This window comes from Spea bombifrons, chromosome 11 (assembly GCF_027358695.1).
Source record: "Spea bombifrons isolate aSpeBom1 chromosome 11, aSpeBom1.2.pri, whole genome shotgun sequence".
NCBI classification, from domain to species: Eukaryota; Metazoa; Chordata; class Amphibia; order Anura; family Pelobatidae; genus Spea; species Spea bombifrons.
This window is the reverse complement of record NC_071097.1, coordinates 20,154,288-20,224,367: the sequence shown is the minus strand read 5'-3', so window position 1 is coordinate 20,224,367 and position 70,080 is coordinate 20,154,288. Positions and strand designations below refer to the sequence as shown.

General features: G+C 40.4%; 6 protein-coding genes across 11 annotated transcripts; 3 read left to right on the top strand and 3 right to left on the bottom strand.

Annotated features, from left to right (window-relative positions):
• Positions 1-38: 38 nt before the first annotated feature.
• Positions 39-6,497, bottom strand: CHST15 (carbohydrate sulfotransferase 15). The gene is made up of 7 exons (XM_053450131.1): positions 6,137-6,497; positions 5,491-5,830; positions 4,787-4,918; positions 4,296-4,452; positions 3,529-3,685; positions 1,019-1,166; positions 39-619 (listed from the first exon to the last, which is right to left on the bottom strand). Exons 1-7 carry the CDS (start codon positions 6,494-6,496, stop codon positions 432-434), a joined length of 1,482 nt encoding a protein of 493 aa, XP_053306106.1. The 5' UTR covers position 6,497; the 3' UTR covers positions 39-431.
• A 17,362-nt stretch (positions 6,498-23,859) lies between these two features.
• Positions 23,860-33,440, bottom strand: OAT (ornithine aminotransferase). 3 transcript variants are annotated; one of them, XM_053450438.1, is made up of 10 exons: positions 33,359-33,440; positions 28,812-29,036; positions 28,289-28,513; positions 27,575-27,670; positions 27,155-27,282; positions 26,616-26,738; positions 26,408-26,536; positions 26,206-26,319; positions 24,966-25,110; positions 23,860-24,323 (listed from the first exon to the last, which is right to left on the bottom strand). In XM_053450438.1, exons 2-10 carry the CDS (start codon positions 29,008-29,010, stop codon positions 24,163-24,165), a joined length of 1,320 nt encoding a protein of 439 aa, XP_053306413.1. In that variant the 5' UTR covers positions 29,011-29,036; positions 33,359-33,440; the 3' UTR covers positions 23,860-24,162. The 3 variants fall into 3 exon arrangements, with proteins under 3 accessions (XP_053306413.1, XP_053306414.1, XP_053306415.1); XM_053450439.1 differs by having other exon boundaries at positions 28,812-29,032; positions 33,372-33,405; XM_053450440.1 differs by having other exon boundaries at positions 33,372-33,387.
• Positions 33,441-36,225: 2,785 nt separating this feature from the next.
• NKX1-2 (NK1 homeobox 2) lies at positions 36,226-39,912 on the bottom strand. The gene is made up of 3 exons (XM_053449934.1): positions 39,750-39,912; positions 36,469-36,798; positions 36,226-36,332 (listed from the first exon to the last, which is right to left on the bottom strand). Exons 1-3 carry the CDS (start codon positions 39,910-39,912, stop codon positions 36,226-36,228), a joined length of 600 nt encoding a protein of 199 aa, XP_053305909.1.
• A 3,816-nt stretch (positions 39,913-43,728) lies between these two features.
• Positions 43,729-52,619, top strand: LHPP (phospholysine phosphohistidine inorganic pyrophosphate phosphatase). Its single transcript, XM_053450446.1, has 7 exons — positions 43,729-43,880; positions 49,346-49,533; positions 49,797-49,950; positions 51,053-51,116; positions 51,198-51,290; positions 51,584-51,675; positions 52,445-52,619. Exons 1-7 carry the CDS (start codon positions 43,762-43,764, stop codon positions 52,545-52,547), a joined length of 813 nt encoding a protein of 270 aa, XP_053306421.1. The 5' UTR covers positions 43,729-43,761; the 3' UTR covers positions 52,548-52,619.
• A 1,367-nt stretch (positions 52,620-53,986) lies between these two features.
• EEF1AKMT2 (EEF1A lysine methyltransferase 2) lies at positions 53,987-57,651 on the top strand. Of its 3 annotated transcripts, none has more exons than XM_053450448.1 (6): positions 53,987-54,020; positions 55,501-55,566; positions 55,695-55,809; positions 55,889-55,999; positions 56,550-56,766; positions 57,394-57,651. In XM_053450448.1, exons 1-6 carry the CDS (start codon positions 53,995-53,997, stop codon positions 57,498-57,500), a joined length of 642 nt encoding a protein of 213 aa, XP_053306423.1. In that variant the 5' UTR covers positions 53,987-53,994; the 3' UTR covers positions 57,501-57,651. The 3 variants fall into 3 exon arrangements, with proteins under 3 accessions (XP_053306423.1, XP_053306422.1, XP_053306424.1); XM_053450447.1 differs by lacking the exon at positions 53,987-54,020 and adding an exon at positions 54,025-54,118; XM_053450449.1 differs by lacking the exon at positions 53,987-54,020 and adding an exon at positions 54,166-54,207 and having other exon boundaries at positions 55,503-55,566.
• A 1,821-nt stretch (positions 57,652-59,472) lies between these two features.
• On the top strand, positions 59,473-66,832 carry ABRAXAS2 (abraxas 2, BRISC complex subunit). 2 transcript variants are annotated; one of them, XM_053450444.1, is made up of 9 exons: positions 59,473-59,560; positions 61,390-61,480; positions 61,610-61,646; positions 62,187-62,253; positions 62,994-63,184; positions 64,047-64,166; positions 64,455-64,536; positions 64,614-64,728; positions 66,054-66,832. In XM_053450444.1, exons 1-9 carry the CDS (start codon positions 59,489-59,491, stop codon positions 66,431-66,433), a joined length of 1,155 nt encoding a protein of 384 aa, XP_053306419.1. In that variant the 5' UTR covers positions 59,473-59,488; the 3' UTR covers positions 66,434-66,832. The 2 variants fall into 2 exon arrangements, with proteins under 2 accessions (XP_053306419.1, XP_053306418.1); XM_053450443.1 differs by having other exon boundaries at positions 64,452-64,536.
• The last annotated feature ends 3,248 nt before the right edge of the window (positions 66,833-70,080 follow it).

The following is a 70,080-nucleotide window of genomic DNA, read 5'->3' as shown; positions in this document are numbered from 1 at the left end:
ACATAAATCTTTCACTTCAACAAAATTTCCACAGACACTTTCAAATTAAGATATTTAATTTTCTTTTCTGATGTAAAAAAATATGTGTTATGATAAATATTGTAATCATTTATTTTGGCATTAATTTTGTTTAAATAATTTTGATCTTTTTCAGACATTTGTGGTCCTTTACAGTTTTGGCTTTTTAGTCGCACATCTCATAATGTAACACATCTTCTCTCAAAGCTGCAGTTCATCATTATGATCAGCAGGTGGAAGCACATTGAGCGGCAATCACAGGCCTAAAACCACAGTATGAACACTTTTTGAAGGCTGAATAATGCACTGCGCCTGCGCGATGTTCTGATGATGTAAACACAGTGCTTGGTCACTAGGTGTCAGTATATGCTGTGGATCTGTTCATGTATAGACAAATGCTATTTCAAAAAGCTCTAAGTCTCCCACTTAAAAGCATTATCCATAAGCATCTCGGCCAGCTTCTGGTTGTAAGGGTGGTAGAAATCCTTAAGAAGCTGTCTGGTTTGAGAGAACATGGGTCCCAGGCTGCAGTCTTCTGGGCGACGGCTGTTAGATGCTGGATTTTGTATCACAGAGGCTTCCTCTTTGTCACTTAACGGCCCTGTAGACAACATAACAGGTTAACGCATAATGCCTTAGGATCATCAGGCTCACCAGAATCAACACATAATCATTGCTGAATGGGCTTCCTCACTAGATGCCTGGTACTCAATAGAATTAGTCCATATTGTCTAATGAGCATCATGCGCACCTGACACATGATCCTGGTCTATTATGTCTACCAGTATAATATTGTTACAGACTTCATAAGGATAACGCTATACTGTTAAAGGTCAAAATGAACAGTGTAAATATAAATACATAAAAACATTAAGAGGATTTTATTAACAGTGAGAAGAACATCTAGTATGGGTAACGTGACATTACGAACATCCAACCTCCTGCAAGGGTTGAGTTGATTTTTATGGAGATTTAGACAATCGACCTATTCTCTACATACCCAGACCGAGGAACCTATAGACAAGCCTCATGCTTTGGGATATGTTTGCAGCGTGATCTTCCAGTCGCAGAATGAGAAACTGGTCCCTGTCGAACAGTGAAAGCCAGTCCCACAGATAGACCACGTACAGGCCAATCTGTAACCGCACCTAACCAACAAAGACCAGACATTTTTAGTTATGTGTTACATTGGGTGTGTGTAAATAAATGTTTTAATGGTAAAAGAGCAGAGGGGTCGGGAGCATTAAAGGTTAATTTTGGCCCAATCTGCCATTGTGGTCTTCAGAGACCATGGCTGAAATAACAAGCAGGCTATATGCCATTTAAAGTTTTGTGAATAATGGGCACTAAAATGGATTTCTTATTCAGCATAGTACGGTATATATGTGCCCAAGGACCCATGTTTGGAGAGCTCCATTTTTTTTCAAGCTAGGTCGAACCAGTGGTCTCTGTTTATATGATATACGGCATGTAGTTATTACATGTCTATAAAGATTAATGGAAGAAAATTGGATTAGGTTTTTGTCAATGCTAACCTACATTACTGTATATACAACAGTTAGGTCTGCGCCTTCCTCTGGGTTTCCACCAGAGGCTGCTCTGAACAGCAGTGACGGGACTCCTCGTCTTTAAAACAGACTTGGCAGAGTGGCTCGTAATTACCGATATGGATAAAAATGAACTTCTGTTTTCTTATGTTCTGTGGAAGCATAAAATTACTGTGCAATTAATTTATAGGAATTCTTCCACAGAACCTAAAAACACACAAGCTGATTTTTATCAATACAAGTAAATCAACTTCTGTGTTTTCAGGTTCTGTGGAAGCATTTCTAAAAATAAAATATTTGTAGGAATGCTTCCGCAGAACCTAAAAACATAGAAATTGATTTTTATCATCAATATCAGTAATTACACGGCACTGTTAGCAGAACTTGGGAGTCAGCAATACCAAAGAAGCATAAAGATGATTTTTTATCATTATTATTTATTTTTATTTTTAAAAATAACCAACGTTAGCAAGCCAGTATATAAAAAGTCATATATTCAATCTTCTGTCACAAAGAATATTACCACCTCCAAGGTTTTCAGTGAGCGAAACGCATCAGGTTTCTGCAAACATATCAAATTTTATACGTGAATTGCTCAAAAAATTATTAAAACAAAATGTGTTTGATTTTATATTATTTCTCGGTATATTTAAAGAGGCGCTGTACTATTTTTTTTTTTTAACATGACTGTATATATAGGTTATGTACCGTTCATGCCCAGGGAGGAAATTATTATGGAACTGCGTATTGTAAAGCCAGTAGATCGCTTTAAAAGCCCATTCATTTATTAAGTTGCTGTATTTAAACATCGAAAGGCAAACTGCATTTGGAGACAGACAATCAAGCACAGCAGGGGTTAAATTTCTGAGCACACAGCTCAGGAAACATAGGCTGTTGGAGGGATAGGAAGCAACCGCTATCAGCAGGGAGAGCAATTAACAGAAAATGCATGCGCTGTCTCATTTCAGGAAGTTTAACAGGAATCAAAACAAGGCGTCACCATTTTAAAAATAGCCACAACAAATAACATGCTAAAAATATGTAATAATGTAGTGTTTTGAGACTTTAACCCCTTAATGACAAAGCCCATACATGTACAGGCTCAAAATGCATGGTTTTCAATGGGTTTTGGGACCACCCATTGTCCTTAAGGGGTTAAAGGGGTAGCAGTAGTTATGCCCATTTCCCAAATGGCATCAGACAACAGAAATTAGTAATATAGATGACAAATATATGATAAACCCTTGATCCAGAGTGAATAATTGTCTGGAATGACTTTAATGGTGGCCACCGTTGAATGCATTGGTAAAGTATAAAACTTTACAAGTGTAAATAAATAGACAACGAAGGATAATGAGTCCCTTTGAAAGATATTTGCATTTGGATCATTATATAGAGTCTGTAGCGGAATTTGATATGTTTATTGGGCCAACATAGAAAAAGATGTAAAGTTATAGAAGAGGTCTCTTCTTTGCTTCATATGAAAATGAGACCGCTGAAGTTTTGAGAACTTGAGTAACTTTTCCTATGTTGGTCCAATAAAAGTTATTTTCTCTTGGCCTTAGTTATATACATTGTTCCTAATATGTGCTGTCACAATATAAATAATTTAGTTTGGTAATTTGGTTTGATGGAGCCTCTGTTAAGGAAGCTATAGAAGAGAAACAACAACTATCCTCAAAAGCTCTGATAAATGTAATTAGAAATGAATAGAGGTTTAGATACATTCATACATCAATGATTTGTTATTTAGAAGGTTAGCTTGTGAAAGGACCCCAGCAATCTGAAGAAAATGACACTGAAACAAATTAAAGGTCGTGCTATTCTATTAACGGGTTAATGGTGGAAATACTAATACTATTTTATTATTTCTTGCGGTTTGTAATTTCCCAAGAGTCTCATTAGAAACGATTGTTTGATACATAACTCTTTGCACAAAGGGTTCCTGTGGGACTGTACATACCGGCAGTACATTGCTGAAGGTGGTATTGTAAGCACAGGCTCTCAGAGTGGAATTGTGCAAACAGCTCTCAAATATCTGCAGCGATTCATTCACTTTGTCGTGGAAATCCTCAACTGACTTGTTTGCAATGGCAAAGTAGAGATAGTCAGAGTACAGTCTGCAAGGGAAAAACAAAGCAATCACACAGAGATTTGGTGTAAATAAATAAATAAAAAAATAAAATTTAAAAAAAGGAGATATTTCAATGATGTGATTGGCATCTGAGGTGTATGTCTGCAGAATCCCCTCTCATGCATTGGCCCCTTTTCCCGACCTCCTGCCATGCAGGAGATGTGTTCCGTCTCTTTAGACCCCACGGCACATGTGTGGAAAGTCCTCCCACTGATTTCAATGGAAGCATTTTCCTGCCACTGATTAACAGCTTTAGGCAGCCAATCAGTGGTAAGAAATGTCAGATCATGGAGAAGGGACTGCAGCTTCTGTGCCACATAAGAGCTTTATTTTTGTTTTGTTTTGTTTTAGAAGGATGCATATTAAAGTCCAAACACTGTCCCTAAATCATCTTTATGAGATCCCGTAAGTAGAATATCTCATCCACATACAAAGATGTTGCTCTCATGCTAGACATTAACAAAACTAGCCATATGTAAACTGCTTGCACCAGATTTTCAAGAATCCTTTTTTAGAAGACAGTTGGATAATCCCTGGACTTTTTTACAGATCTGTGGGACATCATTAGAAGAGAAGTTGTTAAAAAGGTATCTGACCTCTCTATGGGATCCCGCAGCATGACGATAAACTTGGTATTTGGCTGAAAGGCATGGATAAAATCTTGAATAAGTACTGGAGGCTCTGTGTTGGTGACATTATCATAAAAATATGACCAAGCATTGTTGTCCCACATAGTTGATGCACTTGCTTCTCCTGAAACAAACCAAAAGGTAATGCAACTTAGTTTGCAGCGACCATTTGAAACACAGCCTTTGAACATACTGGGTTCTCAGCATAATCAACAACACAAAGCTCGGTAACACACAAGGTTTTCTGTACGTTAGCTAGAAAAATCTCAAGAGCCTGGAAATATCAAGAACAATTTAATCTATAAATTGGTGAAATACAAAAAATGTATATTTATGATATATTTTATAACAATACTACAATGTACTCTGAAGTTATATTTTTTATATGTTAATATTTCACCTCCTTTAACACTTAAGACAAATGCAGACCTAATGCTTTCTAGATGCTAGTCTCCTACCTATGACCAGAGGGTCTATCATTCCATCTTCTTTGTAACGGCTTTGAATTTCATGCGCAGCCAAATCAAATAAGTCCAGATAGTCCTCCACGGGGAAAGGACGTCCAAATGGTTCTTTCAACCTCAAAATTCCTTGAAGATATATATAGAATAAATCAGAAAAAGTCAAAACAAACAGTTAAGGACCAGAACTAACATGTCACACACAAGTACGATGGTAAAAAGAACTAGATATGATAGCTGGAAACAAGTTAAGGAAAGTTTTACCCACTCTTAACAGTCTGAAAACAAGCACAGGAGTAAACTAAGCTGTATTTATTATGACAAAAAAAAGTGACAGGGAAAGAGATCCTAAACCGATCTGACAGTTCCATGCAGCCAAACATGTTATTTTATCACACAAATTTCAGTAGATGCTATTTTGTTTCATGTTGGCACCATAATGTAACCATGTTATAGGTTTTTCAGTAAATCAATGATTGCAACATATTGTACAGAGAGGACTATGGATATGAGATGGCAGGCAGAGCACCAACAGCAGGTTTCCTTATGAGCTGTATATATTAAGTCTTTATTTAAATATGGAAATAGCAAGCACGTGGGATCTTTCGATTGAAGCCCCTCAAAAATGCTAATGCTTTTTAAAAGTTCTCATTGTGGTATTCGAAAAGGGCTGCATTTCCATACACAATATTTTCGTTTACCAAAACGTTTTCTCGTCCACCAGTGGGGTTCTTTGATAGCAGAGAAGCGAACCTCAGGATGGAGGCGCAGGCGGTCATACAGGTCTGTTGTGCCGCACTTCGGCTGTCCAATGATGTAGAAGTAAGGGATGCAGCGCAGGCGGTAATTTTCCTCTCCCCTCTGCTGCAGCTGCACCCAGAATCCCTGACGTATTTCTTCAAAGATGGAATGAAGACGCTTGGCGTACCTGGCATATGCATTGGTCCTGTACGGGTCAGCAGTGTAGTTACCATTAAAGGGAGTGTACCAGCAAGGGCTGCGGCTTGACTGAATGAAGTGTTGTGGAATCACAGAGAACAACTGGCATTGGGAAGAAAAAAAAAAAAGAACAGTACAGAGACAAAGTAAAGACATACTCAAGCAATGTAACATTGTTATTGGTTCTTCAGAATAAGTGAAGCAATATAAATACAAAATATTTCCAAAGAAAACAGCAAAAAAAGAAAACTAAAATAAACAAAATTAGTAAATGAAGCCGTATTTAGGGTTGCAAACATTTGTCATACCTATAGATATTGTCTAGGTAATTGGCTGCATCAAAAACATAATTTTCATTAATTTCAGGCATTGCATTCATAAATTATGCTAGATATATGCTTTACTTACATGAGGTTCATATTGTGCTAGCTCTTCTCTGTTTGGGATCCGTCTGTCTGTTAGATGGATTTCTCCATGATGCACATATGGGCCCTTCAGTTGGGAGGTTGCGTATGTAATGTTGACTCTACAAGGCCTATTTGGTTGAGTGCACTCAGTCTGTTCCTCTGTGCTTGAAAGGTTGGAACCGAGGACAAAATCTTTAGATGTGGATGGGGACAATGTCTGAGACAGGTCTTGGCCACCTCCAGACAACACATAAGAAGCAACCACTAAGACAGTGATTACCAATGCTACAAGCAAACTGAAAAGCTTTCCTCTGATGAGGACTTTTTGTAATTGTACTTGGTGGCTTTTTATTAATGACATTCCAAAGATGGTCTGGAAAAAAAAGCTGATGGTAGGGAAAAAGCTATCTATATGACAGATCAAAGACGGTAAGAGTCCTTCTCTTGGTATTCGAGGTGGTCGAGGTAGCACACATCTTGATGCATCAACATAACCTACTGTAGAGACATCGTTACACGACTAGGAAAAGAAATGAGGAGACCATGTTCGGCCCAAAGGACAAGTTGAATAGACGCTCTGTCTCTTGGGATAACGTTGTTTTCATAAACAAATATTTCCAGTTTTCAGAACATGAGATTTACCAAACAAATAGTGTATCCACATTATAACCAGGCTTCAACTGACCTACAGGACAAAAGATAAGACCATATAAATGTTAAATTATCAAGAAATGTTACAACTTTACTTAATCAGTGCCTTGTGTTCCATAATTCTATAAACTTAATGTAGAATTTTGGTTTTATTGAACTTAGAAAATAGGCCAACGGAACAAAATATACCCTTAAAGCACTGGTCAGGGTATATAGAACTCTCATAGATCATACAGATTTACTTCTTAGAAATTGCTGCGATTCAAAATATGAGCTAGCCAATCAATTCCTATCTTATACTAAGTGTAAAACAGACTTCGCACTTCTTGGTTTCCATAATTAAAAAAACGGAGCATAAAACAGGTCAGCCATATGCTCCTTTTGTCTGACAAATTGATTTGTCCTCCATGTGGTCTTCACTGGATTATGATTGACCATATACAGGCCCGGACTGGCCAACAGGGCCACCCTAGTAACGGGCCTGCTACTTACCTGGCAGACGCGCGAGAGCAGCGTCTCTTCTACCGCCAGGGGGACGCAGGAATCCAACTGAGTCACGTTACTTACGTCACGTATGTCACATGACCCTGCTACGCATCTGCTTCCCCTGTGCAGTAGAACAGGTTGTCCGCGGAAGTCTGCAAGCGGAGCGTACATCATCAGTTTAGGTAAGGGGGGAGGGAGGCTGTATGAATGAGTATGTGAGATGGAGTGAGTGAATTAATGAGTATCTGTGAAGGAGTAAATGAATGTTTGGGAATGAGTATATGTAAATGAGTACCTGAATGAGGGAATTAATGAGTATCAATGTATGAATGAATATCTGAATGAGTGAATGATTATCTATGAATTAGTGAATAAATATTTGTGAAGGAGTGAATGAATATGTGTGTGATAGCATGGATGTATAAAGGGGGGGCAAAGATGCCACAGGCAGGCTGTTTTGGGGGCAGCGACCATCACATAAATCAATACCAAAGTGAACCTGTCTGTGGAAACCCTCCGGATGCGGGTGTCAGTGTGGCAAAGCCTGTCCTGGTGTTTGTGTGTCAGTGTGGCAGGGCCTGTCCTGGTGTGTGTGTTTGGGTGTCGGTGTGTGTGTGTTCGGGTGTCAGTGTGGCAGAGCCTGTCCTGGGGTGTGTGTTTGAGTGTCGGTGTGGTACAGCCTGTCCTGGCGTGTGTGTTTGGGTGTTGGTGTGGCAGAGCCTGTCCTGGGGTGTGTGTTTGAGCGTCGGTGTGGCACAGCCTGTCCTGGCATGCGTGGTTGGGTGTTGGTGTGGCAGAGCTTGTCCTGGTGTGTGTACAAACACAGAAAAGAACCCCAGCACTCCAATCAGCTTCCAATCCTTAGGTTACTTTATTCAGAGAAAACAAAACAAAAAAAAGCAACGTTTCGGCCAAACAGGGCCTTTGTTAAGCTCAAAAGGCCCTGTTTCGCCGAAAACGTTCCTTTTTTTTTGTTTTGCATTCTCTGAATAAAGTAACCTAAGGATTGGAAGCTGATTGGAGTGCTGGGATTCTTTTCTGTGTTCATATACTTCAAGAGGGTTTATGCTGTCCCTTTTTTCCTGCTAGCACCCAGCTTCCTGGGAGTTGAGCTGGGTGCTGAACCATTTTTTCTTTTTTAACTGTCCTGGTGTGTGTGTGTTTGGGGGTCGGTGTGGCAGAGCCTGTTCTGGTGTGTGTGTGTGTGTGTGTGTCAGAGCCTGTCCTGGTGTGTGTGTGTTTGGATGTCGGTGTGGCAGAGCCTGTCCTGGTGTGTGTTTGGGTGTCGGTGTGGCAGAGCCTGTCCTGGGGTGTGTGTCTGGGTGTCGGTGTGGAAAAGCCTGTCCTGGTGTGTGTGTTTGGTTATCTGTTTCCTTAATTTACAGTAGGAACTATTTCATTTTTACTTATCAAGAGATAAAACGCCCTCCTGAATTTGTAGTGACTTCAGGGGACAAAACATTCAAGGCCCTGAAATCATTTAGTGGAAAAGTTAAGGTATTGTGTTATTTACTCTATAAGATTTATTTCAAGGATTAGTCGCACTAAATTGTGGCTTCAGGCTTCCCATGTTGAATGACCAAGTATTATGTATGTGTATGTACATACATGTTTTTTCATAAAAATTGGCTGCTCAGTCTGAAATGCCCGGGCCTATTTTTTTGTCCTAGTCCGGGCCTGACCATATATATACTGCCCTGGTTCTAGCTCAGAGGCCTGTACAAATACATAACATCCATTTGCTATTTTATCATCTTATTCAGCAGATCTGCATAAATAGGACATTACAAGTAGTATATCACATATCAACTTGTACATGTAAGCACATATACAATTATTCATAGAACACAATACTTTACATGCACAAAAACATTTCTTACACATTCTGTCCCTAAACAAGTATCTTGCAGGTCAGCGTGCTGCTCCTTCCCTAGGCAGAAAGCGCGATCCTCTAGGTTAGTATGTATAGTACAGAGAGTTTCGTATCATAAAAGATGTATGATTTATTTGAATTGTGCTCAGGTTTCAAACAATCAGTTCCTTCATTCACCAAGCGATGCAGAAAAGAAAAACTACAAACAAAAGCCTAGCTCAATTTGAGCACTTACAATAACCTTAAGTAATTTCCCCTTTCCAATTCCAGGGTAGTAAACTTGCAAAATAAATGCTTCACCAACTATTAGCGCTCTCAGTTGTGCTGTTCTTCACCCAGCGTCATCAGATTTCATTCTGGCATAGCTGCCAACATTGGGAAAATCATTCCAGGGACACATTGCAGAGCAGATGCTAATTACTTACCAAAGTAAGTACCAGATCCAATACTCCAAAGCTCCACCAACTCTGCCCAACCCAGATGATTTTGCTCTGCCGTGTTATTGCAGATTTTATCACTAAATTCACTCCTGGGAATTAATCCTGCAAGCATCTATACCTGTTCAGCAGGTTAATCATGAAGAGGGCCAGGTCAAGAACGACTCTATTTTACAACAGCTCTATATTAAAATAAATAGATTTTGGCTTAACAACCAAATCCTGGGTCTACTTTCTTGCAATATAATACACACACACACACACTATACACCAATCAGCCATAAATTTATGACCACCTGCCTAATATTGTGAAGATCCCTCTTTTGCTGCCAAAACACCCCTGACCCGTTGAGGCATGGACTCCATTAGACCTCTGAAGGTGTGTGGTGGTATCTGGCACCAAGACCTTAGCAGCAGATCCTTCAAGTCCTGTAAGTTGTGAGGTGGGGCCTCCATGGATTCATCCTGGTACTATGTGTTCTCCAGGTAAGCGACTCGTACCCGGCCATCAACGTGATGTAAAAGAAAATGTAATTCATCAGACTTCTTCCATTGCTCTGTGGTCCAGTTCTTATGCCGACATGTCCATTGACGCAGTCCCATATGTGACAAACTGTGATGCACTGTATTTGACTACATGGGCTACCCTGCTGCTTCCCAGCAACAAGCACTAGCAGAAACAGACCCTGCGCTCCTTCATTTTGGGCTGGTATAGCGGGACCTCCCCAACCAAACCAGCAATTGCTGATTTCCTGGGACATGTAAGAACCAGGATAAGCGCCTAAATCCAAGGACTGTCCTGGGTAAATCAGGACAGTTGGCATGTATATTCTGGGCAACAACCCCTGCAGTCTGTGATTTTAAACAATCTGCACCAGCAGATTAGGAGCAGGCGAGAGGATCTACAGAGGATTATAGGTCCTAAATACATACACTCTGCCATATACATATATAAATATATACAGACACACGTAAAATCATTATTTCAATGAAACATTGGAAATGATCGCTGCCGTCTAATATTCATGCCTGTAGGGCACAACAACAAAAAAGGGTAGAAATGAGTAACATTCTCGATTCATGTTTAATTCTTTCAGACCCTACATCCCTGATCTCATGAATTTTTCAATCCTGGCAGCTCTATGTGAATCCTTTTAACAGATGTGCTCACAGACTCTTAGTCAACCAGAAAGAATTCAGACTGACAACCCCTGACCTCTTCTCACAACTTACCCCACGAGCGCAAAGTTTCACAAAGCGGGCTGCGCCGCCCCCCGGTTTCACATGTACAGCAATACCCTCAAAGCCACCGACTCTCCAACACCTCTGTAACAAATGGCATTATACATATCGCTGATGCTGAAGATACAGCCTTGTTTAATATATACCCTCTCATTACTGCAGACCTCCTGCTGCCACTTAATGGGAACTATTATATGTAATTAATCGCTTCCCAGTAGGATTTAAAAGCTATGGCTGATTGCAAGATACCAGGGTTTAATTAACAAAGCAGCTATTACCATCTTCTAAATAATGACTGAGATCTAACGGAGCACACGCGTACAGATGCCTTAGAAAGAGCACATACTGACTCATTAAAACACGTCTGGACTGTCACAACATTACTGCATCTTTCACACAAATACATCACCCCCGAACGACACAAGTCATATGGGTGGTACATTCATGGAACAGACTACCGGTAAACATGGTACCGGCAAACACAGACTAAAAAATAAAACACACATAGGATTTGCAGAAAAGTATGATAGCTTTAGGTTGATACAAAACTGGTTTTAATTTGCATAATATTTTTTTTCCTATACTATCTTGCTATACATTACTTGGGAATGTTCTGCTCAGGGATGTATTCAATAAAAATACCAGTACATAGTATGGAAGGTTTATATTTTATAATAAGGTCATTACTACATGACTTAACAAAATCCCAAGAGTTGTGAAATTATAGTTCCTGAAACAGTTACTGTTTGTATCCGTTCCTTAAATTATTATATTAGATACATAGAAACTGACAGCAGATAAGAACCTTTGGCCCATCTAGTCTGCCCAATTTCTGAATACTTTCCTTAGTCCCTGGCCTTATCTTATATCTAGTCTACCCTTATGCCTATCCCATGCTGGCTTAAATGTCTTCACTGTATCAATCAAACATTATACAGTTATATTTAAGAATGGAAACATAGCTTATGTTCAGCTTTACCCTGTGAGCTTCACAGATGTACTACTCTATTCAGTAAAGTGTAGAAGGGCAGCTCAGGGATCTCAGCTGAAATCTGTACTATTCCATCAAATATCCTAATATACTTTACCATACGCATAGAGTACTCTGAGTGCTCAGCGGGTTCCTTTGCCCCAACAACAGATCTTCCATATACAGAAATAAGGGATACAGCTGTGCGTGTACTTATTCTTATAATGCTGCTTTTGTACCCCCACGGGAGTCCATGGAAAATGATGTGTATCACTGACTGATATTACAGTAAACAGTATTTAATAGGCATCGTTCCATATACCCTGCCAAGTATAACATCTTATTGCAAACAAAGCTTTGGAAATTAAATGCTAAAATACCGCAGAGAAATGGCACTTAATCATGCGGAGTTTTGCCTTCTTGGTTAGTCTGTAGCCAGGTTTACAATGAAATGGGGCTGGAAAGCTTTGCTGTTTTTATTTGTTGAAGAGTACGAAAAAAACCATTTACAGATCTATTTGTGTTACATGTGCTACATTATTAAAGGCAAGATGGCAATTTCAAAAATGATCCTGAGATCACTGGAAGTAAGGAGCCCAAACCCTGATTTCAATAATTATCTCCCAATACTTTTTTCCCATAGTGGGGCAAAAAGAAAGGTCTATAACACATGGTTGGATGAGTTTTGTGTGGAAGAGTTTGACTGGCCTACATAGAGCCCTGAATTCAACCCATCGAACAACTGGAACAGAGACCTTCTCATCCAACACCAGTGTCTGACCTCACAAATGCTCTACTGGATGAATGGGCAAAGATTTCCACAGAAACTCTCCAAAATCTTGTGGAAAGCCTTCCCAGAAGAGTGGAAGCTGTTATAGCTGCAAAGGAGAACAAACTTCATATTAATGTCTATGTATTGAGAATGTGATGTCATCAATCTCCCTGTTGGTGTAACGGTCAGGTGTCACAATACATTTGTCCATATAGTGTATGTCAGCATTTTAACATATCGGCTAAAACACCCATTACAACTATACTCTGCGAAACAAAGCCTGAAGAGTCAAAGCGTGTGGGACACGATTGGCGTTTGTTGTGAACGTTACTGGCCAAGACAATCTTTAAATGGAATACTGCATGTGCATTGCAAATGGAAGCCAGAGCGCTGAGGTTAACCCATGTCTGAAATGCCGCAGACAAAAGTCTTATTTATGGAGAGAAATAGATTTTCTTACATAAAAGGAAGGAACATAGAATCTTTTGCTGGAGACAGCAGACGGGGTATAGATAAAATAAGTCATCAAACATTTAAAAATCAAACATTAATCTCTGGAAAAGAACGTAAAACCAGAAGGGTTAGTAATTTACCCTGAAACATGTCTTATGCTAAATAGTTTTGCACATTTTGCACTTTTACTGCATCTGGTCTGTAATTATACCACGCAGCGAGAATCAAAGTGAATTTATTATTATTATTATTATTATCTTTTATTAGACCTGTCCTAAATTCCATAAAATAGTCTCCAAAGCTTGTCATATACAAGCTGACACACTTATTTGTATATGAATTCACTAGAGAATCTAAATATCCATAAAGATACTAGAATCTGTTTGGTGTCTTGGATTATTATTCCTTTGTAAGAGGATTGCATGTTAAAGCCAAGTTCATGAATAATTCAAACTAGTTTCAATCAAGTTACTCAAAGTTTGAGTAAAATCAGCTACTGGAATTCTCCGATACCCCGTCCCTACACTGCAAAATCCTCTTTGGAAACCATCACCAAAGACTGTTTTGTACATTCAGATGCGTAACGGGATCATATACACTTTTATTAGTTTCCATAGTTTTATTGATCTAGAATACAAAGATCGGCGTGTTTCTGGAGTCCAGCTGTTGTGCCACACTAGCTTTTGCAGAATAATTACAGGCGATGCATAAAGATACAGACGCGAATACCAAACAAGAAATCCATAGACTTAAGAACTGTTTAGCTAATACAGCCTTTGCTCCGCGGTAAAGAAACACAGTGTGCCGAGGCAAGAACACAAAAGACATAAAAAGGGAACTGTATGTAAAATATTATAAAAACAAAAATGGAAGTCATGTTGTTTATTGTTATCACTACCGGCTTATAGACAACATGTAACACTATTGCATGTATTTCAATTTAAAGAGTTGGTTTTTTAGGTTTTTCCTTACATTGGCTTTGTCTAAAGTTAAAATAAAATAAAAATAATAGATAAATTCCCTTTAAAAATAGCGGATTGGGTAGCTGGGAAAATATGTGGACATGGGTCTGGAAATTATAGGTGGCGAATACAAAGAATCCATTGAAGGTTTGGGCAGAACGTGGTTAGAAAAACAACATAGCCCAGCTCTGAAGTGCTGAAGGAAAAAAGTTCAGTGTGGTAACAAAAATGCCTTTGATACCCTGTGAGTAACCACTCCTTGGAATGCATTTATAAAGAAAAAGTTTAAAAAATAGTAGGGGATCATCATAAGAAGAGCGTATACAGACCGCCAAGTTGCATATATAAAGGCTTTACACCAATGTGTATAATATCACTGCAAAAATTAAGCAGGGTATTCAATTTATATATAAATAAATAATAAATTGTTGAAAGTACCCCATTGCTGCATCCTCCGCATTTATAAACTATATAATAAAATACAGCATGTGCTACATACAAGGGGAGGAAAAAAAACAGCATCTGAATGAGTATTAGACCCGATCATTAATACTCAGCTGTATGGTTGTACTATTTGTCTCTAAATGAGTATTGCGAGGAAAAGAAAAAAAACCCAAACAGTGTAGCATTTAAAACATATTTATGAAAGGCACACTTGTTAAAAGTGATCAGGGTTACGACAGCTTACTCTGTATTGGCAAAATGCATAATACTTTTCTTTATTGCACCAAATTTGTTTGAGGACCAGGTTTGGCAGAGCCAACACAGAAACACGGAATTCTTTGGCTGATAAGTTGGCCCATCTAGTCTGACCATTTTTCCTGATGAATAGACTCAGACCGTAATCAGTCCTTGATCTTGTCTTCAATTCAGGATAATTTATTATACCAAGCTGTTATTTATGGAAAAGGAAAAGCGTCCTCAACACTAATCCCTTGACCATTTGTCTAGTTTAGCTAAGTGATTACGCATGTTGTTAGTGGAATAGGCTACAGAATTGTAGATATTTTATATCAGCAGAAAAAAATGAAGAATATAACAGAAATACAGAAACAGCACAACAAAAAATGCCAGTAGTAAAAAAATAATATCACTCAGGATTGTCACCAGTCCTGTCTCAATCAATTCTTTGCATAGGTTCATGTAAATATAACTGTAATCAATTATATCAAAACATTTTTTACTGGCACTTTTTGAGGTTCCTTGGTACCATAAATAGACCGGCCCTTCCGCAAATTGTACCCAGGGTAGGACAAGGGCAACTAGAAGCCTGCGGCAACTCCAGTTGTAGATGAACACATAGAAATAACAAGCTGGCGCTTACAGTTTAGTTTTTATTTTCATTCATAGGTATGGTATGCGTCAGATCAGAAGAACAGTGTTAAGCAACGAGTGGCTTTCTCCCTGAAAGGGCAAACCATTGGCAAATGCTGATGATATGGCTACAACAACCTAGCATATCTTGTAAATTCCAAAATCTGTCAATATTTATCCCTCACCTCACAAATAAAAACATAAAGAATACAAGAACACTACTTCTACAAAATAATCAATTGGATGAAAACACAAAATGGCAACATGATATTGGTCCTGCATAACAATGTTGCACCTCTGATGAACATTTATTGATGGGTAGATACATTACCAAAACATGTAAGGCTACCAGTATCCTCCCAATACCTGTATAGCATCCTAGCAAAACTGGTGCCCTGATGATGATGTTGACATTTGTTTCCCCATCATCCATCTTTATTCCCATAGCTAATCATATATGAAGAAGATGAGTATGGAAAACCAAAAGGGTCCAACACGAATAGTTGAAACTGGATTTCCATAGTTGTCATTACTCTATAGGGTTAAACACACATTCCAAGAGGTTCTACAGGAACCAGTAGGTTACACCAGTGATGGTTAAATAGTTCCATATGATGGGAAAATCAGTTACTCCAACTTAGTCCTAGAAGGCAGGCATCCTTGAACATTCACTTTTCTCTAAATATTCTAAAATCATGCAATTAACATTGAGAGCTGGAAATCCAAGGCATTGATGTCCCTACATGACTGCCACCATGTCCCATCTGAGGGCATCATTTCTTAAGACCGTTGCCCCAGGGGTTTCCGCAGTATAGTCAAGCAATCACATACGATCCCAGATAATAGGCACCTATAGGGAGTTCCCAGGTTTCCATGCACCTATGTAGCGTACACATCACATTCATATACATGTCCATAAACGTATCTGAGGTGTATGAACGAGGATCTTAGCAGCCAAGCATTCATCACAGTTTCCCCACAGCATTAGCACATTGCTCTATAAATGGCATGAAAGCTACATCCCCACAGAACGTGTAGTCTCCCTATAAAGAATCCCATATAACCCAAGAGTTACCCGTATAGATACTCACCGTATAGCCTATCACGCTTTCCTCTGTAGCCCTTACCCCATGCCCCGGTTAATAAACGAATACCGAGCAGAACAGTCAGGAGGCGTCTACACCCGGCTAACAGCGAGAGAAAAAAAAAAAGACCACCCTACGTCATACTAGCCCCTCCCAGGCATTAACCGTAAAGTATGGATTAGCTGCCCCGCGCTGTCTTTCATTCATATGCACAGTTAAATGGAACAACAGAAATCACAGACTTAATGCATTTAACTCCTTTCTTGCCAGGCTGGCACAGTATCATAAATCCTAGCAAGAGGGTAAGAATTTTCAGTAGAAAAATAGGGGTTTCCTTGAAAAAAACGATTTTGTCATTCCTTGGGAGGCACATGGAGGTAGTTATGATCTTGTATAGAATATTTGCTGACTGGGTTGCTCTGTAAGTCAAAAATAATATATGGAAAATATAATGTTACTGACCATGCACTGTTTTAAGTTTTACCCCAGTCCTGCGCTCTTCAGCTGTGATTTGGGTATTCATCCCAGTATCAGATTTCTGACCAGTTTTTGTATTTTTGCTATAGTTACATTTAGGCGACAACCGTAGAAACAGCGTACACTTTACCTATAGAAACCTCGAATTCTTTTTTAGGGCTAGTTAAGTCATTCATAGACAGCTAGTTTATGACAAACGTGTATCACTTAACAAAATACAAAAAAAGATAATACCCACAAAACCAATCCAAACCAAATAATAAAAGCGATGGAAATAATTTTCTTAAAAGCACCCACCCCTCTTAACAAATATATCTAATAGAAGTGGTTGGAAATGGCTAAATTTAGCAATCATGCTAAACAAAAAAATATAGGTAGAAACTACTCATGTCCACAAGAATGCCACCCTTTTTGCGCCCCCAGTTCACCCACTTTTGTGGGCTACAACTCCCATCACCCTCTTCACTATTCTGGCCGAGCAGGAGTTGTGGTCCAGAAAGCTCATCAGGATGTGTTTTTTTATGGCATAGACTGCTGCTGTGTTGGATATGTGTAGCCAGTCACCTGAGCCCACTTTTCTAAGTAGCTGGCACTCTAGGGGTTAAAAAACTGGACTCCTGTTAATTCCTCGTGCTTCATGGCAGGCCAGCCCAACCTAAATGTATGTAAAATGCTTGTATTGTATGCACAATTAAATACATTGAATGTCATAGCTACCGACGGTCCCAATATTACCAGCGCTGTCCTAACAGCTAGGGTGCCAAAGTTGGTACTAAGGTGCAGAATCCTCCAATATGCATTTGTTACAGTTATTTGCTGGTCACAGTTGTCATTTACAACCAGCACCACAGATGATGCAAAGTGCTGGAGCTCAGAAGCAGCAGCTTCTACCGAAGGTAGAAAATACCTTAATATGCATTTTTGTTTAAAAAGCTGTCTGCGACAATATAGTGTCCCTTTAATTTAATTAGGGCACCGGCCAGCACATACAGTTACTTACCCCTTCCCTTGTGTATACTTAATTGAGAACAAGGAGACCAGTGGCTGCTATTGACGTACGGCAATGACTGATGCTGTTTCTACCAGGCATCCATGTTCATATTTTGTGATGGAAAGGCAATTCGTCTTGTTCAGGTGCAGCAATGAGCTCATCCGTCTGCATACATCCCAGACGGACAGCATACTGTTACAACAAAGCACAACCTATATTATGACACATGCAGAAAAGAGACACTAAGTGAACTCTATTACAATGATTCGACATGTTATGAAAAGAAGGCATTACCAATTCCCAGCCCAGCTATTATTTATTTCCTGCTTATCTAATATCATCTTTCTTTTTTTCCAACAAAGAACCCTTAATGTGAACATATTCCTGTAAAGGTACCTGTAATGGGAAAACCTATTTGCCAAATATCATTCTGTTCATTAAGTTCTGTAATCTTATAGTCGAAGTATCTCCTGGCCCAATGAGAGATCCTCACAACTGCTAAAACCCTGGAAGTTCTGTAGCTGTTTATGTGGCTTGTGTTCTATAACAGTGATCAAGATGCCAACTAGGCAATTGGTGAAAAGTAGAAAGTGTATGCATATATATGACCATTATTAAAGCGGCCCTAAACACATTTGCAGAGATTACAATCTAGTGGGTTTCCATGACCAAGCAGCTGCTAGAGTGGGGTAAGGCATTCAACACAAGTCTCATGGACGCCTTCTGTAAAGTTTGGTGGAGGAGGGATAATGATCTGGTTCTGTTTCCAGGGTCCACCCGACGTCAGTGTGCAGTCTTGGCTGCGTCCCGCAAGGGAAGGCTCCGGGTAGCCGGAGCCGAGACGTTCCCAGGTAGGCTCATTAGTGCTCATTGGGTGACGGCAGACATCTGCACATCATTCATTTGAGAAAACTTTAAGAAGATGTCCAATCACATAGAGGACACATAGAAAATAGGACACAGAGTCCTAAAGAGATTAAGGAGATTAAATCTTGCATGTAATGTTCTCACCAGAATCCACTTCTATGATGTGAAACATAATATTGTGACAAGTTCCACGACATAATTCTACTCAAAGATTTATCATCTTTGACCCGTCAGAGTGGAAAAAACTTTGTGGAAATAGCTGCAACATACAAATAAAGATATCTGGTAAAATTGTTAATCATGCGTGAGGGCTCTACGGTCACAGTAGACACTGGAGGATGGTTGCAACACTCTACTCACTCCAAACACCAACGTTTTCAGCAGTATACGAGTCTCCGAAATGACTTCAGAAAGAATGGCCTACTATTTTATCTTCCAAGAAAAAGTAAAGAAGAAGCTACTCTAATCCTGTGTAAGACTATCACACTTATTAGACATAAGAAACACACAAAAATTCACTACTAGATATACAAGACAAGTTTTTTTCTTTGGTTCATGTTTAAAGTCAATATTTTTAATCTTTCAATCGATATCTTTTAATATTAGGCAAACTTAACAAGCGTGAAAGCCTTCATCACAAAGATAGCTTTTTGAAGCATGGACAGTCCTTTTGCTCTTTCTTTAGATTGCTCTACTTTATGGGTGGCTGGAAGAAAAATTCACATTTCTGTTTAGTTTCTTTCATTATTGTTTGACATGGCGAGTAAGGCTAAAGCACAGGTAGTATTTGTCCAGGAGACACATTTTGCTCAGGAGATATTCCCACAGCTCCACTCCTAGATTTTTTTCGAAGAAATTTACACAAATTCGAAGAAATCTACCATGTCAGATGAGGTTTCAATCGTGTTTTCAAGCCAAACAACTTTCATTCATTACCATAAGTGGGCAGACTTCAAATGTTGTTATTTCATTGTAATATGCCTTGAGAATAATAGCTGCTAACAAAAGTAGAGATTGGTGCTTAGTGGACAACTCAAATACTCCATCCCTTAAATTAAGGACCATGCGCCATGAGCGCTAACCTTAAAAGGGTGTTCTTCATGTTCCAGGAGAGGAATATGGTGTTTAAATGAAAGTCTTTTAATCTAATGAGTAGCACAAAGAAACAATTCAGAGGTTTTTATCAGATTATTTCAAACATAACAATATTTCAGACATCGGTTTTATAAAAACGTGCACACGGCAGTTTTGAGAGGGCACTTTATTAGCCTTACTAACCTAGAGTGGTGTAATAAAATAGTATGACTCACTCCAAGACCACATTAAGAAGGTAAAATCAGACCTTTCAGTTAGAAAGAACAGAACAATATGTTACGAATCCTTAAGCAAATGTATTACTCTAAGGGAGAAAAAGCAGAATCACTTTTGGCTAGGAAGTTAAGAGTACAATCTGTCAACATGAGAATAAAAAACATAAAACATCGGGCAGAAGAAAAAATAACTAATCCAGCCCATATGACAAACATTTTTGCAGACTATGAAACTCAATTATATAACCTAAAGAATTGCCCTAAAACACATAATCCAACCCTTCATGGTATCAATAATTATTTACAGTCTCTGAAATGACTTCAGCCTTCAGACAGATTCTCTAGTTCCGATTGAAAGAACTGAAATAGAACATACAAAGCTTTGAGCTTTTGACAAAGTGCCTCTAGTGCGAAACGCATTAAACAGATTGTCTTTCCTGTTCTTTTACTGTATCATTATTTTTTGGAGTTACTTTTTTGAATTTTAATTGAAGATTGGAATAAAGCAATTATTATTATTGACTTCTTATTCTCACGGAGTGCCAGCGCTTTAAATGTTGAGCTGTTTCATGGTTGGAGTGGATGCTCCACTTGAGCACCTGTGTGGGAATCGTTTTACCCGTCATATAACGAATTTGCATATTTGAGCTGGCGTTTAACTTGTTTCCGTCGTATACAACATACAATAGACCAATTCAAATCACACTCAGCTCCTGGCCCCGGTGGGTTCAGTAATTTATATTATAAAACCTTCTTATGAGACTAATTACCCTTTGCGTAAAAAAGGTAATTTCATGTCTTTATGGAAGAAGGTTCTATCCCAGCTGAAAATTGAAAACCCTAGTCACCTTTTGAGAAATCAGGGATGACTACCGAGACTAGCTAACATAATAGTTCCTATCACCCCAACTTTTCCGTTTAGACCAGGCAGTCTTGGGTGTAAGAAGTGCGCTATCCTAAATTGATTGAATTTATGTATATTAATATTGCTTGATATGGAGAAATGATTCAACAGACTCCATTGGCCAAATCTGAAATTTGGCTTTCCACCAATATTCAGTAAACCCATGAGACCCCTGTAGCTCTCCATCCATGAGTATGTACGCTAATGGCTTTCTATCTCAACCATTTAACATTTCCAGTCATATGCCTCCGGGCTACATCCTTTTCTCCTTTAAGCAGTAGTGTTATAGTTAAGGTTCAGAAAAATTATGTTTCCAACCACTTTGAGAGAGGACCTTACTCTATGTAGGTCTGTTCGCTGATGACGTTTTAGCAGCAATAACAGAACCTCCTTTCACAAGGTCAACCCCTTTAAAACTAAAATTTGTTGATGGGGCCTCCCTGGTGAATTGTAGCCTTTTTGAAAAAGGAATAGCCCTTTGAGCCAGCTTCTTTCTTAAATCCAAATCTTTGATAAAGCCTCATGTGTGGATCAAGCTATATCCATGTTATATTTTTATTTGAAAACAAATGTTTCATGGAAAGAAAAAGCCTGGTCAGGAGTGTAAAGCTGCAGAAGTAATGCAGGAGGTATCTAAGTGTGCTAATCATATAGCCATAAAATAAAATGTCATGTTCCCATTGTCCTAAACAATTGGCAGAGATCGTGGCAGGAGAAGCGAGATATTCTGCACACTCAGTGGTCTTCACCCTTCTCAAATCAGAGTGAAATCAGAGGGGATGTTTTTAATTCTTTCAGAAATTCTCCACTTATAGTCATAAACAGCATTAGTTCTGAAATTGCTGACATTTTAAAAAGAAGCCGATTTATTTTTGGCTACAAGATGTTAGAAGAAAAAAAAAAAGCGCCTCTATCTTTGAAGGATGTGTTAATACTGGAGCTCCACGGGCAAACGGAACAAATGTCACATTGCAGACAATTTATGGAAGTATTTGGCCCTTGGATCTTCAAGCCCATGTAAACTGGCTCAATTTTTGCTGAATTATGCAAAAATACTTTATAATATACAAAATACTGATATAGTCTCCTTCCTGACCTTTCATTGTTAATTGTGCACCCCACCACCCCATTTGTCACTTCCTTTCCTTATACCCTCCTATTTTTGGAACATTGAAATGAAAAACTGAGAACATATACAGTGCTTAATAACTTTATTATACACTGAAATGTAATTAAATCATTTTGTAACAAGTATATTTTGGTCTCCCATCCAATATAAATGAACACAAAAAGGTATGGTGTAATTCAGGTGCCGGGTACTTTGTGAGGCATGTGTTATTTTTTTGAGATCCACAGAGCTTTTTGTGATGGTACAGATCACATATCACGACTGCATGGCACACGATGAATGTGAGCATTCATACGCTTGTCTCACCATTGCTACATTTTCACAACTTTTGTATTTCTGTGGATAATAAGACAAAGCGATACTCATTTGCATTGTTTTCATGTTATTTACGATAGTGTGTCTGCTTTCAGAACCCATCAGCACCAGGTGCAGTTCAACCTGCATCCCCTAAATACCGCATCTTTAAACAGAACGCTACAAATAGTTTCCCTTCCTACAAATCCGATACATTTGCGCTATACTACCGGTTACAATGAAGGCTGCAGGAGACCTCGATATTAACATTTTACTGGTTATATTGAGTATAAATGGAGATACATTGTTTCCACTATACCATGAACAGGGGCCAGTTTGTTTGATTAAAATCTACAGCATGTTCATTCATCTGAACGACATCGAAGCACCACTAACACAATTAATAAAACACATTTGGTTGTAGACCAGGCACATGTCATAAGATAAACACATTTAACATTTTAAAGTCCTTTGATTTATTAAATCAGTGTTTATGTGAACTTTTCAAAGCTCACACTTGGTAACACTGCCTCCAGCCTTATGTGAGGGGGGCACAACAATTGTATAAATGTGCACCTTGCACTAGTGCCTATTAGACTCACTGGGTGGGTACATTAGAGGTTGAATAAATATTGTTTATGACGCTAGTAAAGAAGGACAGAAATCGAAGCTGGGCATAAATACCTCTTTGAAAGCCAGCCCCATAAACCGCTTCAGCGTTAATTTCTTTAAGCATTGGGTAGTTACAGGTACACATAACTAATAGTCAGCGAGAGAATTCTTCATGCGGTACTTTGATGCGACAGACCAACTGATTCAGTGACTTGCCATGAGCAATGAGGGCACAGGCCTGGAATGAACACAGGCACACAGCTTTGTTTGATGGTAGCTTATTAGGACCTGTGCACATGGGACATTAGCCATACTTAACGGCTTTATAAAAATACAACTGCACAACTCCAACAAATGGCAGATATCCCATCTCGAGCGGAGACATTTAAGATGCTCTGTTACTTGATCAGGCTTGAATATGCAAAGTTCCTGGCCTGCCTGCAACCCTGAGACTAGCCACTTTTAAGAGCAAGAAAACAAATCACCCTGCAGAGAGCAGAGGAAGTTGAGAAATCTAAGCTTCCAACATTACGGGAAATTGCTTTCCTCAAACGGCCTGCTCTGCGATACAACTAAAGGCTGGACGAGTGCTAGAAAATGGACGGCATGTGGATTCGATCTCTAAATTGACCAGAGGTGCTATGTTATGTTGGACAATATTACAGTCTGTCAGACTTGAAAGTAAACCATTACAGTGGTGAGGTTTGTCCTTTAAATCATGCATTTAAATATTTGTAGGCATTGTGTTAATATGTGTTATCAATGGACATTAGCAAAAGCCGTATTGACCAAGAAACTAACAATACATAAAGCGTTTCACATGAAGCACCGAGCAGCATCTGCAGTGCCCTTAGCAAGCATATAAAGAGTTTTAAAAGTTATGTACAGATGAGACTTCATAGTACCAGTTCTTTATTTCATGCAAACCTAATACAATACCTTTTGCAACTTATTAAATTCAAGCTATACAACAAAAAGTTAAATAAATCTATTAACACTTCAGTACATTCACTAACGGTTTTCCATTAACCTGGAAAAAGACAAAGCAAATGCTTGACGCCCCTTTGAGGGAATGAGTGTCACATACAGATGTTTGTGATAGCCAAAGGTCCAGGTCAGTTTCCACTGCTGTAAACCTTTTCTAGAATACCCAAGAACATGAGGAGCTAGTGAGATGTTGGATTAATAATCAGGGTGCTCAGAATGAAAGAATGGTCTTGTGGATGATGTCAATACATTCTCTGATCTCATCTTCCTTAATTATAAGGGGAGGAGCCAGTCTGATGACATCACCATGAGTGGGCTTGGCAAGAAGTCCATTGTCACGTAATCGAAGACAAACCTTCCAGGCATCACAGTCTGAAAACGACAAAAAAACAAAGTTAGGGATTGGCATCAAAGGACACCTGGTTTAGTTTCAAAGGCCATTCCTACATTGGCTTTAATCAGAGTGCCTAGTTGGGCAATTAAGACCGAGCCATTCTCACTTTATTGCAGGCAGTTATGGGCTAAGAAAACCAGGCTAGAAAGCATACATGACTGATATACAGTTGATTAAAGACTTGAAAGTGATAATTTTTTTTTATTTTTATAAAGATTCTAATAAAATGGTAGTGTTAACCCTTTATATTAGTAGGGTTAAAAAAAGAAGTTCAAATGGATATGCTTGTTTATATTGCCACCAATTATACCAACATGTCTATAGATTGGTGTAGGGGAAACAAATCTTATTATGCTACAAAGACCTTTTAAGGGAGAACTTTGTACACAACTTGACAAATATTCATCATTGGCAGTTTCCAGTGTTGAGTTCAAAACAAGTAAAGGCCACAAATCAGGAACTTGTTACAGTGCAATACAGTAGTTTTAGTAAATTGACTCATGTCATTAAAATATTTTGGCTAGATGCTCTGTTCTCTATGAATTCTCATAACGGACAATCAATGCATTTTGATTATAACAAGCATCCTGCTGGAATCTAGCAGTATGACTGAGCCTTACCTTTAGTTTGCTTTATAACAATAGCATTCAGTAATCCTTTCCCTCTCACGCTGGTAACTATGTCATTTGGAGTCTTCATTAGCTCTGCTCTGAGCAATTCTCCCATTTTTCTGGCATTTTCAGCCAAATTTTCCTCTTCAATGACCTGAAGGCAACATAAGTTATAAATTCCTCCTCAACCCACACTTTAAATCCAGCTATTCCTAAAGGCTTTGGTTTTATTGGGACAGAACAAATGTATTAATGCAAGTGTTTAATAGACAAACCAGATCAATGGTTTTAAAGTTTTGTATAAAAAACATTTACATCAAGCTTCCACATACTTTAATTGTGCAAGTGACTTTTCATGACACTCCCAAGCATACAATTGAAATTCTCTGCTCACGTCGTATCTTACTTTATAAAGACCGCGCATGTCATGGGAGGTATGACCGGAATTGAGTAGTCAAGCAATTGGTAGGAGTTGCATAAGGAGCTCAAAAGTTGCTTGAAGGGAAGTTATGCTTCCCTTTTCCTAAGGTTGCACATTTTCCCAGCAGCTCTTGCCCATCTTACTGAGCATTATCTACTAGTAGCAGGGCTCATAAGCAAGCCAGGTAGCCACCTGGTGGCCATCACTTGCAGGCACTCCACACCTCAGTAACCAGGGCACCCAGCAGAGTTGCACAATTTTCTATTCTAGCATAGATTTTGGGGGGGGGGGGGTTTACATATCAGCTCCAATTTTATGCATGTCTAGATTTCTCCTGAACACCAATGTATAATTTGTGTGGATGCATTAAATATGGAAAAGGGGAATCATGGTTTGACAAGCATGGTATAAAATCAAACCCCAAACACCAGCTACACAAGCATTAGGGTATGAAAGCCCCTAGCCCTGAATGTGTTAAGCATACGGCTATACTGATAAGAGACCACTGACTTAAGTAAGCATATCTAGGAACTCCAAGTTAAGCTTTTTTGAGTAGATGAGAGATGTCCATGGCTAGAACACCATTAATTTATTGCCCGCTGGCTTTAAAGTCCCGTTTGCTTCAAGTCCAAAATGGTTCACATTAGATGTAAAATTCTTTATATTTGTATAATATATGACACACTTGAGAAGTAAAGACCTTGATCTTGCTATAAACCCATTAAACAGAGGGGGGAGGGGGTCAAAGCCTTGTTATTTGGGCAGCAAATAGAGGATGTTAACACCAGGCACTTAGTGCTCATACGAAACATTAACCAGAACACCCACCTCAAGAGAAGCCATTGCCACACGACATGCCAACGGATTGCCCCCATAGGTTGAGCCATGTTCACCTGGCTTAATGGTCAGCATCACCTCATCATCACAAAGGACAGCAGAGACCTAAACATGCAAGCAATAAGTAAGATTATATGCCCCATTTCCCCCTCCCCACAATTCTTACTTTTCACCAGAAAGAATAGAGGCTTACAGGGTAAACTCCTCCAGAGAGTGCTTTTCCAAGTGTTACAATATCTGGTCGGACATTTTCGTGATCCACTGCAAGCATCTTGCCGGTTCTGGCCAATCCAGTCTGTACCTCATCTGCAATGAACAGTACCTAAAACAGACAGTGAAATCTGTTATCCATACATATCTACCGGTAATATACAGTATGGTTATACATGATAACTACTCACATTGTGTGCTGTACACAGCTTTCGCACCCCAGTGAGGTATCCCTCATCAGGAACGATAACCCCAGCTTCACCCTGAATTGGTTCCACCATGAAAGCAGCCACATTTGGGTCTTGTAGAGCTCGCTGTGAAAAGATTAAAGTGGTAAGGGGCACGTTAAGATCAGCCTTCCTTGCAGAGAATGTTACTTTAGACAAACTAAAGAAAAGCAAGACTGCATGTCTTAGAGGTAAGCCCAAAGGTAGCAGTGGTGGTGGTAGGGGGGGGGTGTACATAGGGTCTTCTGCACCTGGACAAATAAAGCTTTATATAAGGGCTTCTTAATACAAAACATGCTAGAAGTGAAATTTATAGAAAATGCAAGGACGCCTTAGACATTACACCAAATAAACTCCAGTTGGGCTAATCTGTGATGCTTGCAACAGGGGCCTGAGGAGAGGTTCTCATGCCATGGAGAGCATTGTTCAGTGAGAATTTAAGGCACAAACAGAATCAGAGTAAAATAATCCAAACTATAACCCAAGATGTGTTATACTGGTACCTCAAGGGCAGGTAGGTCATTGTAAGGAATTATTTTAAAGCCAGGCATGAACGGTCCAAAGCCCTCATAGCTGGATGGGTCTGTAGAGCTTGATATAGCAGACAGTGTCCTTCCCCAGAAGTTGCCAGCTAGAGATAGAATTGTCTGTTAGTACATACAGAGTCAGATGAATTGAAATTGATTGGAAAGACTAGAAAGGCCACCATGACCTTTAAAGTAGTTTCAATATTTGACCGTGTACCATCAATATGCACACATCAACTTGCACAATATCACAAATTTACATATACAGCAAGGGTCAAGACAAGTTATTCTGACATCTAGAGCAAAACAAATATTAAAGCATTGAGTTAAGTGAGAATTTTTGCAAATTTAAAAAGTGAAGTTTCAATATACTTAAACTATATCTTCAGATCTTACCGGCAAAAATAATCTGTGCCTTGTACTTTGGAACGCCCTTCACCGTATATGCCCACTTGCGAGCCAGTTTGCAGGCAGTTTCTCCACCTTCAACACCTACAGCAAGGAACAGTTATGTAACAAAAAGCACCATCTTCAACCAGTTACATAACATTTAGCGAATGAGTCATTTATTGGCATCTCATAACACGTTATGTGACACAGTGGTAGAAGGGTGGCAGCAGAATGCAAGCTACAGCGAGGACCAGGCTCATGGGAGGAAGGAGAGCTGCATGAACCGCATAGACGAGAGGCTGGGGAGAAAGTGTGCAGAGTATGTTTGCGCATTGCTCCATACACACCTGATCTACCTGTGCGCCCACTGGCTGGATATGCCTGGCCACGTGCTCCAATCATAAAGATGTAAGGTCCAGCCTGTCATATCCAACTACTGGCCACACTTTTATTATTGAGCCAGGGCAGCATCGTCATTCCCAGTTTCACCCTGGGAAACAGAGCTATAGCATTAAGCACAAATGCCTGTGCCCAATTATGCCTTATAATTTACTGGTGCTGGACCATTAAACTGCTCGGGCCTATCTTAATCCTGTGTCTGCTCCTCTGCATCACCTTCTCACACCTGATGGCACAATTCGTTTATGAGCCTGAAGTATAGTGGCGAAGAGAGGGAACGAGGGACACCAACTACTGACTTTTTAATTAATCAAAAATTACCTGTGTTCATGGGCAGCACTTTGTTGTAGTTGAACAGCTTGGTTATGTACTCTTCATACTCTCCCAGCACATCATTGTAGAAAGCCCTTGATGTGAGTGTCAGTTTGTCTGCCTGAGCCTTCAGGGCGCTGACTATCTTTGGGTGGCAATGTCCTTGGTTCACCGCACTGTAAGCACTCAGAAAGTCAAAATACCTTCGGCCTTCCACATCCCATACATATATACCTTGGGGAGAATAGGATATTTATGAGACAGGAGAAATAAAAAAGGTTCATAGAGATGTATGACAAAGTATTTCAGAACAGTTTGGGACCATCAATTGAGTCTTCTTCACAAGCAAGCATGAGATCAGTTCTGTGAGCAACATGAGCACTAGAGACAAAACCTTTTACTATGTAGTTTCTAGTACTAGTCACAATGTACCTACAGCAAGGGTTTAGGGCAAACACAGGAAGGTGAAAATATATAGAGAGTTCTATTATACATTAGCTTTAATCATAAATGGAAAATTATAAAGACAAACCTTCCCCACGTTCAAGTGCTACAGGGAGTGGGTGGTAGTTGTGTGCTCCATATTTAGCTTCTCTGTCGAACACATATTCTGAGGTTAGCGACTCTTCCACTGGTTTCTCGGTCGCAGCTGTCCCAGCTGAGCTCATTGGTGCTTTGAGGTTGCAGTAGAGGGCACCCAAAGTGCGCCTCTGGATCAGCTTGGAAAACATGTCTGAAAGGGTACTGTATGTACTGCCTGCAAAGAGAAACGGTAACAAGCGTTACCACCAAGCGGGCCTAAACTACACAATCTAAAGAAACTTCTCAAACTAAAGATCCCCAACATTTTAATCATCTTGTCATAGATTAAGACTACCCGTCAGATTTTACTGCAGGATTCCAGGCATTTCATGGTGGCAGCACTATAAGATGTTTAAAGAAAACAAGTTTGTCAAGACCAGCACTGACCAAGGGGCCCCAAAATGAAATTGTGCAATCAACTGAATTTAAAGGGTGCAATGGACTTAATTTTGTCATCATATGGACATTCTGTTTAGTATTATAGGAAAAACACTGCAATAAAGTATATTTTATAATAGTCAGTGTCTAGCTGGGTGTTCTGTATTTATGTTTAGCACCATTCTTGAGTGACTTATCAGTTGAGCCCAAGGTCCCAAAGTTCAAACATTCTCTTGAAATGGAAGAAGTCAGCAATATACAGGTTCCCCTTTGGTTTTGCAATATACCGGCTCATGCCTCAGGTTACTTGAGAACAGAAAGTGTTCCAGTTAAGCCAACATTAAATATAATTAAACACAATATTCTTGGAATTCTTCAAAAAACGCAATCTCAAGCCTTGATGACCAAACCAAGGTACTGCTCTGGAAGAAAGGAGCCATGGTAGAAGCTGGACAGGAGTTTCAGATTTGAGGGGTATGGAAAACTACAGACAGGAGGTCACAGGGTCCATCATTTCTTCATAACCAGAAATGACAACCTTGGCAAAACCCTTATCAAAGAACATTACATTTGGGCCAACCATTAACTAGCCTCAACAGCTGAATAGCATTTTTACCTTGACCAAGGGACAAGGCTTATGCTTTCGTGTTTAATGCTGGAAAATGATGTAATGTCGAGGGCACATACTTTACTGTGGGTATTAGCCAGTGTCCTGACATTTACCAAAGAGGTACAAGGATTTACACCTTTATACAATTACTTAGTCGGCAGGACTGACCCCAGCAATCTGAAAATGCTCCAGTTGGAACAGCAGCTCACCAGTGCCACATCCTCAAAGGGATAGCAAGACAGTGGTACCTTCACGTCTAGACATTTAGTTTAACAGATTTTAATGGCAGATAAAGGCCACTCAGCCAGTTCTAATAATTCTCCCATAGCTTATTAAACCTTTATTTAAAATACATATTTAAGCTCAATGAATAGCAGGGCCTGGACCATATATTAATACAAATAAAAAGCTTTGGCCATTCGGCCTTTGAATTATAATACAAGTTAATGACGATACAAAAAAGCCTGAGAACAAATTGGGTAGAGATACCCTGTCACAACAGGCTATGCCTAGCAAATATTCGTTTTGGCTCATGTTTACTCTAAACCTCACAGTTCTACGTCAATGCCAACCAACACCGCACCATCTCATCTTATCCAAGGTCAACCTGCTGGAACCCATCAAGGAAACTCCCTGTATTGTGTTACATGGAGGATAGCTACAACTTGCTGAGCAATTCAAAGCGTTTTGCAAACTTTTCTAGTCACAGGCATTCTTTTGCAACATCAAGACCCAGAGATGCAGGCATTGAATGGCAGCTAGCAACAATTAATGCAGGTGAACACAGTTTCAGGTACACTGTTAGCAATGGTACCAGACAAGAGCACCATCAGTATTTCCGCTGATAATTTGTGTCTGCAAAGTGGTCTACAGAGTTATTCAGTTCTCCATCTCTCAGGATCACACTTAACACTGGATAGTTGTCTACTCCATGCCATTGGCAGTCATCCCAATATAAATTTAAATAACTTAAGAGGGTACAAGTGCGAATGAATTGCAGGTTGGATGCCGGTGTCAGTAGTACGTCTCATTATTCAGACTCCTATGTCGAGGAAAGGCACCCAGTGTATCTTTAATACAAAGCCAAGCATTCTGCTTACCAAGCATCCCATCCGCTCCTGCCAACGTGTATAGAACACACTTTCATAACGCATCATTTCACTCCCCTTGTATCATCACCGAGACCACTTACATTGGTCCTGGGGACAGCAGATCTTTTGACCGATTTACCAGCTACTTTACCCAGAATTAGGACAGTATCATGTTCCCTTAGAATGAGTTAAAAAACACAAACTACAACAGGATTCCCAGAAGTCATAACTCCAAAAACCATACTGGCTATAACGTATATTTCTGATGTAATCCGAAGCTCTAGTTACCAGATGGCCCCATGTGTAGAGCTACCAGAAACATCAGAATATAGAGGTAATCAGGGCTATTACAAGGCATTGACTGGATACAAGTATAAACAAATCGATCTACAAAACACTTGCCAAGCTTCCCGTCTGATGCAATAACACTGACTAAGAGCGAACGAGCAGCCAAAAGTGACTAAGTACGTGCCACACTCCAGTCAAACAGCGTCTGCCACGCTGTACAGACATTCCAACACTCCTCCGGGCAGCAGCCAGTCACAAGCCGCAGTCCTACACACCCCGCAGAACACCTTTCCCACCTACCCGGGGTAGCTTGACCTCACCACTTGTGAAAGGTTGCAAGAGTATCCGATTATAGTCAATGAATGACTTGCCAAGGCCAATTATAATTGAGCCAAGTTCCAGAATCTATTACTTAAAGCAGGCCACCCAGCGGAAGGTACAACTCCCATTACTCTCATACCTGTAGCCTTATTTACAACAGCCAGTCTGCTAGACAATTTGAAGCCCAGATGAAGTTGGAGCACCATAACTCCAATCATCCTTAAGCAACCCAGTGTCTAATTATCCCCTTTACTCACTGCCACGTATGAGAGGGTATAAGCCAGACGTTACATGACACTAATTAAGACCGCAGAATTTTGATGTGTTCAGAAACAGACATTTCACCTAATTGTGTTCGAGACAGCTAAACTAAATGTGGTATTTTGCCAGAGGTAGTAAACACCCCACCTCCCACTCCACCCATGGAACAACAAAGTGCACACTGTCATTACGTTAGCAAGGTGGGAAAAAAAAGAAAAACATTTTCTTAACCCTTGTCTTGCTAGCAGGGCCAGTCTTGGCACTAGACATCCCAGGCAGCTGGGAGTCGGGCAGCGGCATAGTCTTTGATATAGGCCCAAAGCAGTGGTTGCCATATAGGGGCCAAAATCGTTGTCCCCCCCTTTCCTCCCCTGATGTCTTTACTCTACAAGCTCGGAGTGTTTGCTGTATGGTTCGTGGTCTTAAAAGCCCCCATAACGGTAGATAAAACACTAAAGCAAGACTAAGCGTTTATAAATAAAGCTCAGTAAACACAATAATTGTATAAAAACTATGAGGCTAACAAAAAGATGATATCAGAGGGGAGCCTATGGGGCCGTGGGGTCCAGGACTTGCCCTCCTTGCTTCGGTAATTCATTTCCACTCGTGAATAACACCAAAATTCACGTTCAGTATTCTGGTTGTGAAGGTCTATCATTTACATCAACGAATGATCATTCTTAACCTACGCCGCACCATTAGATTAAAGTTGCTCACAAGTCATTGCTCCCAAAGCCTTTTAGTAATGGTGTTAGAAGCCAGCTGACCTTCCTTTACCACGCAGAAAAGGACATTTTGCCAAACTAAATCGAAGTAAATATCCACTGGGATAGAAAAGTTTCTTCTTCCGACTTACCAAAAGAACTAGCAAGCCATAATTGGCACATTTATACCAGACAGAGATAGGTCTTCCCAAAAACCATACATGGGAAAGTCCCGTCCCCTTAGAGTTACACACAGATATTTATACATAAAGTATTTTTTATTGTAACAGAAAAGGCCCAGCATTTCGTTAATAAGCGGCCCAGGGGGTCTTATAAAGCATTACAAAGATCAGGCAGGAAGTTTTCCTGTAGACAGGGGTGCTAATACTTCACTACGGGGGTCTTCACTATGCCAAGTCCCTAAAACTATATAAAAATATAAAATCGGTTTATATTATTGCACATTGGCACACCCAAAATGCCTGAGGGTGATAGGACGCGAGGCCAAGAAGGAGGCCCAGTCATAAATGTGTTTGGCATTAATCCTGCCCATCAGTCATTGGATCATTAACTCTTTGAGTCCCTTAAACGAGAAGACTAGACCTTGGCGAAAGAGAAACGGGAAGATCCTTTACTAGCTAAACAGCTGCGTTTTTTAGCACCATCGCCATGTCGCTAAACAATGCGATGCAAGAGGTGATCAGATGCCATGACGAGGAAGGAACCACAGCATTAAACAGCAGGCCGGAATCAGGGCATTGTTAGCCATTAATAAGCAGGCAATCGGCATCATCCACTAACATAACCCCCGAAGTGACCTGAGAAGGCGGGCAGTGCCCATTACCTGCTGCACGGACCTTGGCGATCGATCAATCAACTCCCAGACAAACACAGCTGTAGAATAGTAGAATAGCGCGCGCCCGCGGACATTATATGCACCGGCAGCGCGTGACGTACAACGGAGAGGTTTTCGCTGATTGGCCTCCGTGACACACCCCTACCAATCAAAGGGGTCGAACGCGCCATCTCCCTCCACCAGCCCTTTGAGGATACAGATGCAGAAGAGTGCGCGTGCCAGGTTGCCAGTCTATAAATATTGTGCTGACACGTACATATGACTCCAGACGGGTATATTCGCCGTGTACCGCGTGCGCACGCAGGCATACACTAATCTGCATAGAACACTGGTGCCAAAACCTTCAGGGGCCTGCGATTGTTTTTATGTAGAATGTTGGAAGAAAGAGTTTAACCAAAAATATGCAAAACAGCCAAAAGAGTACACTTTGTAGCCATCATGGCCACCAGGGATTTATGCTGGCCCCGAATAATGCATAATGAGATCAGGGGGATTTTTTCAGTCTTTGACTTATACATTACACAACTGTTTGCTAGAGAAACCTGTCAGTGTTGACTCTTTATAACAACAGTGAATGAGGGAGTTGAAACTACAACTATCCCTTTAAGTGAAGCAACGCTAATAAGGGGCAACATGTAGGTTTTTAGTTGCCCCTCGAACCAGAGGCATAACTAGAAACCACAAGGCCCTGGTGCGAAAATTGCCCGGGCCCCCACAACAGCTGGTATGTGCCATCATTGCCCCCAAACTTGTCTGTGCCTTTTTTGCCCCTTGCCCCGCTTCCAACATACACTCTGGCACACGTATGTAAACACTCTTTACACACACTTACTCATTCACACTAACACACACGTACACATTCATTTTAACACACACTCCATCTCCCCTCACTTAGATATACATTCACACACACAATTACACATGCATGCTCACACACACATAATTACACATCTATGCTCACACACACAATTACACATCCATGCTCACACACACACAATTAGACATACATGCTAATAATCATACATACACACATACTCCCGCTTACTTCTTTCTGTTTGCTATCCTGCTGCTCGTGCACAGTGTGTGTGAGCAACATCAGTTTCACCGCAGGGTCACGTGATAGTTTAGAAAGGGCCCTTCCAACCTGGATTGGTGCGTACCGGGTTGCACCAGGCCCCCTTGAGGCACGTGCCCGGTTGCAGTTGCGACTCCTGTAGTTACGCCAGTGCCTCAAACACATGTAATTCATCTAATTTGTACATTTCACCGATCACTGAAAAAGAAACAGGTGTGACTCTTTACCTCCTTTTTCACCTTTTTCGTCTACTTCAAAGGTTTTCCCATAACTTTCCAAGCTTGGAGTTATATTATCAAATTACTATTCCCTGCAAACTAAACGATGCTATGTAAAGAAAAACTAAACCTTAAGCTATTTATACTTAATAACAGCAGCGTCATTTAATACTTAATGCTTAGTGTACTTACTAGTTCTAAAAACAATTGTGTTTCAAGTGAATTTATAAAATGTATTAATCATAATTTGTACGGGTTTTCACACTTTTTATTTACTTAGTGTGGAGTGATGGGTCAGCTTGTGGAAAAGACAGTGGTAGGAGACACATGTAGCAAATTCCCTTTAAAGAGACTCTTTAATGCGTATGATAGCTGAAAGATTAACATATTTGTGTTGTATCCTCTTTGTAAATGCATGGGGTAATAAACTAATAATGCAGAATCCCTTCGTAATCATTTGCCCCTTTGCCCACCTGCAGCAATATGCTGTGCCAGAGACGTGTTTGGCCGCCAGTCAGCTCCAGCACCGGCTTGGCAAGCGTTCCGATGGGGTGGGGATTGTTTCCCTGAAAGAGCTGATAAGTAACTATTGTGCAGCTTGTGATGTCATAATTTGATTCACTAAAGCATATGTTTTCATCTGGATTGAGACTATATGGAATATTTCAACTCATTGAGTTCACTTTGCTTTAACAAAAGACAACGAGTAATAGCATGGTGGGCCGGTGCCCAAAGGAACATCCAACGCACCTCCATCAGCTGATCCATTTGATGTAGAACGTGGCCACCTGGGTGTTGCATAAGTCTTTTGAACTGATTTAAAGTGTGTGCACCTACTTGTATCAAGCAGATAGCCACAAACCTGTGATTTATTCATGCCTCCCAACTGTCCAGCTTTGCGTGGGACAGTCCCGATTCTGCCATGCTATCCTGCTGTTCCGCTTTTCGAGACGGAGGTAGAGCGGGATATCGGGATTCGGGACCACAATCCTGCAACCCTGATTTAATTCTTCGGTGCACATTCTCAGATGTCGAGAATACATTCTGCGCATGAGTGTCAGTGATCTAAACTGTGTTATATACCTTTCAGGATCTAGACTTACAGCACACATTTATTAATATTTTTTACAAAGATGTACCGTATTTGTTTTTTTTTACATCTAAGCAATTTTGGCATTTTACTTTGGGGAAGTGTGTGCGAATGCTTAGTCATTTTACAGAACCTCTTCATGTTCTGCAAGCTTACACAGGTTTGATATTTTAATACCAATAAAATCATCATCATTTTAACATTAAGGCATGATACAATCTTATAATCCCTAAAGAGAATAATGCTGGTCAATTATAGCTTACTTATATATTACTGGAATGTCATACGTATTCTTTATGAAACATGACTTTGCTTGCAAAGAGGAAGATGAAGAACCGTGAAAACAAAACATAGTGCATATGGAACAATGTGTACAATGGTACGGTTTCTCTCCACAAAACTTCCGTCAGCCCATTTAGATGAATATTGATGTGGCTCTCAACAGTTTTTTTCCTGCAGACCTTTAGTGAGATCAGTCACACAGCAGGGCTGTAAAAGGGTGCAAGTCCAGATGGACCAACATAGTGGGAAAATGTGCCACCTGCTGGGAAACATGGGAAGGAGCTGGTGAGAAGAAGACTGGGAAAAGGAGACAGATGGTGGTCTGGACTTGGGTTCATATGTGAGATGTGTGTTGTGCAGGGGTAGGATGGGAAGGATGAGATAAATTGGGTGCCAGAGCTCATGGGGCAGCTTTGCGTGCTACACCCTTTACCCTCTAAGTTCCCTGCAGGCTGCTGCTTCTTCCATTTAGTTCTGCGGTTCTGGAACCAGATCTTGACTTGGGTCTCTGTTAGGCGAAGGGTCAGTGCCAAACTGAGTCTCTCACACACTGACAAATAGCGACTACTACGGAAGCGGCTTTCAAGGGCCACTAGTTGCTCATATGTAAAAGCGGTGCGTGCCCGTCGAGGCTTAGAGTTGGTGGATTGAAGCTTGATGTTTCTATGCTCTTTCTCTGACCTTTCTTCTGGATCATCTGGTCTCGTGTCCAGAGAAGATGCTGCTTCATCTTGCTGTGCACCATTAGCCAACAATGTTACATCTGCAATAGAGAAGGAGGACATCATGGTTATCATGGCCTACAATAGAGCAACGCAACAGTCTTAATATAACTTATGACAGAGGAGTTACAAAGTGCATGAATGGGCCCGTCAACACAAATCCTTACCTAAATTACCAGAGCATAAAACTACCAATACTTTCAGTGGATTAGTTTTTATTAATTCATCTGAGAACTAAATTTTGTTGACATTTTCAATGGAAGACACTTTTTCGGTAGAGAGATGGGGTCAATGAGCAAGTATATTGCGATTTTCATATGTGTAGCTTACCTACAGTCCACCTGAACCTGTTTGATTCTTTATAATGGCAAATTACTTAACGAGACATACTAGAGTTTTATTCTATACATTTACTAGCAATTTGGCTTGTACAATGTATAGATGAGCTTTGCCCCTGTTACTGTTTTACCCCATAGAAATGAAAATATGAAGCTAGCTACTGTCAGCTTGTGTGCTTTTTTTTAAAGGGTATGAAGATGAAGTGCCATGGCGGTATTGAAACATCAACAATTCTGTCCCATTTTCCTGCATGCTTGTATTGATGCAGGCAGGTTACTTAACTACGATTTGCCCGAATGTCAGCTCAGCTTAGACATCAAGAAGATTTCAACTCGTATATACGGTAGCTGAGCTGATCTGTGCTACAAACTCCTTCAAAGTGTCCCTTTAACGTATAAGCACAAGGGGCAATTATGCCACATTACCTTTACCTGCTTTCATTTGTGAAAGAATATTAAGTGGTATGAGAAGTGGTAATTATTGTAGAAGGTTGTAAACTGTTATAGAATTATTGATTTAATTAAAAAAAAAAACTGTTTAATTCCATTTTGAATAATACATTTTGATTTCCCTTTGTTTTTTCAGCCTTGCCAGATATATGTTTCCACAATGTTATGTGCTTGATAATTGTTATTCTGTTCTCTGACTTGCCTTCTCTGATGTATGTGTACACATCAGTAATATTCTAAATGTGACATGCATTTACACATATGAGCCAATGCAAAGCTTTACACATACCCTCCAACACAACAGGATGCTGCACAAACTAAACTGCACAAAATCTAGTATGCCAGCTATATAACTCCCATGATATTCATCTGGCCAAGGAATGACCCAGAAGGCTGCTTTCTTTGAGCAACAGTAGGTCCATGCTTGCCAGGATTATGATCCAATTGCTATTTATATTATTACTAGTCAAATCATTGGCACGTGACAAATGGTTGGCTTGCTTTTATTCCTAATGTTACATTGCCAACAATTGTCATCATCATCAGCAGCAGCAGCAGAAAGCCCTTGGCTCACAGCATGTGATGGGTGCTATTTGCCCAAATATGATGCAGTATTGAACAATGCTCATGAATGAAGAGGCAACTGTTAATAGATGTGCTACCATCCTCAACAGACATCTGGGAGTTCAGGATTTCCTTTATTGCATCATTAAAGGCAAACTACCCCCACTAGTGCTGCAGTAGAGAGTGCTCCACAGTCACCAGTTTAAATCTCTTATTAACAGTGTGATTTTCATAAATTGCACGCTGCAGTCCAGTTAGACATGGCTCAGACTAACCGATCTCATTATCAGACAAGGGTTATTGAGACGAAATTGCCCGTTTCCCTGTGATCTAATGGAGTGACCAGGTTATGATGAGGATCGATAACTGTCATCTCTTTAATACAGGTTCTGCTCGTCAGTTAAAGAGTCTCCGAGCCTTGTGCACAGAGATATGCAGCCTCAGGTAATGGGATATTGATCTCTGCCAGAGACAGGACCGCTTACATCCAAACCTGCTTGCCCCATAGGGGGCAGAGTAATTATCAGAGGTCCCAGGCTCCCAGCAATCAGGGGGTCTTATCTGTAAGTCATCACCTCTTAAACCCACTGAGGATTTACAAGAAAAAAAAGCTACCAGGTTCCTTCAGTCAGAGTTATCACTTGGGCATACATGGTGTTGGGTGGACTTTGTAGCCCACTTGTTGTGTAATCCAAAGAGCTGATGTTTTAGGTCAGTCACTATTTTTAGGTTAAAACACTGATGTCCTTTATCAGTTACTTCTTAACCAGATATTCTGGTTGCTTTGTCCTAGGGGAAAGTTATCAATATTCTGCCCAATGGCAAGTCCTGCCTAGTGACCCTCTACTATAACCCTAAAATCATTTTACAAAATGTGCACTCTTGCCAGAAGTAAGAAAACAGTATACGTTGAGGAATGTAAGAGTTAAAAACTAAGAATTCTGCATTATCTACTTACTGTCACTAAATGTATAATATTGAATAAAAGACATTGATATCCGTTCTGCTATGTGACAGCAACAATAATTCCACCAAAAAAATAGCCAGATTACTGTTTTCTTATATAAAAGGTAAGTAAAGTTATCTAAACTGTTAATAAGTAGTAAACGACATCAGCAGTTTATTGATCATGTAACATGATCATGTTGTATCCATTGGAAATGCCCCATCAGTGCAGCAATATATGAGATCCTCATTTACCCCAATCTCATTAACCCCTTTTTATATAGCCTCACTAAAATTACACGTGTCATTTATTCCAAGTCTCCATACTTTAGTAGGGATGTTATGGGAGTTATATTCCAATAAAAAGTGGATTCCAGGTTTGGCCAAACTTTACACCGAAGTAATTAAGTTTTGATTTGAAAGTCCTGATGCACATCTACTAGTCCAGCTTGAGTTCTTGGAAGCCCAGGATCTTTTCTAGAGCTAATTTGATTTCTCGGTTACCGTTTAAACTCAGCGCGGTTGTTGGGGTGCTTGTTCTGCTTGGGAACTCATTCATAACCCTAAACATCCTGAACCGAATTGCCCCAACTGAAGATGATGATCTGTGATCCACCTTACCAGTAACTTAATATAATATCACTATATATTAGAGCGCTGTACCTCCACTCCTCCCACAGTTTAATCACACTTACCTCCTTCTTCTGTTGCTGTCGGGGGCTCCTGGGAGCCTTCTCCTGTTTCTTGGTCCTTGCTCTTTGCATGCCTCAGGATGTGCTCTATAGAGAAAGGAGTGTGGAGGTTTCTCGATCCAGTGACAAGTTTTTCCTCCCCATCATCATAGTTCAGCATCCCCATTGACTGCCAAATAATCTCTGCGATGACCAGTCAGCTGCCCTGAAGTAACAAGTACCTAGAACCCACAGAAATGCTGCTACTGATCTGATGAAGGATGCATAGAACTCATACACCCTGGTCTGGGTTGGTGGCTTGTTGTTCTGTAAGAATCCGTCCTGCTCTCCTCGAGGTTTAATCACTCTGACCACAACTGTCTGTAAGAGCCTGGACATCCTGAAGAGGAGGAGACACTGGAGCAGCCAGGGGAGGAGAACCCACTCATCTACAAGGACAAAGGCTACAAGCCCAGGGCGGAGGAGAGCAGTCCATCTCTCTTTGGTACCCAGTCCATTTAATTGTACTCACTGTCTCAGTATTGTTTATACCTTTTCATGTCTAGATGTGCCTTAAACATATACATTACCCCATCCTGTGAGCATCTGCTCACACTTTCAACTGAATCAGAGAATAGTTTTTACTATTTAAACCTTGGAGCACCAGAAGTGTGCCATGTCTCATTCATATGCAGAATTCAAATGATTTTGTTTCGCTAAAGACAGACCTTTGACTTATTTATTACTTTGGTATTTCATGGATATTACTTGTTAGTCTTATTATTTTCCTAGGAGGGATTTAGGCACTTTAGCTACATAAATACATAAAAAGCAAAGCACATTTCAAGCCTACATTTTTTAATTTGTTCTTCTACACTGACATGAAACTAATGTAACAAATGATACATATATTTACAATGTGTTGCACTTTTTTGTAACATATTGCCATGTCATATGAATGACAGTGTATGTTACCTACATAAATATATCTATCTATATATATATATATATATATATATTATACATTAACAAATTAGAGCTTGTTAGAGTCAGTAGTTTGATCACTTTACAAAAAATCTAAAAGCTCTTTACAAAAATTCTAAAATCTAAAAAATCTAAAAGCTCTTTACAAAAACCTAAAAGCCAATCAAAATCTCTGGGATTACAAAAGTCTATGAAAGGCATAGTCTTGATGAAAAAAAAAATGTAAATATTGACCAATCAGGGAAAAATCAGTAAGTGGTTGATCTAAAAGGAAAATAAGATTGATTTAGTGGTCATCAAAGGTGAGGGCATAAACAAAAAACTGCTGCAGAACCTCATGGAAGGTCAATTGCCTTATTCATTTTTACAGTATAACTCCTCAATTACAGCATATAGGGTTAAGGCCATGGGGGTGACTTGACTTTTGTGGGGTCTTATCAGCAACAATGTCAGGTAACTGCCCTGAGAGAAACGTTGAGAATGTGAGAGCTCTGCATTCTTTCACAGTGAGGCTTATTTACAGCAATGCGGTGGTTATGAATGCAGGAAAGGGGGGAACATGAGGCCCAGGGCGACTCCGTTTTGCCCCATATAATAGGACAGCCCTATATAGAGATTACAGAGGCTTCTAGGACACTGATGTTTGCACAAAACCTGACAATCCTGAGATGATTTTCCAGGTTTAACTGAATTGTACCCCAGCCGTGTCTGCATGGATTACTCACCGCTGCGGGGATATTATTGAAGCCAGTTCATTAAATCCAAGCTATTACTGTATTATTAACATGTCTCCAGGAACTGTGGATCATATCTTTCGGTCGCTAATACTGGTATGTGCTCAGACGTATTAATATTCTGTCAGAGTGCTACCTTCAAATTACTTTGATCCTGGGTGTGTTTCAACCCCAACCTTTCCTGATGAGTAGAACAAGCTGAAATCAATACGCTCAGCATGTGGCAAGGGCTGATAAGGCTGATCTGTACACCTTGGTCTTCAGACAAGTTGTTGACTGAACAAACTGTTTGTCAAGTACGATCTACAATATCCATGGTAAAAATGTCTCCCAAAATGGAATAGCCAATGTCTGAGACCGCTTCATAGATAATAAATACTAGACGTGCAAATTGTCCAAAAACGACTCAGACAAATTCTTGGGTTTCTTTGTGGCCCATTTGTTTTTGGACAACTAATTATGTTACCTGCCCATTCAGTTTGGCTGAAAATGTGGTGGCATTTTTATTTTGGCAACAAAATTCATTGCCCGGTGCCCATACTCACTCTTATTCATTCTCACTCACTCCCTCATTCTCATTCACTCACGCTTTCTATGTTTCCTCACCTTCTCTGCCAACCCCTTACTGCATCTTCTTCATCCTCTATCTTTTATCATCTCTCTTCTATCCCCAATCTGCTGTCTTAAATCCTCTATCTTCCTCCACATCTCCATGGACATAACCCCGTAGGAACGTTTCCCGAACTCATCTAATCGGGGGAGAGGATGTCACCGAAAGCGCTTTTTGCCCTAACCTATGGGCCTCTGTGTTCTTGGGGGCCGCTGGTGCTTTAATCTACAGGTTATGTAATATGAGCCTACTGTACAAGCAGTTCCAGCACGTATGGTACCAGGAGAGAAGCAACATGCTTGAGAGGCAAAGATGTATTTCCTGTGTGCATGCGTGTATACAGGTCTGTGCTCGTAGGAGCTTCAGAGGGTCTTAATCTAACACTGCCCCTAATGTTCATAGTATAATGAATTCTGAATCAAGCAGGTTAAAATATTGTGATGCCATGGAAAAGGGAGTTTAATGTCAATTAATATCTAAGCCAGAGGAGAGCAAGGTGGCACAAACTGATTTGGGGCTGAGTATGACCCTGGCCTCGCCAAGTATGTGCCACGTGGAAACCAAAGTATCCTGTCTGCCACATAAGGAAAGTCCTCTTGTGCATCTATATGGATGTTCACATGGACCAAAACTCTAAACAAGAGAAAGAACGTACACATTCACACTCCTCCAATCTTGACAACCTGGGCCAAGCCATAAATGGTTGCTAAATGTCTCCTGAGACATGCAAAGAAATCTCACTCGGCCAGAAAAGTTAGTTCAGGATCTCAAGTCAGCCTCACTCAACGTATCCAGAGTTATTGTAAGAAACAATATATATACCTCTTTTCTTGACACAGGCACTAAGGACTAGTTTACAGGTTTTAAGCACTGATAAGGTTTCAGCTCTACTGTTAAACGGGGCATTTGTGGATCTTCATTCAAGGATCAGTGAAGCAACCCAAGTTATTTCCCTCTTGGAGAGAAAACTCTTTCAGAAACAAAAGATGGTTCAGCATCTGTGGAGGTTGATGGGCCTTCAGTAGGAAGCGTGTCAACAGAAGCAAGTTGGTTGGAAAAGTAGCCTTCAAAGTGTGTTGTACACTAAACCTGTGTGCTTAGTATAAATAAATGTGTTCATAAAATAGGCAAACATTCTATAATTTCACCTTAGTAAAGAAACAATACTATTTGGCTAAAACAGACAATGGGTCACCATTAACACATTAAATAACAATTGGTAACAATCTGTTAAAATTGGGCAGATTGCAATATTCTCTGTTCATGTCAAAGCATGTTAATAAAAATCTTTGGACAAACGGTTTTAAACGAAATAAGAGAAAATGGTGACTTTGGGCCAACCAAGTAGATTTAGACTGCAAGCCTTCAAGGCAACCTTTGTCTCTTCATAAGGTGTGCTGATTCAGAATTATGTTCATGTTTATTTATAGAAGTAGTCACATAGGTAGAAGGTGGAAATAATAGGACTAAAGAACATAGAATTTATTTCCCTGAATCCTTTATCTATTGTAATGGCCCCCAATCTAATCATATGATATGTAACATATCACGAAAGTATAGCCGACGCCTGAGAAGCGAACCGTGTAACGTCCCTAAAAGACCATAAAACTATTGCGCTCAGAATATCAGACTACATGTTCCATGATGCATCAGTGTCTTCTGACGTAATCAGAGGCGGACTTTTCACTCTTTAACCGGTCAATCGGTCATGGCGACTTGGGCTAACGGAGTCCGAGCCGTGTTGCTGGATATTAGCGGCGTCTTGTATGACAGCGGCGGAGCTGCCGGGGGTACCGTGATCCCGGGCTCCATAGAAGCAGTAAACAGGTGAAGCGCGGAAGACAAATAGTAGAGGGGCGTGGTTTGTAAATTAAGGGGCATGTCCTTCAGTATATCAGGTGAGGCCGACGAAAGGGGCGTGGTTTATTAATCCCCGTCCTGAAGTGTAAATGAGTTAGTATAATAATAAATACTGGTTATAGTGCAACCTGCAGTCGTTCTTTTAATTAAAAATGCTGCAGAAAGAGGCAGAATAATTATAGACTGTAGACTGTGACGTCATAATATTGTGTGTTTAACAAGTGACAAGATATTATAGGATCATAATTTATATAGGTAGTTTTAATAAGTGAGGCAGCAGTTCCCATTTATGATATATAGTTGTCACATAATGGAAGATAGCAATACCTCTAGAAATAACTACTACTCCCCATGTAACTATAGACCGTGAAACACGAATACATGCTTAATATTATGACCTACACGCGGACTACAGATCTTTAGTTTGCCACCCAGACCGTAAGGCTATGGAGTTGCCACCTGTTCCATTTGAAACCTGACACCTATGACTTTGACTCGCCGCAGGTTAGTCTGGACATGGTACCTGCCACTATGTATAACGCATACACATTATGCACACTGAGTGCAGTGTATGAATTCTGCGTATTGCGGGGCAACATTTATCAGACTGATCCGCAACAGGAGAGATTTATGCGCATCATGTTTAAAATGTAGACTCTTTGAAGTAAACTAAGCGTTATTTTCCATGTAAAGATCCAGCTGATGTTCTATTATGAGGAGGCAGATAGAGTAATAGGTAAGGGACAGCAGACTGATGTCAGTATAAGCATGTTGTATCCTTGCAGGGGGCAGTAAGGCTCCTGGTAGTTACCGTCCACTTATGATAATGAAAGTTAATTGTGGGGGTATAAATAAAAGGATATTGCCCCTCTTCAACTGGAAGCAAATTACCGTGACAGAAGGTTCCTGAGTCATGGGCTGGTGTATACAGGTACAACTTGCATATGAATGCCTGGGTTGGTTGGATATTTACAATGCCCTGTCATCTGGATAAACTTATACCGTGATCACGGATCAAAGTGAAGCGGCTGGTTTTGGAAGACTTGTAGTGATTGACGCTTATCTCTTGTGCCCATTTTAGATCTGATCCTGGACATTTAGCCTTCTTTGTATCCCATTTTATAGGAAGTGCCCCCTGCTTATTATTATTATTATTGATTGTTTTATATGGCACCATCAAATTCCGTAGCGATGTACAATGGGTAGACAGGACATAACAAGTAGTATGTAACATAACAAATTGACTAACAGAGACGACAGGTGAGGAGGCTTATGTCCCTTTAATAAATAGCACGGCACGTCATTGCAGAACACCTTTAAAAAAAGGACACCTTTAAGACATTAAGGGGTTAATTTTTAAAAGGCAAAGACATTCATATGTAAATATTATATTGATGGTCACTTAAGGAAATTATCAGTTGGTTGATCAGAAACTGAATCCTGTCCGGGTCCATTCATTGATCAGGTATCAGTTTATTGATCAGGAGATTAACCCCATGTATACCACTTGTGTGTAGGAATAAATCAGTCTTGATTAGCATTGTTTCCACATATTTCAGCTACTTCTGGAGCCGTATCCGGGGCAGGCGTGGGGAATGCCTGTAATGTCCTAAACAATGTTTATTTGTATATGGTCATCGTACACACTGTGTGTTGGCATATGGAGGTACGTGGCTTGGCTAGTCACACAAGCTCAGCCAGAGCCCTGCTTGCATATCAATAGACGGGGTAGTTGGATATTTACAGCTTGTCTGGTCGAAGTCAGCTTCTGTTTGAGGACTCGTGCAACAAAACTAAAGGATAATAACTTTGAGCAGCTGTTTGCTGGTTACCTGCTATGTCTCCAGCCATGGTGAGAAGACATCAATGGTTGATGGAACAAGCAGATAGCGCTCATAAAGTAATCCTAGGCCATGGAACGGTAGCTATAAAGTGAGACAGTGTATTTGTATACGTATTTGTATTTGTAAATGCAGACAATCCATAGGGACATTTGACACAAACATATTGTGTTTCCTTAGTCATAAAAAATTCTCGCCTATCTAGTGAAGGGTGTAAATGACATGGTTCAATCCATTTTTTTTTACCTATAGATTTAAATACTGGATGTGTATTATTGTCTTAAAATAGTTACAGTATAATAAAGAGGGCAGGTACAATAAGTGCTGTCATATAATAAGTACAATAGTCTATGTATATTTTGATTGGGGTACAATAGGTAAGAATACACTATGAAAGGTGGTCCTTGCCCTATAAAGCTTACAATCTGAGTTTAAAACTGCAGAATTGAGTGTTGTTAGTCAAAGCAAATCCTTAAAGTATGGAGTTTTGGGGGGGTGCATTGTCGAGGGAGAACTCTAGGCATCGGCAGAGGTCAATTAGAGAACAATGGAGGATAATGGGAATGAGAGTCACACAATGGGCCATCTATGCTTTCTCTGGGGCTCCTTAGCAGACTAGAAGCATGGAATCTTTAAAACTGTGCTATTAGAGTGTTATCTTACATCGAATGTCCCAGTGGGCTTGACAAGAGGTCTTATTTACTAATTATATTGGGGTGTTTAGACTCCAACATAGGTAATTTTGTATTTTAGCATTACTCTTGTTTATTTAAGATAACAATACAAAACATATATGTATTATATAAACAATATGCAAGTTAACAAACAATAACAAAAGTAAGACTTAGTACAGAAGAAGATGAAGTCCCTGCTCTTATGAGCTTACAATCTAAAACAATTTGGAGACACAGAAATGTGGTAATTAAGTCATTTTCTTACAGATACCGAATAATTATTGTAGAATATGAAAGTGGGAAGTATTTTGTATTCTTTTTTCCTCTTCTTATAGTGATCTACATCTTCTTACCAGTAGAAGTGTGTTGGTGATTAAGCTTTGTGTCTCTGTAATGAGGGAACAGATGCCTTGATCTCAATTCAGATTCCTGTCAGCAGCCAATTAATGATTAAAAAGCAAGAGCATTTATGCAGGTAATTGTTTTACCAACACAGATGTTTTGTGGAAGTCGTAAAAGATCAGAAGGGATGATTATCTGTTGAAATGAGGTATCAGATTACCTCCCTGCTTTTGCAACCAGAATCATTGTTCCAATGAAGCTGCACAAAATATCTATAACCCAGGGGCAGAAATGCAATACATCTGGGATACAATTAAAGTGATGTCCATACCAGTTCTTTTTTGATAAAAGGACACTCCAGCCATCAAATGCATGTAGAAGCAAGGTCCCTTTAAATTGTCATTCCTTTTGGAAATGCGTGGGGGATTCTGTATTTGGAGCCCCCCCCCCCAGCTATTTGCAGTGCAGGAGATGTGCCGCCCCACAAACATCTCCCTGAAGTGATATTCTCCCCTCTCATCAGCTCCAGCACTGGCTCTTCAGACCGCTGTGCAAGTGCATGCAAAGTGTTCCCATTGATTTCTAAGGAAGCACTTTCCTGCCACTAATTGGATTCACAGGAATAAAATGGTGATATAGTCATTTTGTTCTTATTAGTTTGAATAAATGTTAAAACAACAGGTTATAATTGAAAACTAGACGGTCAGAGGCTCAGATTATGTAATGTAAGACCAATGACTGAGCATTGGTTGTGTGCACGCTTTATTGTTTCATAGAACAATGAGCAATACAACTCCTTCTTCCTTTGGTTTCCAATACAACCGATTTGCAGATGACACCCTAATCTATAACCTCCTCTCTTCTAACTCACCTCACTGACTGTCTTCTGGAGTCACGTGATGGATGGCGTCGCATTACCTGAGACTCATGGTGACATCACTGGGCTCCAATCAATGTGTTATTTTAATTTCTCCCTCTCTTCCCCCCTGATGTTTGTACTGATCACAATGTGATCAGCAAGCAGGGCTCCATAGCAAGACCCTGTTGAGGCTCTCCTTTCCTCAAAGTGAACTTCCGGTGGGTGTTAGCAGAGACACCTACCGAAAGGGAATGCCCGATCACATTATAGGGCATTTCTTGACTGGATACCTGCGCTCATGGCCAAAATCAGGGTCAAGCTCAGAATCACCAAAGGAAACCAGTACAGCAACAAACAGCAACTGTCAAAAAAAAACTATCTTTCATGTGATCTCCCTATGTGAGACAAGCCTGGATTTGGCCCTGCTCACGTAATGCAGGTTGCGGGAGGAGAATGAGAGGTAGGTTCTTAAAGGAGGAAAGAATAGAACAAAAGGGAAAAAAGACCGCAAGAGTCAGAGAAAAATAAAGGAGGAAACAAGAGCTTCAAGGCAGGAAGTCCAGAGAAGGAGCCCTTCCTGTGTAATTGCCCCAGGGCCTAAAGCTCCTTAATCTGTGTTTGTAGACTTGGCACAGAGCTGTAGCGCTTGTTGGGGACTTTGTTGGTACATGAAAGAACAGATGCTATGCCTCCGTCCCTCTTGTCACAAACGCTGCTCACTGTTCTGAGAAGGTCGCAAAGTAATTTATTAGAGATAATTGGTCCCTTGGCTGTTTTGCTCACCTGCATCATTACCCTCTGTGTGTGCCACGCATCACTGGCATATTAGTAGCGTACGTTGGGATCTCGTTATCTCTTTATCCAAATGGCCTGATTTAAATAGAGAAAAGCTCACGTTATGAAGGGCAATTACACACTAAGTACTATGTATAATTTACATCTGTCTGATGGCCAGGGACAAACCGCAGAGCTGTATTTAACCTTATAATATTGAGGATAGAGGCACCATGGCGGTTGAGTTGGCATACATAATACCCCACACACAGTTCCATAGTGCTAGCCAGGTTTAACAATCCACCTTATCCTCAACCCACGCTTCCAGCGATAATAATACCTACCCAGTCCGACAGGTACCGCGGTAATGTCGTGTACAGGGTACCTCTCAGACCAGTGCTGTGGGAGGAAAGTGGGCGCACGTGAGAACAACTGATACCCAGAGCTCCGGGAAGTCATCGGGCAGCCGAGCAGTAAGATAACGAGTGGTGTTTATATGAAACATTACTCATACATCACATGTACTGGAACAGTAAATCAAATGTGATTTTTGTTTTGTTGTGCCATGGGAAAATGGGCATGACTGTCCCTTTAAAGCTGCTATTTGATCTTGAGAGACTCACAAGATGTCAAACGAGATGCCAAGTGCTCACAAAAATGTGAGGACAAATAATAGTGACAGTGATACCCAGTGATACCCTATTTATAGGGCGAAATGTTCAGAAGCTCTTTCATCTCTCTCTCTGTCATAAGGGAAAAAAGTATTTGGTATAGCAACCGCTATCATGTGAGATCACAATGACATAAGTGTGATACATCTTGGTGTAAGGTCATAATTACACCTGATCATATATGTACATGCAGTGCTACATCATAGCAGCACTGAGCCAACCAGTGATGAATATGAAAAGTTTATTTGAATATTTTCTGCTTATACTGCAGGATAAGGCACTCTGGACTGAAATTACGTTTTTGCACGAATGAGTCCCAAGCCACACGCTCTCATTTTGTCCGGAAACTTCAAAGGTTTGGTTTTACGATATCTGAAGACGAAGTAACCGCACCAGGTCCCGCAGCACGAAATCTTCTGAAGGAACGTGGATTGCGTCCTCACTTGTTGGTACATGATGGTCAGTGAAAACACAAATTGCAACTTTGATACCCTTTATTGATGAAAGTTCTGCTTAGGGTATAAAACACCTGATCGCTCAAGGACATGGTTGTCCGATAACTTCACACTGGTAGACACCACTATTTCATATAGGATTTACTGCTGCAGCCATCTTCCATAAATATTTCAATTTTCATCAAAGTTTGTAACCTCTGTTGATCTATTTATATCCCAAAAAGAAAGTCAATCTATTACACAAGTGTTGAACTCTCATCATGACAGACCTGCTGCCTGAGTTTGACTCAGTCGATATATCCGAACCCAATTGTGTCATTATTGGAGATGCTGCTGAAAACTTTTCTTATCAGAACCTGAACCGTGCCTTCCAGGCGTTACTGAACATGGAGAAACCGATCCTCATATCACTAGGAAAGGGGTATGTGACTAACCTCATATCTAACTTACCCCCCCAAATCATATGTATTTGCAGTCTATGTAATATAGGAGTCTCTGAATGGATGCATATGACACTGTGGCTTAGGTGCAGTCTTTAAATGAATACTTCAGCCATCATATGCACTTTAATGCATATGATAGCTGAGAAGCCCCTTTAAAATTGTGTGTGGCCCCCCCTGCAAATGCATAAGGGAATTCTGCAGAATCCACCCCTGTGCATTTACCCCCCCCCAGCTATTTGCCATGTAGGAGTCGTGTTCACCCAAACATATCTCCTGACACGTGAAATACTTACAGTCAGCTCCAGCTCGATCTTGGCAAGTGTTCCTGGAGGGTTTTAGTGAGACTCCCTGTGTGCATTTGCTGAAAGTCGTCCCATTTATTTCAATTGGAGAGATCTCCTGCCACTGATTGGCTGCTTCAGGCAGCCAACCAGTTGCATGAAACATCGGAGCAAAGAGGTGTCATTCTGCTGCAACTTCTACCTAAGGTTGTTTATTCATTAATCAATTAATTGTAGATTAAACCAATGCATATGTAGGTATTTACAAAGCACTTTTTATATGCATTCCTTGCCGAGAAGGCTGCCCGTGTATCATCTTTCTGTTTGTCACTGTTACCGCACAAAGGCTCAGTGTTGGTGTTTACCTGGGAGCAGCCACTGATTAAAGTAGTTATAGTGTTTAGATGGGGAAATCAAGTGCAAAGATTCACAGGAGATCTGATCTGATCATTGATAAGGAGATAACAATTGTCAAAGAAGACTATATTTTCTCTTTCAATTCATGATTTCAAATGGGATTTCCAGTGATTATTTTCTAATTTGGTGGTGTCGTATATATAAAATGCATAATGTTTTGCTGAGGATTTTTCATTGCGTTATCTTTCCAGTAATTCACAATATACAGAACCAAAATTAAATGACGTGCCAATGTTCACCCTAAGAGTCCAATACGGCTTTTCACTTGGTTATTCTTCAATAACTGTAAACTTCATCTTCGTATGTTAAAAATATTTGCCAACAATAATTGACCAGTTTGAGTTTATATCATGAACACTAGAGGTTTTTTTTCCTCCCCCAGGCGTTATTATAAGGAAACAGACGGCTTGAAGTTAGACGTTGGGGCGTATATGAAGGCACTAGAGGTAGTTACCCATATGCATCACTTAACATGCATGTTACCATAAGCTTCTCTTGCCCCTGATCCAATTCTCTCTGTGCCACAGTATGCCTGTGATATACCCGCCGAGGTTGTGGGCAAGCCATCTCCAAACTTTTTTATGTCCGCTTTGGCAGAAATGGGTGTCAAGCCAGATGAGGTATGTGCCTTTTCTGTTAATTTAATAAGTTATACTGAAATAGGGGAGAGAGTTTATATATTAGCACTATGGGAAGAGTGTTTAGTTTGCTTAAACAAAATCTGAAAATAAAAAAACACTTTGAAAAAGTAAAAGTTGTTCTATGCATTAAAAAGGTGACTACCTTAAGCAAGCAAAATAGCTGATATGGTTTGTGATTCACTGCTCTTATTCTGAACAAAAGGCTTGATGACTTAACAGGACGCTCCAGCTATCAAACTCACGTTAATGCATTTGATTGGTGAATGTCACAGGCTCTCATGGTTGGAGATGATCTAGTGAATGACATTGGTGGAGCTCAGAGCTGTGGTATTCGAGCTGTTCTCGTACGGACTGGAAAATACAGGTACTTTTAGTGAAATTGAGTTGTTTCTCGGATCTACCCTTCTTTCCCCGATCTCCCTCCTGCACTTGTTGATCATGTCACTAATTCCTTTGCATCTGGATGTCTGAACAGTACCTGAAACATACTCTCTAAAATCAAACTTCTTAACGATCATTCAATGCTAACATTCATTTTAGCAGCCACCCTCAATGTTAAAGGTAGAACCATCATTCCAATTCCACGCACGTGTTGTCTTTGTTTTGCCATTTTCTTCAAATACTCATTTGCCCCTCACTTTCCAAAAGCAGCCGCCTTACAAATATGGCTCGCATTTGCCCCAAACCCAAGATGGGGCTAATTCTTTTGTGCATGTACTCATGGCCTCCAGTCTTAACTATCACAATACAGTCTTAGCTGGTCTCCCTCATACCCTTCTTGTTCCCTTGCAATCCATCCTGAATGTTGCTGTGAGGCTTATATTCCTTAAGCATCACTAATAACCCTTATCCTGTGTAATTCTATTGGCTTCCTGTACGATACACAATTCAATTTAAAATTGTATTACCTGTGAAGATCTTCATAGCAGTTAACCCATCTCCTCACTAATCTCCAAATACTCCACTGATGACTATCAACTGACAATGTTAATTGCCCTATTCCCATTTATTAGCCTTCCTATTCTTGTTATGTCCCTTTTTAACGCTTTGTACAGAGCTATACAATATGATTTAAATGAAAAATTAACACATAGAAGAAGACTTTTCACATTTGCCGTTTTTTCTGTATCTAGACCTTCTGATGAAAAGCATCCTGATGTGACCGCCAATGGATACGTGGATAATTTAGCCCAGGCAGTAGACTTGCTACTTTCATCTCAGGGGTCTCATCTATGACCTGGATCCTTTGTCACCTTGCCAGATCTTATGTATGTGTGCTATGTAATAAGACACATAACAAACTAAAAATATTACGCTAATATGATTCCTTTGAGGGTTAAGTTACAAGAATACTACTAGTCAGATTCACAGGCTGTGAAGTTCTAAAAGCCAAGGAGATAGCGTGTTATTTATACTAAAGTAATTCTGGTGTAAAAGTATTGTCTTCTCACCATGGCAACCAGTGGTTGCTATGGTGAGAAGACATCTTATAAACTTCGCACCAGAATCTCTTTTGATAACCCTCTATGTGAACTACTTAAACAGAAACCACGAAACGATAATTGTCCAAATCAAAGCTATCAAACTTTGAAAACCACATAGGATTTTATTTTCTAATATGTTATGTAGCTACCTAAATATATAATTTACAAACATAACTTTGTCTCATTTGTATTTTTGTTTAGGGAATTCTAGATCATGTGACGCAAAATCACTGGCAGGCTGTTGCCATATGAACTTAAAAGGGCTTCATAAACTTTCTGTGATGTTTCCATTGACTAAACATTTAGAGGAAATAACATTCTGGATGTGCTTAGTTTAATTTACTTAATAGTGTATACTGTTGAATTAGTATTTTGTCTAAGTGGGTAAAGTAGGTGAAAGAAAGCTTTTCTAGTCGTACATTTTCAACCAATACAGAACGAAGCCCACGTAATGTAACGATCGCAAGCATTCATAATGATATTACGCTATTCGCTTACCCTAAGATTGCCAGATATAATAAAGTAATTTATAGGGTCAACATACATACTATAGTGCTTTGTGAGTACTGGAATATGCATTCTTTACACAATAAATAAATAACGAAGTAGAAGCTGCCTCTATGGAGCTGTGGCTGCTGCACCCTTCGTAGTCCAGTGATTCTCAGCACTGATTGGCTGCTTGAAGTAGCCAGTCAGTGGCAGGAAAGTGATCCCATTGACATCAGTTGGGGAGCTTTCCACACATTCACACATGAGGTCTCTTTAGAACCCCTGCGATGGTTGCTAAGCTGGTGCTAAGAGGGTCAGTATATGCAAATGCAGACATGCAAAGATGGAACTCATCCCCTGAACAGAAATTGCAGTGAGATGGGGAAAATGCATGAATCCCTCCATGCCTTTACAAGGTAAGTTAAAGGGGCCTCCAGCTATGCATTAAAGTGATATGATGGTTGGAATGTCCCTTTTAAAAGTTCATTTCAACACAACTGGAAACGTAACATTATATATTCCGCTTCCAAACTGCCCTGTTAGGGCAAACACCAGAGACGTGTGTATTATGCGCATCGTGGTGACGTAACAACCGTTCAGATCCTATGAGCTTTGTGGCACGTGACAAACTTGCTATGGAAATTATGCAGACAGGAAGGGACCGCCCCATTGTCAGCTGTAATTCCCGCAATGCCCCGCGAGCATTGCTAATGACGTATTATACCGGCGACAGACGGTATTCTTTATCTGAGCCGGTTGTTTCTCTTTCGCTTTACGTTCACGTGATATGAGTGAGGCTCAATTCGCTCCGTCCGCTTTGGGGACTAAAGAACAGTGAGTTTAATAAGAAAGTGGGTGGGCGCCATGCTTGCACACCGGAAGTTTTCATTCTGCACGTGTGGTTATGGCATCCCCGTGAAGCTATATGTATGTATACGTAGGGAGCGGCAGATAATGTAAGGCGGAAAGAGCTTAGTTGAAAAAAATAACGTGTTAGTAGTTGTGTAAATATTTTACTACTAAGCGATCTGCCATATCGTGAAGCCCAGGCGGGTACTGGATGTGTAGCGAACGCTCCCATGAATAGCTATCCCATGTGATCCGGACCACGCTATCAAATATCCACATTAAGTGACAGAGGGGATTTATTGTAATCCTTAGTGACCTCTCTTGAATAGACAGTGATGTATACTGCTCACTGTAGAACTCTATTACATAATAGTAAACAATCTGACGCCCATCATTTCACGCAAAACATACTTAGAATGTGTGTGTTCAGTATCAACAGTTATTCATTGTTATAGCAATTCCACTGCCTGATGCTGTTGCTAGGCAACCCATGTGATGAAGCAGTGGGACAAAGATGATGGCAATCAAGCATCAAACTTTCTCATAAAGAAGTCATTTATAAAGGATTTGAAAATGATGCATGCCTGAGGAAATACCTGGCTCTAGAAGTATATCATTAAAATTGGGTTTTATTATTATGGCCATTTGCCTTGGCTCTATGTTGTCTAGTCCTTTTTTCCTTTCTTTAAGAAAACATGGATAAGATCGCTCCCTGGGGTTGATGCCAAACTGTTTAAAATTAGGGCCCCCTTTTATATTTCTATTTATGAATGAAATAGTAAGAAAAAATAAACATGATTTGTAATGTATTAGTTTAAAACAAGGTAGACAAATATACATTGACACACCCACTGTTCACATCAGGAGAGTAACTAGAAACCACAGGGCCCCCAACTTCAACTGTTCGTATGTGCCATCATTGCCCCCCCCAACAACTTGTCTGTGCCTTCTTTGCCCCTTGCCTGGCCACATACACTTTGGCACACATATGTAAACACACACAAATTACACACACTCGTACTCACTAACACACACGTACACATTCATTCTAACACACATCCATGCTCACACACAATTACACACTATTTCAGAAGCCTCGGTTTCACCGTGGGGTCATGTGACCCCGATACATCTGTGTCTCCCACTGCTGGTTCAAAATAATTTGAAAAAGGGCCATTTTTAAACATTTGAACCGGTACGAGGAGACAGGAGCAAGAGGCACGGGCCCTGTCGCAGCTGCGGCCCCTGTAGTTACGCCAGGGGTTCACGTGTTTTTTATGGATGGACTGGTGGGGGTGTTGAGGGGAAGATCTGTGTGTTTCACTGTTTGGTTGAGTCATTCTATTTGTGCCCTTTTTGTTGTGCAGCTGGGATGCAGTTTATAGCAGAGAACTCAAGTCTTTTCAGGAGTATGGCGACGAAGGAGAAATCTGGTAAGTGAATTAGAGCAGTATTTGCATTTCATGTTATGAAGAATGCCATAGAATAAATAAAAAGTGCAACTAGTCTAGCAAGTACAGCTGTGCGTATCAGTATTGAAAACTGTATACTTCTTTGTTAGGTTTGGAGAAGGAAGCATGGCACGGGTTGTCCGATGGCTGAATGCGCAAAGGGTGCCACCTACTAGTTCAATACTTGACATTGGCACTGGGAATGGCATGTTACTGGTGGAACTGGTAAGGACAGGCCCAATTATTTAAAGAATACTACTCAACCATTTATATAACTGTTAAGCTCTTTTTTTCACTCTTACAGGCAAAGTCCGGTTACAGCAATCTTACAGGGATAGATTATTGCACACAAGCTATTGAGCTCGCAAGAAGCATATGTGAAAAGGAAGGCGTACCTCAACATGTACATTTAGAGGTAAGAAGGCAAAATACATATACAGTAATGGTCCTAAATAATTGCATGCTGCATCTGTCCTGTAATTTATATTCTCCATGATGACTCTTCCCCCAAAATGACAGACACTAAACTCCTAGGATGGAGAGAAATCAAATAACTCATACATAAGTCCCCAGCTCAACATATGTTTTCAGAGTAAAAAAGGCACAGATGCAGTAGAATTGATTAGGTTCTGAATAGTCCATATGCAGTTGCAACAATTATGTGCAGAAATTAGAACAAAAACCCAAAACCTTGAGTCCTGCTGCATATTACATCATCCGGGGGGGGGGGTAATATGTCTTTTCTGAGAAATACTTTGGGAATATTACCAGTGTTTAATGTAGTTATACATTACACCAGGCTTGCAAAATATACCTCAAGGATGGAATTCCAGCCATGTTTGTATTTCTCAATTGATAACAGTCTGATGTCACAAATAGTGTGTTTAGTGGGACAACCTTGATATATATTTCAGCTTTCTAACCTTTGTTATATTAGTATTTAATTTGTTTTTTACATTTTGTAGGTAACCGACTTCCTGGAAACATTTCATCCAGTGCAGCAGTTTGATATTTGCTTGGATAAAGGAACATATGATGCAGTGAGCCTAGACCCTAGTGGAGCAGCAGAAAAGCGCCGGCAATATATTAAGTCATTGTGCCATGCTTTGAAACCACATGGACTCTTTATTATCACATCCTGCAACTGGACTAGAGATGAACTTTTAATTGCGTTTGGGGAAGGTAAGGTGCATTGCATGCATTGGGATCCTGCATGTGAATGTATAGGAGGTGATCTAGAAACACTTTGAGACAGATTCAAGTTTTGTTGGTTTAGCTAGATGCTCTCTCATTCTCTGACGGTTTCACATATCCACACTAATGTATAGGACCCGGAGACTCGTGGACTGTGGTGTACAGAGGCAAGAAAGGGAATGGGAGATAAACCACAATCATTTGCAAATTGTTTCCCATGTAGTGATGGACAACTCTATCATCCATGATCTGTTTGTATTCTGTTTGGTCCTGATTGTGTGTGTGAAATAAATGATTCTTGTACATTAGTATCAGGAGTTTAAGCTCAGTGCAAAATACGTTCATCTCCAAAGGCAAGAATATTAAAAAGGAAAAAATAAGCCTCATAAAATAAGTGCATAGAGGAAAAAAAACAGAATTGTTGTGACAAAATATGAAACGGAGAGATCGTATAAATAAAAAAACGGAATAAACCATACAAGTTAAAATGTTCCGAGGTGCGCGGGAATATTGCGTGCATGGAGTACCATCTTCAACTTATTGAACTATTTACCTTAAATTTGTTTTAAATGTAACAAGTTGCCTGAATCAGATTATTTTTTCCCCCCATTACAGATTTTGAAATTGCTGACGAGTTGCCAACACCAACATTTAATTTCGGAGGCCACTCTGGCAAAAGTGTTACCGCGTTGGTCTTCAAAAAAAAGAAGAGCAACTTGTGAGAGTAGAAGTGGATTAGATTTTGCCTGAAATCACCCTGGAAACACTTATCTATGACATCATCCACAGCTCTGTAAATAACTGTACTTTTGTTCTGCCTAAGGGTTCTAGTTTGTATAGTCTTTGATGTAATAATAAAAAATATCCTGGGAACCACTTGTTCCATGATAGAGAAGTCTTGGGCACTTAATCTTATGAGAGTCTTGCAAAAACAAACTCGTTTCTACTGCGATCGGAATTGTGGGGCAAATTTCTAAATGTGGAGTAAACGGTAATATTCAGTTTTTTCCAATGTAGCAATTGGGCCCATGAATGGCTCAATTTAATTGCGAGGTTGTGTAGAAGGGGGGGGGGTTAATCACATCACTTAGACCATAATACATCACAAGCCCATATACTTTCAGTCAGTAGGTAATTAATGATAATATTCGTGCTTCTTCATCTGTAGAACAAAATGCTCCCAGTAACTTTATTTGCCTTTGTTGACTTTGTTTGTATATCTAAAGATTGCAACTGCACACACCAATGAAAGGCTGCAGGATGGGCGTACCACACATTAAATAAAGGCAATTATACATAACTAGTATTTTGGGATCTATTTCCCCCTTAAGGATGTCTCTATTTCAGTGGCCCATTAATTTTAATTAGCATACTTCTGCTTGAGTGTTCGATATACTTGGAGATTGTCCTGTTACTGGTCTACAAGGATTGGACGTCTACATCTGCGCTGTTTGACCTACATGACTTTGATGGTGGAAAGGAAATGATGGCTGGGTTGGGATGAGCACGTCGCGCCGCTTCGCCTGTCTGTTCACGGTGGAGCAGCATGGGGATCGCTGCAGCCGTGTTCATCGTACCATTCGATGTATCAGAAAGTACAACCAAATGAGGATCAATTCATCAAAGATGCTAAGCCGTAAGAAGTAGAGCAATCGTCATTCCTTTGGATGTGGTGATTTCACTATTAACGCCCCGCAAAAGTATTTTCTTCTTGTGTAGGGCTTATAAAATATTTGAACATTTCTCGAAGAGAATCAAAAGGTCTGTAGTCATGCTGCAAAAGGTGATACACATGATGTAAAAAGTATTTCTTTTTTGTGCAAACCCCTAGTAACTCACATCCAAAGTGTCATATCATGTCAGCAACAGGAATATGTATAAAGGGTGATAATTCTGCTTATACATAGCGTTATGATGCAAATCTAATTAGGTGTTATACCAATAACGTGCTTGTGGTAGATTTATGCACCACACAATAATCCCCACATACATGGATGCCCACTGCCCATGTGTATTAAAAACTTTAACAATATCCTTGCGAAGTAATATTTTCATTCTAATTGGCCCAGGTGTAAAGCGGACTAAATATTCAAACATCTTTGGAATAAAAAATTCCAACATTTTCAAGTTTGTGATATGTTATAAAAGACAACTATGAAGCGAAACAAAACTACGGCATGTTTAAGGCAAAGTACAACTTTTTGAGTAACTTAATTAAGAAAAATATTTTCATTAAATGTATCAGTTTAGAATTGCTTTACTTCTACCTTGCTAAATATGTAAGTGTATAATTGTCATCTTATTTTATACGGTAAGGGGCCAGACTCTGGAATCCTGGAGTGGATTGTGGACTTTTTCATGTATTTACTAAGCCGCTAGATGACTCTGAATTGCAGTACACCATTAATAGGTGCCATTTCTTAATGGTTGCCATCATTGTTTTTACATTGGGTCGCATGATGACTATTCATTCCAGGGTTCCCTTAGATCACTGTCAGGGCTATTCATTGCTCTTTGTACCAGTTCTAGCACTAAAATGTCATGGTTACTGTAACTAACTGGTGGTAAAGTCGCAAAACACCACCACTGACCGACCCCCCCTCTAAAGATTCCCTGGACTACAATCCCCAGAGAGCAGCGCGCATGTTGACTGGTGACGTCATGGCAGGCGGCGGCGCGGGGGATTGTGGGAGGGAGCGGGCTCACCATCATGGCGGCTTCCATTTCGGGTTATACGTTCAGTTCCTTGTGTTATCATAGCGCTAACAGCGACTCGGATCACGTAAGTACCGGAGGCAGTGACCGGGGAAATGGTATTCGTTTCTGTGCTAGTAGAAAGGGCGCTTGTAAGAAAGGATGAGCGAGTACAGGGGATACCCTGCGCTGTGTCTCACACGGGAGGAAGTGGGTGACCAGCTGTGGCCTGGAAAGGTGGGTGTCGGCCATGGGGAATAATGCACTGTTTTCCGGGTATTCGTGTGGGAGAGGCCCGGTGACAGCTGCATGGGACTGTCACTAGTAGGCGAGAGGCTGTGAGAGCCGGGTCAGGGTGTGGTTGTCTCGGTGAACAGCAGAGAGCAGCCGGTTGAACGGGTTCCTCTATATTAATCTTTGCAATCGTGCTGTCTGTGATGGATTAACATCTATACGATGGCCATGGCATGCTTGGAAGTAGCTGGTGCCATTTTGAGCACTTTCGTATATATGTAAATAGTATATATGTAATATTTCATGGGGTGCTCTTTTATTAGAATCTCCACCCCCAGCTTGTTGCTGTGCAGGAAATGTGTTTGTCTGGACATCTCTACCTGCATGTGATGTACATTTTTCCGCTTCCTCGCCCCAGTTTCTCGGCGGACTCTTTCTCCACTTGCTCGCCCCGGTTTTGGCAGGAGGTCTTACCTATCCTGCTTCATGAGCTTCTGCTCCCTTCTCTCTATTGGCACAGCCTGGCACAAGTTCCCTTGGATATTTTGACACAGAAGGGGGTTCATGCTTCACTTTGGCCTTTTGTGAATCTGCCTGAATTATATCTTGACAAATCTCACAAGCCATTTAGTGATGACTTCTATATACTGTATTTGCTCAATTGTAATACGTTTTTTTCAGAGCAAATGCCCTCGTCTTATATTCGAGGTTGTCTTATAGTCTGATCTCAAATAGAGGTCTGACTATAAGACTAAGATCAAGATCCCCAGAGCGCTGCAGGGAACCTGGATGCTCTTGTCTGGGAGCCGGCGGACGTCTGTTCGATACGCGCAGACGACCTCTGCTGCTGCCGGGGCTTCTATGACAGAGCGCCGGCGCGACATGACTTTCTGTGCCCCACCGTAGAAGCCCCGGCGGAAGTACTGGGCAGCAGCAGCGGTGGTTTTCTACGTGCATCGTGCAGACGTTCACAGGCTGCCGGAGAGGAGGGTCCCCTGCAGCACTGCCTGGCAGCCGGTGAATGTCCGCGCGCAACCTTCAATGCTACCCGACACTTCCACTGGGACTTCTGTGACGGAGCGCCGGCGTGACAGAACCTTCCAGTGCTCCCTCATAGAAGCCCCGACAGAAGTGTCGGGTAGCAGCGGAGGTTGTCTCCTCGCATTGTGCAGACGTCCACTGGCTGCCCCCACTAGGCACCAGGTTGTCTGGAGCACGGGGGACATGTTGAGGGATGCATTGGTAAGTTGGGGGGCATATAGGGAGGAATGAGGCATATCTGGGGGGCAGAGTGGCATAGGGGGTTTAAAGGCATTTATCTTGCCTTTGTGAGAGGATGCTACATTGAAAACAATAGGTGCGCTTTAATATGCATTATATTATATACTTACCAGTATACTGTTTAATATACGGTGGTTAACACTATAGCGTGTGTGAATACAGTGTCCTCCACTCATGGTGGTAAATATGAGCAAATTGTCTTTATTTAACCATTTGATCTTTTTAAAAGCACAACACAGGTTTAAAACCGTAGGGTTAAGACAATTTTTGACAACCTTCTTTGCTCGTATTTATGCTGATATTAGTGGGGGGCACTGCGTGTCTGGGTATAGATCTGTCTGGTTAGGCTATATTGGTAATATTTTTGTTTGTAAGCGACGTCTATTTTTATTACTTTTCTAGGAAGGGTTCTTGTTGGGAGAAGTGAGGCAAGAGGAAACATTCTCGATCAGCGATTCCCAGATTGGTAACACAGAACTCGTGCAGGTTATAGGTAGGTAACGATTGCTTTTCCTTTTATGATGTATGTTGGATGCCTACATTAACTTTATCCGTCCTTCAAGATTCTACATTTGTCAGTTCTGTTCTACTCTTAATGTCCGCTCATATGTTTACCTTCCAGAGATCCATAGACATGAGCCGTGTACCAAGCTGTTCAGGTAGGTTTTTTCTAAAGTGTGTGTGTGTGTATGTATGTATGTGTAATATATATATATATATATATATATATATATGTATGTGTGTGTTTACATCTAAACCATAATAGCAAGTCATTCTCTATATGTGGGTAAATAGCATAATCTATAGTTTGCTGGTGTTGGCAAGCTAAATAGAATAATGGTTATTGGTACCAGTTTGGTTTAAGTCTTATTTAATGCGTATTAAGTTAATTTTGTATATTTTGTACTGACCTACTTTAAAAAGGCAAAGTAATCTGAGTCCTAAATATATCTCCTGACTCCTAAATTGTACAAAATGTATCAACCAATGGAATTATTAAACATAATTATCTTCACGCATGGATATTCTCCGTGAAGTAAGTAACCGGGAAGGTGACAGGTCACTGTGCTCAGTTTGTGTTGGCGAATGTAGTAAACTGGGTTTATCACCTTCCCAAAAGCTTAACCCCAACCATAAACTGGATATCAACCGTTGGAATTTGATCTGCAGACCTAAAACCAGTCTGTTCTTTCTGGCAGTTTCTATGACTACACTGGCATGGTCAATGAGGAAAGCCTTGATCGAATTCTCAAGGACAGACGGAAAGTATGATCTGTTTTCTTCTTTTCATTCTCTAAGTGGGATAAAAGCCGTAGTTTTGGGGTTTGTTAATCCTTACCTGTTTTTTTTTTTTTTAATCAAGCTTGCTCTGAATGGCATGCGTATTGATGGACTACTCTTAGTGTTCCTTTGAAACAGAACCTATACTTTTTGTGTGATAATGCTGGAAGCTTTCTGAGTTGCTAATAATTGATATCTCTCAGTAAATGTTTATGAAATATTTAGAACTTTGCTTGTTGGAACACTAATACAGATGTGGGAACGTTAATGAAATACATTACTGCGTTAACATAGAAATCCTCAATTAACTGAATTTCTCAGATCTGGACAGGAAAATTGCTTAAAGCATTACCCTGGAAAGCTGCCTAAAGTCAGCTGAACCAAAAGTGTTTTGTACCGTACGAAATTCGCCTCAGAGACTTGAGTAACGTAATGTATCTTATTAAGGGTGGCAGGCAAACCATTCAGAAGCCTTCTTGATTTCCTTATTAATGTATAAAATGGTTTATACAAGTTTTGATCAGTGCACTTTTGCCATCTTGTTGCATTCTCTTTATGACTCCTTAAATGAATTGCTTGTCATTGATCCTCTATGTATACTAAGTGACTTTTTGCTGTCATTTTGTTCACCGTTGCCCTGCGAGGGGTGAAATAAAATCATATTATGACAAATTACTATATCGTTCAAATGTTTAACCTTCTCCTCCTGTGTTTTATACGGACAGAACGTGATCGGATGGTACAGGTTTCGGAGAAACACACAGCAGCAGATGTCATACAGAGAACAGATTTTGCATAAGCAGCTAACCCACCTTCTTGGTGTCCCTGACTTAGTCTTCCTGCTAATCAGTTTCATTTCAACTGCCAACACCTCCACTCATGCCTTGGAATATGTGCTCTTCAGGCCCAATCGCAGGTAGCTGAAACTAGATCATTCCTTACTAGAGAGATTAATAAAACATGGGGTCATGATGGAATACTTGACTAATCCATTGTGGTAGAAGCATCCTGTAGTTCCTAAGTGAATGTGCATTTACTTAACTGTGTAGACCTTTCAGCGCCAACCACATACATGATATGTAGTTGTAAAGGTGGGTCCCAAAGGCCAGCTACGTATCATGTGGTGGTGCTTAGGGGTCCCCATAGTCTTTCTCTGGGAGAAAAAATATTTAAAAAAAAGTCTGCTGCCATCGTAGCCAAAGTTCTTTAATATATTTATTGTGTTATTGCTTGGCTTCTCCAACGGTCCAGGCAATATGGCGGAACATGGGAATAGTTAAGTCTGAGTATGGTGATCTCTCTCAATGCTACTAGACTTTAGTTTAATTTAGAGGACTATTTAAAGCTCTGGATATTAACTAGAATCTAGGGATTATATCAGATATTTAGCACTGCTCTCAGGGAGCATCCATTAGCTACTTATTACCAGTTTCTTCTCATCAGCTTCAGTCAGCACTCTCCAATACATGTACCCAACTTTGAAACTCTGAACACTAAAGCTATAGGTTGAGACGAAGGAAACTTATTTACACTATACTGGTAAACCACACGTTCTACGTTTGGCCGTGCTTAGTTTTAATGAATAACTTATTTTTCATGTACTTAAGTATTTAGAGTATTTTTTTTTGTCTCATTATTTTATGAAACAGACAAACATATGGAGAATTTGGATGGGACAGCATAACTTTGGAAAATAGTCTACCTAGTTGATCATTAAATTGTTTCTGGATGTGATGATTTACGCGGGCAACACCTTTGCCCTATTCTTTGTTTGCCAGGTTTAACCAGAGGGTATCGCTTACAATCCCAAACCTGGGCACGACGAGTCAGCAAGAATATAAAGTTTCATCAGTGCCAAACACCTCCCAAAACTATGCCAAAGTGATTAAAGAACATGGGTAAGTTGGCAGTATTCGTGGCAGATAAGAAGATCCATTTGGCCCGTATAGTCTGCCCATTTTTCCTGATGTAAGCCTCTGATCCTCATCAGTCCTTGGTCTTGTCTTATATTCAAGATAGCTGTATGATTATCCCAGGCATGTATTCATTCACTGTATTAACCTCTGCAACTACTGATTGGGGGGTTGTTCCATTTATCTGCTAACCCACTACGCAATGTGATTTAAATTAGTGAGAGCATCTGAAAAAATGTAACATATTTGTATCTTATTTTTTTTTTCCAGTAGCAATTTTTTTGATAAAGATGGTGTGATGAAGGACATCCGACTTATTTATCAGGTTTATAATGCTCTGCAAGAGAAGGTTCAGGTAAGTAGTTGTGAGATGATGTGAATGTTATTGGCTACACATTTACGGTGAACTTACCCTCTCCTTTCTGGTGTAAGGCTGTCTGTGAAGAAGTTGAGAAGAGTGAGAGGGTAGTAGAATCCTACCAGGCGGAAGTGAAGAAACTGCGAGACTTGATTAGTCAGAGGAAAGAAGAGAAGAATCGCGAGCAAAGTAAGTTCCGGTGATACTGGTGCACGTCTGCATTAATCATTACAGGCGGTTTACGTAGGGACCACTAAGCTGCACTAAACCAGGAAATCTTTTAACCCCTTAGCGACCTTTGACAGTCCTGAACCGACATTAAATAAGCTTAGAAAGTGATCAACCGTTGCTGTAATGATCACCTCCTAAACTTCAGTGGTGTCGCTGAAATGCCTCGCTCATGAGGCATTCAGCAACACCCACCCCAGGACGCTCTGTGACCGCTCCGCAGGCTTAAAATATACATAAAATAAAACATAAAATAATGTATACATTGAATGGCGTTCCAATGTATACCCAATTATGTGTGTGTGTGTGTATATATATATATATATATATATATATATATATATATATATATATATATATATATATATATATATACATACACACATAATATACACACACTTCTATTTTTATCTGGTACCTTCCTTTTTTCTTCACATGTTGTACTTGTCCATGTGGTGGCAGTCTGTATAGTGACACTTAACCTTCGGGTTACCTTAATATTCGGGGATATAATCTTTAATTATGGGGAAACAGCTTATTGATCCAAGGAGAAATCTGACTGCCATTTTGGGGTCAAGAAGGAATTTTTTCCCTGGTTAGTGCAAAATTGGAAAGAGCGAAACCGGGGTGTATTGCCTTCTTTTGGATCAACAGCAACAAACTAACAGATATAGGAAAGGCTGAACTTGATGGACGCATGTCTTTTTTTCAGACTATGTAACTATGTAACCCAAGCCAATCGGAATCCACTGGGGGTCATGTATAAACCGTGATTCTACGGTCAACTTTTAAAAATTTGTCTTATAGCAATCAAGCAAATCTGATATCTATCACTGCTTGCTACATTTTTTTTTACATTTAAAAGTATATTGATATTCTTTATATAATATATATTAAAATCTTAACGTCCAAGTAACCATATTTAGTGGATCATATTCTATGTCTGACGTTTTTTGTGCAAACTATGGATTGGTGTTTGGTTCCTGCTTACAAGCACTATTTCTGCACACTACAGACTGCCGGTGCCTTATAAACACAGTATAATTATTATGGAAGGCGGTTTTTTTAGTCGTATTACTTTGATATGTGATATAGCAATCTGGGTTGGTGTAGGTGTGATACTAGAAGGTGTTGCAGAGTAACAATCAGTGGTGGGGGTAATTACTAAATCCTGTCCTGTAAGTGTGCCTGTCCCTAATTTTCAGATTGAAATAGGGCAGGGGGCTTTGGGGTATGTATTTAAACACTTAGTGATTCATGCCAACTACTGTGCCTCTCATCCACAGACCTGCGTCATACGATTTTACTGGGGACAGAAGGCTCTGTGGACAGTTTCCCCACATTTATCAGTGGAGACTCAGTCGGTGCCGCTTCTAGACCTCAAGACCTCCTGCCTCCTCCGTATTTAGACAGCACAAACACAGATGACAGCGTGGATAGCCCACCTGACATGCCAAGGCCGCAGGCGGTGGGGTCCTCTTGCCAACACCTTGTAATCAAAGATGGTGGGAAACGTGCATCAAAGACAGCAGTCAAAGAAGAGACAGAGGAATCGCAATGTGACTACAAGTCACGGCACCGTTTAGGGTCTGCTGACAGCGATATTGTAGATGAACAACTGTGCCAGACCAACACACAAGCAGACAGAGACGTGGCTCTGCAGTGACTGCCTTCTCTGTGCCAGGAGCTTTGGCACAATAACCTGGAATGTAAGCAATGTGAAGCTTCCAGCCTTTGGGAGTAAAGGCTCCCGGCTGCTTGAGTGCAACACTCTTACTCCCCAGCAGCTTCCCTTATTCACTGACTTCTGAATCACCTGTGCTTCTGTGGAGCTGATAGTGTAGATGGAGCTGCTTGTCATATGTATCATGTAAATGTTGAGCCACTACTATTGACCTCTGGGAATTGTATTGAAGGGATCATTAGGTAAATAAGGGAGTTGGGAAATCTAACCAGCTTGCATCGCACTTTTATCAGTCTCTCAACCTCTTCACTCCCGGAACAAGCCTGGCCTGCGTTTGCTCTAGGGGCGAAGGAATGAATGTCTTTGGTCTCTGCAAGAGCAGCACTCAAGGCAGTTAGGACAATCTTCCAGATTCGGATGCCTGTAATAGTTCTTGGCGCTGCCCAGATCCTGCATACTTCACTTTCTGCTTTTTTTTTTGTCCTCCCTCATTTATTTGGAACCGTTCCCAAAGTTTCAAAATCTTACAATAGATCTGTCATGGAAAACATTGAACTTGCTTAACGTTCTTAAGACTACCAATTCAAAAAATGCACGCTGTTTTTTTCCAGAACCAACTCTTTTAACATCCCTTTGTAACTCCTTTTAACTAGCGGTTTCAAGGTTTGTAGACCTTTATAATTGCCACCAATATGGGAGTGAGCACAATCGCAGCCGGTAGACCAAACTCTACACTTTACTTTGAAAACCAAAGTAGCTAAGACCACACGGTGCATACCAACTTTCAAGAGTGACCTTGTTCTATGATATCCAGCCTCTGAACAGTTTCCCCAAATAACCGGTGGTAACGTACGGTGGTGTAACTTAAAACCTTGGCTTGAGGTAAGCATTGAGACTACTACTCCTACATCGTCTGGTTACCAGATACGGAATCCTGAAGTGACTACCGGCAGAACTAAAACATTTTTTCTCAAGTATGTTTATTCTCACTTCCTACACTCAAGTTGTACTACGTGACCACGACAACAGTGAGGATCTATTTTATAATTAGCTGCACTTTTTAATTTAATTACTAAATATGATACTTTTCTTTTAATCTAAGAAGGAGGAGGGTCAGAGACTTTTGCTTGCAGTGACCTATCTTCCAAATTGGCGTTCTAAGCACAGAAGTATAGACAAATGCTGTTTGGGTAGATCACAGCACGATGGCCGTACTACGTTCTGCGTGTCTTCATTGGTGGTCCGATCGTGTCCTGGAGTAGGAACTCATGTGCCGATGAAACTTTTTAGCCTGGAAGATCGTAAAGAAAATTTGTCTCATTCTCTGAATGGCGCAAACATTTTCAGCCTTAAGACTGGTACAATTGTTGCAATCAGACGTAATAAACGTGCTTTAGTTTATCGAATACTATGTGTGTTGACGTTTTTTTCCTTTATTTTTATTAGCTCTTTTATTCGTAGACAAGAACCAGTATAGGAAAGGCTCTAAATTAATCCAATTAATTGCAGGATTCTCAAAGGTAATCAAACCCAAGTATTAACCACACCCATACAACACAACTGAAAACTGCCATTAAAACTTAACTTTTAATGTTATTGTTATTAAAAAAAAACACTAAAATAAACTGTAACCAAACTGTAGCAATCTCCATATACTGCAGGTCTGTATCGCACCTAGTCCAAATAGACGCACGTTTCTACATAGTGTTCACTACATGAAATTACTATGTTGCCAAAGGTTTCCGCAGACATGCAGCAGAAGGCAACCACGTTAAAGAGATGTTACTAGAAGAAAGGAGAAGAATAAACTGCAATATGACCCGTCTTAACCTGGGACCGGTTGGATTAGTTGTTGGTGTGTCTGCTTTGTTGGTCAAAGTGCCACATCCAGGTTTGATGTCTGCCTGTACCATGTAATGGAAATAGAACTGATGTCCCGCTCGCTCGTGATCTTCTGACTGCTGTCCCGCTCGCTCGTGATCTTCTGACTGCTGTCCCGCTCGCTCGTGATCTTCTGACTGCTGTCCCGCTCGCTCGTGATCTTCTGACTGCTGTCTCACTGTACAATCCTTCAGTAGTTGACAATAGAAACAGAGTCACAAGTTCCATGGACATCCTGATGTGATCTAGATTTCTTCCATTGATACATTTAAGTCTCCTCTGGCTGCTCAATGCCTTTAAAACTCATTACCCCATTAACTGCTATGTCAAGCTTATAACTAATTCTACATAAAGTGAATGAGTGTTTATGTTTCACTTTACGAGAAAGTATTTCACAAAACCCACCATCAAGACTATCTCCAGACCTCTGAAACGGAAAACACAGTTTATCATGCATTGCAGACTTGAAAATGTAGAACTCGGAAATCCTAAATGATCTAATTTAATATATTGAATAGTTTTTCACGACTTTCAAAATCCAGACCCATACCTGCAATATTGTAAACCTAGATATTAATAGACTTGTGCATTCATCTTCGGGCGAACATGAAAACGAACACGAAGAGTTTGTTTTCGTTCCGAAGACACGAAGAAAAGAAGAGAGCGGCGGTAAAACGTAGGCGAAGACGAATCTCATTGGTCCCTTCTCCATCTAGCCTATACCTTATCTTCACGGCATTGCAGGAGATTTGCAAATCCACAGGTTCGCCGTCAGGGGTTACAGGGCAGTGCGAGTGAGCCTATTGGTCGCCTGCAGGGACCGCCTCTGGCATCAACCAATTGGTTGATGCCAGAGGAAGACTCTGAAGGTTAACTGGAGACCCTTTGCTAGTTTAAATTTTTAGGTAATTTTGAAGAGGGAGAAATGCTGTTTCTCTCTTTTCACATTGATCCCCATTGCTGCTGATTACACAGAGATCCACATACACGGGCCGGGGGGGGGGGTTATCAGAGGTTTCAGGAGTGTCTGGATAGTCCCTCTGGGAACCTTTTTGTATGTAATATTGTTTTTAGCTGAGTCAGGACTGACACAGTCAGCCCAGAAAGCTCAAACGGTGTAACTGGCCGCTGCTCTCTGCATGCATACACTGAAGGAGCCAGCAGGAAGCTAGCGATTAAAGCCAGGGTGTCAAATTATCTTCTGTATACAGACGAGGAAACATCCGCGCAGGTGCAAAAACCATAAGACGTACTATTACTTCCTCTGTCACCCAGAGCATGTTTCACATGACGTAATAGTACGTCCTGTATAACAATGGTTAAGGACCTCCAAACAGACCAGTATTATACTTGGGAAGGCTCTGGGGTTTTGCTACAGTCTTACCGTGATTGGTCAAAAGTTCCCACTGTGTGGAGTTGACTCATTTATACTCTACATTGATCTGATGATACCTATGACTCCTACTCATCATTTGAACAGAGCCGGCCTTAAGTGTTCTGGCGCCCTGTGGGGACTACTCCTGTGGCGCCCCCCCATTCCAAAAAAGGAAAGGAAAAAAATCTTGTCACAAAACTCCCCTTTCTCACTATCTACCACCTCTGCCCCTTCTCACTGCCGTCCCTCCCTCTGCCCCATCTCACTGCCCCCCCTGCCCCTTCTCACTGCCTTCCCCTCACCCCGTCTCCCTACTTCTCATTATCCTTACTTACCTTGATGAGTCCTGCGGTGGGAGCGGGAGGCGTCTGTC

What these genes read in the sequence shown, in the direction of transcription:
- ABRAXAS2 (XM_053450443.1), top strand. Translation starts at nt 59,489, where the DNA reads ATGGCGGCTTCCATTTCGGGTTATACGTTCAGTTCCTTGTGTTATCAT. An exon ending in CTCTTCAGGCCCAATCGCAG is followed by an intron (nt 63,185 to 64,046) that starts GTAGCTGAAACT and finishes TTTGTTTGCCAG; the next exon opens with GTTTAACCAGAGGGTATCGC. An exon ending in AAAGTGATTAAAGAACATGG is followed by an intron (nt 64,167 to 64,451) that starts GTAAGTTGGCAG and finishes TTTTTTTTCCAG; the next exon opens with TAGCAATTTTTTTGATAAAG.
- NKX1-2 (XM_053449934.1), bottom strand. Translation starts at nt 39,912, where the DNA reads ATGGGGATGCTGAACTATGATGATGGGGAGGAAAAACTTGTCACTGGA. An exon ending in GACAGCAACAGAAGAAGGAG is followed by an intron (nt 36,799 to 39,749) that starts GTAAGTGTGATT and finishes TCTCTATTGCAG; the next exon opens with ATGTAACATTGTTGGCTAAT. An exon ending in GCCTGCAGGGAACTTAGAGG is followed by an intron (nt 36,333 to 36,468) that starts GTAAAGGGTGTA and finishes TCCTTTTCCCAG; the next exon opens with TCTTCTTCTCACCAGCTCCT.
- CHST15 (XM_053450131.1), bottom strand. Translation starts at nt 6,496, where the DNA reads ATGTCATTAATAAAAAGCCACCAAGTACAATTACAAAAAGTCCTCATC. An exon ending in CTGCGGGATCCCATAGAGAG is followed by an intron (nt 3,686 to 4,295) that starts GTCAGATACCTT and finishes TTTCCCTTGCAG; the next exon opens with ACTGTACTCTGACTATCTCT. An exon ending in CTATAGGTTCCTCGGTCTGG is followed by an intron (nt 620 to 1,018) that starts GTATGTAGAGAA and finishes TGTTGTCTACAG; the next exon opens with GGCCGTTAAGTGACAAAGAG.
- LHPP (XM_053450446.1), top strand. Translation starts at nt 43,762, where the DNA reads ATGGCGACTTGGGCTAACGGAGTCCGAGCCGTGTTGCTGGATATTAGC. An exon ending in TCACTTGTTGGTACATGATG is followed by an intron (nt 49,534 to 49,796) that starts GTCAGTGAAAAC and finishes TCATCATGACAG; the next exon opens with ACCTGCTGCCTGAGTTTGAC. An exon ending in GTACGGACTGGAAAATACAG is followed by an intron (nt 51,676 to 52,444) that starts GTACTTTTAGTG and finishes TTCTGTATCTAG; the next exon opens with ACCTTCTGATGAAAAGCATC.
- EEF1AKMT2 (XM_053450447.1), top strand. Translation starts at nt 54,072, where the DNA reads ATGAGTGAGGCTCAATTCGCTCCGTCCGCTTTGGGGACTAAAGAACA. An exon ending in GCATGTTACTGGTGGAACTG is followed by an intron (nt 55,810 to 55,888) that starts GTAAGGACAGGC and finishes TCACTCTTACAG; the next exon opens with GCAAAGTCCGGTTACAGCAA. An exon ending in CTCAACATGTACATTTAGAG is followed by an intron (nt 56,000 to 56,549) that starts GTAAGAAGGCAA and finishes TACATTTTGTAG; the next exon opens with GTAACCGACTTCCTGGAAAC.
- OAT (XM_053450438.1), bottom strand. Translation starts at nt 29,010, where the DNA reads ATGTTTTCCAAGCTGATCCAGAGGCGCACTTTGGGTGCCCTCTACTGC. An exon ending in TCTCTGGAGGAGTTTACCCT is followed by an intron (nt 26,320 to 26,407) that starts GTAAGCCTCTAT and finishes TTGCATGTTTAG; the next exon opens with GTCTCTGCTGTCCTTTGTGA. An exon ending in TGTTATAAAGCAAACTAAAG is followed by an intron (nt 24,324 to 24,965) that starts GTAAGGCTCAGT and finishes TGTCGTTTTCAG; the next exon opens with ACTGTGATGCCTGGAAGGTT.